This window comes from Saccostrea echinata, unplaced genomic scaffold (assembly GCF_033153115.1).
Source record: "Saccostrea echinata isolate AGI-Se365-2 ecotype Australia unplaced genomic scaffold, CSIRO_AGI_Sech_v1 ptg000022l, whole genome shotgun sequence".
NCBI classification, from domain to species: domain Eukaryota; kingdom Metazoa; phylum Mollusca; class Bivalvia; order Ostreida; family Ostreidae; genus Saccostrea; species Saccostrea echinata.
The window spans coordinates 7108159-7180247 of NW_026889771.1; the positions used below are offsets into that span (position 1 = coordinate 7108159).

Here is a 72089-nt window from a genome sequence, read left to right on the forward strand (position 1 = left end):
AAATGACACCAAGGTCAATGACCTTGTGACCTTGACTGTGACCTATATGCTAAAAATAGCTTTTCCGAACTTTGTTGCCGCCGGGTGCATAGTGTTTCACAAACACATCTTGTTTTCTTACATACTTTTCACATAGATTATGGTTTGATAGTTTCTGTAACATTATTTTTTATGTTTATAAATGAACGGTGAGGTTATCGACCTAGAAAAACACAAACAATACAAATCTGTAAACGGCATAAATCACGGACTTCTTGAAATTCCAAAGGTGGAATTAGGTGAATAGAAGGAGTAAGCATCCACAGTCTCTCCCATCATGAACATTATGAATATACGAAGAAGATCAAGTAGACGGATTATTATACCTTGTTATAATTATTGTATACAACGCCGCATTATTTGATTGGTTAGAGACAGTCACGTGACAGGGTCTTAAAACTTTTTAAGATTTCACTGTTCATCATATTGAAATTCTTCGGAAAAACCGGCATTTTTCCGCAATAATTATTATTCGTTCAACGGAAACTCCCGAAAGCAGCAAACCTCACAAAATTTACAACAGTAAAAATGATTCACCTCTCAAGCAGTCATGAAATTATGGATCTTCTTTTCAATAAGGATTCTATAAAAACAATGAAATCAAAGACAATTGTCTGTGAATGTCGAAAGGACTTCAGTAAAATATTTCATAGACTTTTTTAACTGATAGTGAATTTATAGCTGTGCCGAATTTGAAACTCTGTGTTCATTTTTGAAGGCTTGGATTGCTCTCCGGCATCAAGGAATATGGTTTTTCTTGGCTGTATAAATCTTCATATTTCTATTATGCACATGCAATAAATGTATTTTTTATACCTCATATAAATAATCACTAGCTAAACATAATCTAATTGGTCGCGAATATCACGTGACCGTCATGTTCGCCCTGCACCAAAATGTCGTGTGTCACTATTGTATCGTCACAATGAAGCAACTGAGATGGTATCTTCTGAGTTTGTTTGTTCATATCGTTGATTGATTGTGTCGATTCAAACGTTAAAAAAAAATAGAATGATGTTTTAGGGTGGGGTGGGGATGAATGTTACTGGTTTATAAATCACATAGAATTGTCACGTAGGAACGTAACTATATTTTTTCATAGAGCGTGGCTAGAGGTATGACTTGTATCTATTTCACATTGATCTCAGTAAATATTTGATTTTATTTATATCTCATACATTGTGCTTGATTCGGTATAATAAAAAAAAAAATATCGCATGTACATGTATGTTCGGGAGACATGGAGATTACTTCGCCTGTGAAAAAGCATTTAAATTTCCTCTCGGGCAATCTGATTTTTCAGAGGCGAAGAAAGTTTCATGTCACCCAAACATACACACATATGTAAGTTTAATATTCCAACGTCAAATATAGTATTAAAATAAAGGCAAAAGTTAAACGATTGGTTTGAAATATGTCAGTCAAAATACAATCCAATGATAATGGTAAGCGGGTTATGTATTATTTTTTTTTTTTTTTTTTTTTTTTTTTTTTTTTTTTTTGCAATAGCTGCAACGTTAATTTCCATACTAACAAATCTGTACAAATAATCATCTAAAGTAAGATTCAACAGATTCATCATTGTGACACTGATGTACATTTCATTCTTGGAAAAGTCACTGCTCAAGAAATTGTTACAAGTAATATGCTCAATGTTCTTTACTGACTAATGAACGACAATGGCTTTCTTAAGAAATAAAGAAAAACATATTCAGTGAATGTAAAGATTAACAAGGGCAAAGCGGAGCATGCCTTCGCAAAAGAGCATACCTTGAGATCAAGGCAGCATATGACATTGATCCTGCAAATTACGGCACTTCCGTTACGCACACAAGGAGAAACTTACCCATTCACACCCCACCCCTTCCCTCACCACACACAAGCGCGTTACTATATCCCCTACAACTCCGTTGCGAGGGGTGATAATTAAGCGAATATGATCGCATTATTTTCAATAAATAATGATTCTTCATTCTAAATTAAATATTTGCACATGATACAGAAACATTACGTACTAAGTAGCGGCAAGAACTGTGGGATTCGTGTTGAGACAGTCTTCTTTGGTAGATTAATACCTTTCTTTAGGTTTTTGTGGCAATTTATAATTAATTACATGTAGTTCCGGTACATTACCATTCCCTAAGGAAAAACTGGATTTATTGGCAGTATTTCGCTTTTAAACCCCCACCCCTCCCAAAAAAAAAATTAAAATGTCTTTTTTTTCGAATATTGGAAAATTTATTTTATTCTGTTATGTATTTACACAGATTCGATCATTGATGAAAGAAACCTGAAACTTGAATGATTATTATGCAAAGCCAAATCCCGTGCCAGGACTATATACGTGTTTCTCCATAATTTCTCCGGCTAAAAACTTGGCAGTTTCGTTTAAGTTGTTGAAATGGAGAGAAACTGGTGTTAAACTTTTGGTGTATGTGCTTTGCTCTATTCTATACTTGTAGCTAGTGATATCAGCTACAACGCTGAAATATGGTGTAAGTTGATATATTACACTTTTTTCATCAAATTCCACCTAAAATGAGATATTGAAAAAAATATAGATATAAATGTGTCAAGATCAAAAAGATATCATTTTTCTCATGACCTCATATATTAATAATTAAAGTAAAAAAAATTACCTTTCTTGGTGTTTACGTTAAAGATACATGTATTTATCAATCATTTGGAATTTAAAAGAAACCAATATAAGTTTTAAAGAACTATTTCTTACTTCTTGAATTACTGGGTCGTAATTATTTAAATTCAATGTTGTATTTAATATTAGTCGATACCGGTCAGCCAATTCCATAATGCTGTCGATGTTTAACAAAAGGGTTGATCCACAAACTAGAATAAATAAATATGAGCATTTAATTTTTTAATTATTTAAAAAAAGGAGCGTAAATATTTTTTTACTGGATCTAGGATCAGGAGAAAATGTAAATATAAGTAACAACGGTCTTAGCTTTTTTTATGATTATGATCACACAATATTATTGCTCACGTTATACTTCTATGTATAAAAGTCTTTGCTTCGGACATTGAGTCCCTATGCTATAAAAGCCCTTTCCGTATAAATGATATATTATTTTTTATGTCCTAATGTCCCTCTGTTGAAACCATGAAGCTTCAAAAACTTATCTTGACCTAGTTAGAATTATTAAACATATTACTACTTCTTGGCATATATAGTAAATTTTTTTTTCAAACATACATGTATAGATTGTTTGACTGCACGTTGATTTAACGTTTCATTCGAGAATCTTTCACTCATATCGAGACATAATCAGATACTGGTAAAGGGCTTCAAATTAAGACCTCTTCTCATAACCATTGAGCAGTCACTTTTCTTTATCTTACCCATGCCTGTCGTGACACGGGACCACGATTTTTTAAGGCTCATCCAAAAGACCCGTGACTTTTACTTCTAGTACCGGGAACTTGGCGAAGGAAGAGTCACTAACTCGGTTTTCAAGATCTACCCATGACTTTTACTTCGAATCTTAATTAGGTTTAACGCGGCGCGGTGAACAAGAATCGAATTTTGCTCTCCTGATCACGGAGCGAACGCCCTACCACTAGGCTACCATGACCGGTACATAAAGAATGTAGTTTCTTTGGTTTGATATAGAATCAATTGCTCATTTCATATTTGACATTTTTAAAGTACTTGTTTTTTAGAAGCAAAGATTTTGAATAAAGTGTGTGTTTGATTTTCAGGAAAATGTACACATAAAATTAGAGGGTAAAACATGTATCTTGTTTATCTACATGTACATCAAGTTCGGCTGTCATTGTCTGCTAGATGTTCTAGAGCAAAGCATTTCAAGATTCATTTCTTAGTTTTTTCCCTGGGCCAGAGATATGAGTTAAAAAGTAATGAATTTTGAAATTTTGATTAGAGCGAATTTCCTATCATTATTATGTAAACAGTTTACCTGCTAGGGAATCAGAATAAGAAAAGATTCTTTTTTCATTATGCAAGATTTTTTTCTCCTCAATCCCTTGGGTCCCTGACAAGCGCAAAATCAATGAAAGTCACCTTTTTTTTTTTTGGTTGTTTTTTTTTTTTGGTTGTTTTTTTTTTTTTTTTTTTTTTGGTTGCTTTTTGGTTGCTTTTTGGTTGTTTTTTTTTTTTTGGTTGCTTTTTGTTTTGTTTGTTTGTTTGTTTTTGTTTTGTTTTGTTTTGTTTTTTTTACTCTCAGACACTATTAACCAACTTGAAAATGGTTCAGTCTTTTTAAAGAAGGTCGGTTCTTCACGAGAGCTCTAAACGGACGGGTACAGATATGTCACATAAGTGATTTACATAATCGTATTAATTTTAATGGAAATGGTGTTGAATTAAAAAAGAAAAAAGAAATTCTAAAAATTTGATTTTCACTAAGCTAAATGCAAGTTCTTTTTTCATATCCCTAAATATGAATGAGTTATTACTTCATTGTTTGAAATTTGCACACACAAAAATAAAACAAGTAAATCATTCGCATTTGCATGTATCTGTTGCGTCAATGTACAGATAATTAAGTCTAAACTCAGTCATAGCAAAAAAATGTTACAATAGAACACTTTCTATTCACCTATATCAATGTATTGTTCAATGCCCACACCGTTCAGTCCATCACACTGCGAGCAAGATCTAATTATAGTGGTAGTAGATTGTCTTTTACGTCTTCCTGCAACATCTATCAAACAATATGAAATATGAAGCTAAGGAACAGAAGACAAGCTCAAAAGTCCACTGAAACAATCTTAAGAATTTTAACGCAAAAATAATTGCGTTTGAACGCAGTAAAATATAGTTCGTTCTCTGAACTGGCCTCAACGGGCTTCCGTAGTTTACAGAATAAGTACAGAATATAATTGTCATTTAGTTCATCAAAAAGATGTGTTTACTTTTTTAAAGATAAACAAGACAAAATGATGTATTCAGTAAGGAAAATATTTGAAACTCTCTCTCTCTCTTACCTGCAGTTTGATGAAAGTTATTTGTAACATTTCTTAGTTTCAAATCAATTTCTTGGCTGATGCGTATTGATTCTTCGAGCGGTGTACCCAGTTCTTCAAAATTTCAGATATCATTAATTAAACGAGATAATGGGATTTCAGAATTTAATAAAAACAATTTTAAATCGAAGGAAAGATTAAGTTTTTTAATTCAATATATGAATTTCAGGTTTCAAAAAGTAATACTTTGCATCTTTACCATAATATAAAATATGAACATTGTATAATGATGATATAATAGTCCCTTCCTATTTGTTTTCAGGGACATTAATCAATAAGTAGCTTAATTAATAATAAGAAAGTTAATCGTCCTCGATTTTCACTTTCTGATAAAAAAAATTATTTACCAGGTTTTGTTGCTAATTTCAGATACTCAGCCATTCTTCCAAAGTCTTCTTCCATCATGTATTTGCGTTCTCCTACTAATTCTATAGCATCTGGTGTTAAGGCGTCCAACAAATCATAAAAGAGCTGTAAAATCTTTGGAACTGGTCTGTTTATATTTTGTTTTATATCGGTCAGAGATGGTAACACACTGAAATTTTTAAGTCAATGTGTGAATTAACAACACATTGTGGAAAGGCAAGTTCTTGAACCCTTGACGCAAAGATTAATATCAAACACATGTTTAGTTCATAAACTCTCAGAGACTTTATGCAAATAGAAATATTATTTTCTATTGCATATTTCTAAAACTTTCTAAAACAATAAATCACATGTAGTCGAATAAAAGATGTACTGGAAATTAAGCATGTATTGTCCCCATCTTCAAACAAAAAATAAATAAATAACACTTACGGATTTCCGGTACATTTAGCGCAGACGTAGTTACGAATTCTATTGATTTCGTCAATACATATGGTATTACTGTTTTGGATCCGTCTTGCAAGGCTAGTGATTCCTGAAGTCATTTCAGCTATCATTTCCTTTGTTGCAAACTCGTTAACTTCTAAAATTGACATAAAAATACTTTTTAACTATCGAATGTGAAGCTGTACATTTGTCATGTAATTTTTCGACATAAACATATGCAAATACCTTTAGCCTAGAAGATTTTTCTTACTTTCAATTTCTTGGCCTAATTTCAATCCCTGACTTGCAGACAAGACCAAAGCATGAAATACCAATGCGATCATCATTTTCATACCTGAAAAAAAAATCGAAAAACTAAGCAATCCTATCGTTTTACACACTTTTCCTCAAGCTTCAGGTATTAAAGTACATGTACCTAATATTTGGTTTTTATAAGTCTGTTTTTTTTTAAATCAATAAGCGATTTGAATAAGAATTAAAATATTCAATATCAGCATGAAGTTAAACCCGAGCCTTTTTCGTATACAGTCTATCTATGACATTAAGACAAAGAAAATATTTGATCATTTTATATGGTTTTTAATTGCGGATGTTTTGATAAAGTTGAAGGAGCGACTTAATTAACAATTTAGATTTTTTGGGAAAACCTAAGTCGAGTGTGGTGTTTTGACAGATGCACATAACTGTTTCGTCATGTGTGTCTTGTTGCGAAATATTCAAAATCTAGGTTCTCATCTTTTGTTAACTAATTTTATAATTCACCCTGTGATAGATGAAAAATATCCTTAACCAACTGACTACATGTACATGTACTGGATGTCTTCCATGTAAATTATTCAAATTTTACAATGTTAAACTATAAAAAAAAAAATGAACAAGAACTACTTACAAAACCCGATCCGAACGAAATACAATGTAATGAATATTTCTTTTGAATTCAATATTTATACAATAAAGGTGATATTTTGTGCTGCATTGAGTTCAGTCGTGATTTATATTTCAAACATCGAGTGCCACTGGGGAGCGATTCAACATTTGTATTGATCATCAATCATTGCTGAAAAAGATGGCCTAGTGAAATGTTTGATCAAATATCTCCATCAACTTCATGACCAACCTGTTACTAATCATTGCAGTCCTTGGGTGGTTTTTTTTTTTTTTTTTTTTAAATTTTGTACCTATATAATGTCCTTAATTTTTTTACATGGCATAACGTAGTTGAAGAGAAAATCGTGATATATATAGAAAATGACAAACAAAGCTGTTCTATATCTATGGACAACTTATTTAAATATTGGTATTAATTGGAAAGAGAGAACAATGTCTTTTGTTCAAGGAGGACAATGAGTTTTCTTTTGTTCTGTAAACAGGTTACATATGTTTACATCATGAGGATCTTTCAATGGGTAATTTCTTATATTCATGCATTTCAAACTTATTTGAGATTAATGTATGTTGTGGTTCCTTAAATTTTGTAATTCTAAGGATTATCATGGATGTTCAAGTTAATCCAGATATCCAGATAACTTTTTTTTTAAAGTAATGTTGTTTGTGTGTGGCAGAAATTGAATTCCGACGAGCAGATTTAGCTGACAGTCAAGTGAGGATCTTTTTGTTTGTGTAGTAGTATTACATTGCCTTGAAATCAACTGTTCATGAAATTTTAAAGTCATATAAACAAGATGGGATTCAGCCTTTATTTAACTCCAGCTAGGGTGGTCAAAGAAAGTGTATTGAGGCAGAGGGAGTGGACATTAAAGATGTTATGACGTTGTCAAACGTCATAAAGCACCGGGTAACCATGTCTTTTGTATTTATTGATAAATCGGCAAAAAATCAATGTTTCAAGCTAAAATGTTCAAAACTTTTAAACCTTTTGTTTCGCATTTCTTGTAAATTCTGTAAGCATAGCCTATATATTTTAATTGTTTCGAACCAGTCCACGAAACATTTGAAAAGTCTTGATTTTTTTCCTATCTAGATAAATTATCTAGAGTAAGTGGTAAGTTAAAAAAAATTATATTACAAAAGAGTTCATTTGCAAGACAGATTTGTTGATCTTGATTTGAATGCTCTCAATGAAATAATTATGATGTACTTAGCTATCGGTATTTAGAAGGTGATTTTTATATTATATAATAATATAACAAATTATTTATTGATTGTCATATTAAGTGACAAACTTCATTTAATAGGTCATGATTTTGCCACAAGCCAGGAACTATGCTTTTATTCACAGACATCATATGTTACATGTCATCGAACCTAATAATATTGTTTATTTCATTATTTATTTATTTATTTATTTATTTATTTATTTATTGAATAAAGGCTTTCAAAATCTTAATTAAATTTCAACAAAAACAAACGAAAAAATGAAGGATATTTAAGAGGTGTATCATCGTTATAAAATTATATTTCTATATTGTAGCATATTCCAAGAACAGAAGGTTTTTCCCTGTTTAGAGAAAATGGCGATTTCATTCTTATTTTCCTATAAATACATGACAGCAGTGCAAAATACAGGAGATCTACATGTACGTATATTAATTACAAATGACCCACATCACCTCATAAAAAATAAAACTTTTATAATTCAAATTTTAGGTTTTATTTAGAAACGTAAATGCTTTAGAACATTAAACAAAAAATAGTCAGGCACTCGCACATAAATTTTTATTCACATTTAGGATTTTCACACAAAGTCATTATATATTTTATCTGCCAGCATAGCGTACGATGCTGGTTTATCTGTGAAGATTATCTTCTCGCCGGGCACTCCGGCCAGTGTTTTTGTCGTTGTTTCAATGCTGTATATGATGTGGTCAAGGTCAGCCGAGACAGACAAGGACGGAGACATCGTCATCTGAGGCGTTCCGGTATGTATCTAAAATACACAAAATTGACTATTTATTTTCATGTAATATATAAAAAGTATATGCAGATATATTGGGATATTTTTTCTACGTTTTAAATTGAATTAGAAGAAGGAATCGAACACACACCTCTGTGAGTACAGTGCCATTAATGGCGTCTTCATATAAAAGTTGTAGATTCTCTATACTCTTTGAAAGATTCGCCAAACCGTTGGCTGCATCAGCACCACATACTGTGAAAATGTAAATATGTATGTATTTATACTTTCATGGAACGTTCCTTGAAAACGAAGTGTAGAGGGATACAAGTGATAAATTTTAGCAGTTTTATAAGTAAATTCACTATCTCATATACAGATGTAACGATTAAACAACTTGTAACTGAATATCAACATTTTTAAAAAAAAAAGAAAAAAAAAAAGAAATAAAACTCTTCATACCATTAGCTATTACAACAGTCGAATCGTCTGATTGTAACTGGTCGCAAGCAGAACAGGCTGCTGATCGCTTTTTTCTCCAGAATCTTAGCTTTCCTGAGGGAGTAAACGAAGAATTGAAGCTAATTTATTGAATAAATCTATATTTTAAAAAGTTATGATTTATTTTATTACTCCGCTTGAATGAAATATACAGTGTAACATATATACAATGTAAATCAGTTTTTTATGGATAACGTGATGTGTATCTGTGTAAATATATGCCACAGTTAATTTTACTTACTCAGTTCACTGCCGATATTTCCGACCAAATTATTAAAGGTTGATGGAAGGTTTAAAATGGAATTTCTTAGACTTGCAAAATTTTTCTGAAAGTTATTGAAAAACATCGGGATTTCTCTTATATCTTTATCTGCAAATAAAAAAAAAATATTCCATTGCTCAAATGATTTGTTTGCTTTTACAGAACTGTATGGTAGATGAGATAAATAGCCATTATAATACTAGGTAAAAATATATTACGAGATCAGCCATTGTTGATTAACTTCACAAGTTTTCTGACTTGAATCAAACACTTAAAAACGTGCATTTTTTTTAGTGTCTTTCATATTTTTTTCTTGGTAACCTTTCTTGCCTGTTAACCGAATGTATCTAGATCAAAAATATTAGACATAGTGAACGAACTCGTTCCTTATACATTTACCAATGATATTTTAATGTTAACTAAAATCTAGTTTTACTCTTTAAAAATATACATGTACATGTATGCTTGAAATATATCTCTTTTTTATTACTTGTGGGACTTGTATAAAAAGGACTCAGAAATGACTTAGAAGCTAAATACATACTTTTGATTATGGAAATAAATGTCCCCTTTAGCGTTTTCAGCACAGATCTTAAGTTGCTTCCCAGAAATTGTTGCACACTTTCTTTGGAGAGCGACTCTGCAATCGTCTTTGCCAGTTTTGTGCCCTCAGAAACTGGAACACTCAAAACTGATCCGACATTGAGAACTCCCATATACTGCTTCTTTTTTCTATAAAAGATATATCTATATTCAAGTATGAATTATTTTACCTTTTTCTTATTTAAAGCGACAGGCAATTAAAGTCCACGAAATTTTAACTCTCTCTCTCTCTCGCGATTTGAATGTCTTGTTACAAGGTCGAGAATGACTGGTAATGACTTACCTGTTACAAGAAGCACACTGGTCAATGGTGGTGTTGATTTTAGACATACAATCACCATTAAGTTTTGATATTTGTTGTGTTAGAGTTTCAAAACTTTCCGCGACCTTAACCGCTAATTTCACTCGCACATTTTTATCAAATTCTGAAACCATAAAAATCATTTTCAAAATATGATACATTATGAAATGAAAAAATCTGATAATATGGTGGATGGTTAGAAAATCAAAATAAGTCATTTTTCACCTTCTAAATCTCCCTGGGACATGGGACCGGCAAAACATTTGGCGGCAATGGCAACCAAAACACAGCTTCTTAGGAACATCATAATTTACTGCGGAAATAAAAAAAAAACTGTTTTTCGGAAAAAAAGGGAACAAAATTATAACTTACCAACTTGCACAAATGTACATGTAAAACGTCTTGGCTTATTTCTTAAAAGAATAGGTTACCTTGGTATCTGTTTTAGTCTGAAATTGAAACTCGACAGCCTCTATATATACACCATCGTCCTGTTTACAAATAAAATTGTCCAGCGTAGGGACGTCCATTTGTCTGGTGTTGACACGATGATGACGTTTTATGCTGACCACAATTTTATGATTAATTGAAAACTGGAACACTTTTGTCTATAATTATCACATAAATATATACACGAATGAATCGTTATTTTGCTTCGTAAACAGAAAAAAAAATCGCAAAGCAAAAACGAGACCGTCTGTAAATTAAAATTCTACGAACTAAAGTTTGTAAATGCTTCATAAATACAAATCTTCCTTTACGTGTATGTCTAACCAAATAGTAAAACGATTCTTCATGTCTTAATCACGAACGTTTTACATCGTACGTGTATATGGCCATACTGCTTTTTTTTTTCCTAGCCGTACAGTGATAACCCTAAAACAACTAGAAGTCTAGATCTCTGATGAGACTGAAGCTCTACTGGTTTGTATTTATAACAAAGGAAAAGGAAAGTAGCACTTGGGAAACTTTGCAACAGCAATAAATAGAGTACTGATCCTTGGTTTAGTCTCTTTTCATAGCAAGATTTATTGCAATCAGACTAAAACTGTAGGAGGAGTAACTTTTCAAAAGATTTATACAGAAATTTTGATTTTAGTAACCATGGCAACATCATTCATCAAAATCAAAAAAACCTGATAAAGACAAGTATGTATCTTAGTGTAGTCTGCCAAGTTACATTAAAATTAAATGAAAGGAGTAGTATTTTAAATGTATTTCACAGAAATTTGTATTTTTAGTAACCATGGCAAAACTTCTCCAAAATCAAAAATCGATACACAGAATTATGTATCTGAGTGTAGTCTACTTGTGTGCCAAGTAATTAAACCAAAACTGTAGGGGGAGTAGCATTTTAGAGAAATTTTACAGAAATTTCCAATTTAGTAACCATGGCAACACTGTTCAACAAAATCAAAAAACAGATGCACTAAGTTATTTATCTTAGTGTTGTCTACTTGTGTGCCAAGTTATACTGAAATCAAACCAATACTTTAGGAGGAGTAGCGTTTTAAAGGAATTTCACAGAAATTTCTATTTTTAGTAACCATGGCAAGACCGTTCATCAAAATCAAAAACCGATGCAATAAATTATGTATCTTATGTACTCTACTTGTCTGCAAAGTTATATTGAAATCAGACCAAAACTGTAGGAGGAGTAGCATTTGAAAATTGTTTACAGACAGACGAACGACGGATACCTAACTATCGCATAAGCTCTTCTGGTCTCTGACCAGTAGAGCTAAAAATTGGCATATTCTTATGAATTCAAATACACTGTGGGTACACAGCAATTTGCACGCGTTGTATGATTGCACACGGAATTGTTTATTCAGCGTTCTTTCATTAAAGAAAACAAGCATTACGTCAATGTAATGAAAAGAACAATGATCAATCTGACGAATCCTATAAAAAATACAAGTCGTGAAAAGGGCAGAAACAAGGACTCCCAGAAACAATGCCTAGGTCAATTATTAACCGGACCATCAAATTAACATGATAAATTCATAATTAATGCATAAACAAGGATAAAGAGTTCATGACCACAAAACATCTCATAAATATATTCTGAAGGTCATACATGACTATCAGTGTTTGTTCATGGAAAGGGGGAAAAATGAAATGAAAATTACCAAAGCAAAATGTTCCATCGCCGAAAAATATATGTATTCAGTATGAAAATTGAAGCTTGCTTTAGAAAATTTAGAAAATATTTGAAAAAAATATAATTATTCTTCTATTTAAATAAATAGAGACAAAAAATATATATGAATAAAACATAGAGATACCGATTAAGGAGGATTCTTCTAGTGGATAGTGCTGGTTTGGGGATTTCTTTCGCAGGTTTATGGTTTTCCTTATATTTCTTTTGAAGCCTTTAATGTCGGCGTTTGAGTTCAATAAGTATTTACTGTGTTTTAATCGCGTTTTTTTTTTTAAATTCATGGATATTGAGAGCAGGAATATAGCAAAAAGGAATACAAACGTCGGCGTATAAGTGTCTTTTCAATTTTGCAGAAAAAAAAAATAAGTAAAATCGTATGTACGTTTTACAAATTTATTAAAATCGTTTGTAAGATTTTGAAAAAATCGTATATACGTATATACGAAATTCGTTTGGACAGTTTTTAAAATCGTTTGTTCATCTTAATAATCGTTTGTACAGTTTACAACAGCAAAGGTAATACATTGGTATGCAAATGAATATAATATGCAATTCTCCTACGACAAATTTGAAGCAATTGATATTGATATGGACAGAACACCTTTTTGGCCAATTATAATTAATCAATAAATTAATTAATAAAATAAATCATAACTTTTAAAAAAAAAAATAAATAAAAGTTCTGTCTCCTTCCCTCAACACAACGTTAAATCATTCCTTTTGGCCTTATTGGGGAAGATTAGAAAGCAAATTATGAGATTAGTGTCTCAAAAATGAAATACAATCAAAATCAGAGCAGCTAGAATATAGTCAGTATTACCAAAACTATTGAAATGTTGTAAATGAAAGATTTTGCAACAAGACTGGTTCCTAATGTATTATATTGCGTAAGACTGGTTCCTAATGTATTATATTGCGTTTTTTTTTTTCATTGCCTGTTTGGGGGTTTTTGGTTTTGTTTTGTATATTTGTTTGTATTTATGTTTTTTTTTTTTTAGATTTATATTTTGTATCTTTGTCAACACTTGCATTTTTGTGCCTCAACGAAATTGCGCTCCAACAACCACGCCATCACCACACCAAAATAAAACACGAAAGAAATAAGTACAAGGGTCGTTCAATAAATATAATGCAATAGGTCATCTAAAAGTAAGAAAAGTGCGTTATACATATTCTAAACATTTTCAATCCCTCAAGGCATCCCTGTTATCCTTTACACATGCCTTAAGTCTTTGTACACATGACCAGAAAACCTCAGCATACCTATCTTTAGGGATGCCCCAAGGACACTGAGGAATATCACTTTCCATGGCATATCGAATATTGTACATTCTTCCTTTGGTTGTTTTCATGCATTTTTTTGAATAAAAAAAATCTCACAATGGCTGAGACCTAGCGAATATGGGGGATGGCAAAGCTCTGTATACTTTATTTTCTTCAGAATTTCATTTATTTCATTGTGCTTATTTGCAGCAGCGTTGCCAGGTTCAAGAATATAACCCTGGGGCCGGTATTTGGACTTTGCAGGAAATCTGTTTATCTTTCCTCAGTGCAATTCAAACATAAAAGTTACCATTGATGGTCCTTTCTTTGTGTATATCTACATGTTTTAGTGGACCTCTTGAAAAAAAAATGAAACAAATAAAATATGCCTGGAGCCCTTGTGTCCTCTAAAAAATTTAGATTTTTTCAATTTAAATTTAATTGTCATGTACAAATTTTAAATTGAAAAATTCTAAAATTTTGTAGAGGGCACAATAATAAGAAAGATAACTTTTTTCTTTGATTCCACATTTTATTATTGATCTTCCTTTTTGGCTATAAAATGTGCACCCATGTTTCGTCATCCATTATGCAAATTAAACAATTTTTCTATTTTGTTAAAATATTTGTTTTTAAGTAGACCGTTGGCACATTTAATGCGTATTTTTCTCTTAGGCAATTTTAAGAAAATAAGGCACATATCTGATAGAATTATTTATTTATTATATTCATTTCCTTTGTCAGAATTCTATAAAATATTATGACGATGAAATGCTTAGGCCAAATAAAAAAATATGTGTGGTTCCGGTTACCCGACCTTCCCTATTTTATACCCCCGACCCTAAACTTTTTTGGGGGCATTTTTCATATTTTTTCCGGAATTTCCCCCGATTTCCATCAATGGATCCAGTTTAAGTTTTAGTTTCAGCAATGACGGCCTCCTTGCAAAACATAGTGCAAGTGTTTAATAGTGTTAAATCCAAAGCAAGCTAGCATGTAGGTGTCCCTTACCAATATTGAATAGTATATTATCACACCACATCTAAATGCCATTTGCAAAGCAGTGATAGGTTTATTTAGAAAAAATTAAGAAAATCATTTTGTTAAAAAAAAAAAAAAAAAAAAATCCCTACCTACCCTAATTTTTTTGGAAGTGTAACCGGAACCACACATATTTTTTTTGTTTGGCCTTAGTGTTCTAGCAATGTCCTTGTATGTAGATTCAGATATCATGTTGCACATTGCACTGATAATTTTTGATGTCCCTACAAATTTCAATCGATCAGTTTGACTTTTATATTTTAACTCTCATTCTTTACTTTTGAATTTTTGAATCAATCTGAAAACTGCATGTATACAGCGTTTAAGACTAGTATTCTTTTCACATTTAAAAATCATATCTTTAAGATGAGTTCTTCGGCGATTTATGTAAAAGAAGCACAGTTTTCACATACGCTCTCATTTTCATCTTCTTGGCAGAGATCATTTTAAACAGTTTTCAGCTCAGTGTAGTGAACATGCATACTTTAAAAGTGAATTTCTTTGCGAGGACAATAGGAACAAGATACATGTATGTTTGTGAAACACTGATACCCCCCGTATGGCAACTTATAACAAAGGTTAAACTTTCTCAAATGTAAATCAAATATGTTGGTACCCAAAGTAAGGTCTTGTCTCGAGGAATATATCTGTGAAATGTGAAAGCCCTAGCAGCAACAATTGAATAGATAGGAAAAGGTTAACGTTTTTTCAAAAGTCTGTCAAACATCAAGGTCAAATGGTCAAAATTAATGGTGCCCAAGGAAAGGCCTTCTCCCAAGAAATACACAGGTGAAATATGAAAGCCGAAGCACCAACCTTTCAAAAGTTATGGCCAAGGTTAAAGTTTTCAAAAAGTAGGTCAAACTCCAAGGCCAAGGTCAAAGTTGTTGGTATCCAAAGAAAGGTCTTGCCACAAGGATTACATATGTGAAGTATGAAAGCCCTAGTACCAACCGTTCAAAAGTTATGGCCAAGGTTAAAGTTTTTCAACATTAGGTCAAACTCCTAGGTCAAGGTCAAAGGGTCAAAGTTGTTGGTATCCAACGAAAGGTCTTGTCACAAAGATTACACATGTGAAATATGAAAGCCCTAGCATCAATTGTTCAAAAGTTATGGCCAAAGTTAAAGATTTTCAAAAGTAGGTCAAATTCCAAGGTCAAAGGGTCAAAGTTGTTGGTACCCAAAGAAAGGTCTTGTCACAAGGAATACACATGTGAAATATGAAAGCCATAGCTCCAACCAATCGAAAGTTATGGGCAAGGTTAAAGTTTTTGTGGACAAACAGACAGACGGACGGACAGGACAAAAACTATATACCTCCGAATCTTCGATAGGGATGCATAAAAATCATGGGGTTTTCTGTGATTAGGAGCTCTTTAATTGAACGTTTCAAATGTGAAAAAATAAAATTAAATAGATCTACATTCACTTTGATATACTCTCTGTTGCATTATTTATTGAACGACCCCCGTAAAAGTCATGTAAATAATAAGTTGATAAATTTGTAAAAAAAAAAAAAAATAAAAAATAAAGAATAAGCGTTTCACATATGCATTATTCTCTTGAAAATGTGTTCAAAACAGTGACTTCAGTGTCCAGGCACATTACAGTGGAAAGGGTGGTGCATTCAGAATATAATGAACAAGCTAATTCAGAGAATTTGTGTCCGCCGCTTAGGGAAAAAAGAAGAGCATGCTCAGTTCGGGGGGGGGGGGGGGGGTCACACTACCCCCCTCTATTTGTAGAATTATTAAATGTATACATGTTTATTGAAGCAAATTTAAAAAATGCCCATATGGATAGAAAGATTTGATTGCTTATTCTTTAATATGTGTATAGAAAATTCTTTTTAATATACAGAAAATTTATCACACTGTAATAATGATTTTATGAGTTTGTACACGCCAGACATCATAACTTTTTCATTTCACATGTTGAATAGTATCATTTAATAAATCCAAAAAAATCATTTAAGAAAAAGAGAATCGTCCGGGGATTGAACCCGCGCCTTTCGTTTGCTAAGCGAGCAACATACCACGAGACCACGGAGGCATTTGATTATACTGGAAATTAAAGGCAAACATTAGGTCACACACAAATGTCAGTAATGATAATGTCGTAAGAAATATGCTTCTTTGACTATGTAACAAGAAGTTGATCTACTCATTTCCATAATATGACTCATATTGAGTTAAGTCTGATTAAATGCAAACATTAGGTTACATATAATGTTTATATTCACGTTCGATATTGTCAAAATTTTACACATTACATATTGTCTAATTTAGCCTTTACTAAACAGTTCTAATAGATGTAATTAGAATATAAAGTCGGCCGACAACCTGTATTATACGTCATAACTCTCCGCATGCCCCTGTGCTAAAAATAGTGACAATCGACTTTTAAATATACAATAAATTAAAAAAAATGGTGCGGGACACTTTGAAGGGGGGGGGGGAGATGCCATAGGGAGTTATGGTATAAAATTTCTTTGCAAAAGCTCAAAAGCTTTTTGAGATATCGCCCGGAAACGAAAGTGTTACACACAGACGGAATTTGTGAATTTACGACCTTGAACTTTGGCCTTTTGACCTCAAAATCAATAGAGGTCTTCCTTAGGCCACAGGGAGTTGTTATGTAAAATTCCATTGCAAAAGCTTAAAGAATTCGCAAGATATCGCTCGGAAACGAAAGTATTAAAACAAAAAGAATTTATGTCCTTGACCTTTGACCTCAAAATTAATAGCGTTCTACTTTAGTCCATAGGGAGTTGCTATGCAAAATTTCATAGCGAAAGCTCAAAGGGTTCTCGAGATATCGCGCGGAAACGAAAGCGTTACAGACAGACAGAAATACAGAAAGACGGACGGACAGACAGACCCAAATTAATATCCCTCACTTTCAGTGAAAGCGGGGGACAACAAACAACAAGCAAATTCAAAGAATTGTGGTCCCCCGCTTTCGGTGTCTTAGTGGAAGGGATGCTATTATTTATAGCATATTGTAACTGTCTTGTTCGTGTGTCCTGTGTTGTCTGTGCATTATACAGAAAAGACACAAATTATTGAATTAATAACAGTTATGGCAAAGATTAAAGCTTCTCAAAACAATATCAAACTTCACGATCAAGATTATGAGGTCAAATATCATAATAAAATCCAAAAGGTCTTGTCACAGTAACGCACATGTGAAAAAAATATCAAAATTAGACTAGACAATCGAAAAGGTATTGAAACAGGTAATGCACATGTCAAAAGTAAATGCCATATCTTCTCTCAATCAATAGCAATGTTAAAATTTTTGAAAAGTAGGACCCTATCTACGCTCCTTAAAAGTTAGCAACACTGATGAAATGTTTGAAAAATAGGTCAAACTTGAAGGTCAAAGTCAAGGGGTAAAAAAATCATAGCATATTTGGAAACATATTTAAAACAGATAATGCACGTGTTAAATATGAAAGCCCTATCATATGTCATTTAAAAGTAACCACCAAAGTTAATTTCTTTTTTAATTTAGATCAAACTTGAAGGACAAGGTCAAGGGGTAAAAAAATCATAGCATGCTCAGAAACACCTTCTCACTGTTAATGCACATGTCAAATATGAAAGCTGTATCTATTCTCAATCAAAAGATATAAGCAAAGATAAAAATTTCGAAAAGTAAGTCAAATTTCAAGGTCAAGGTCACGAGGTCAAGGGGGTCAAAAACCATAACAAGTTACAAAAGGTCTTTTCACAGGTAATGCATATGTCAAATATGAAAGCCCTATCTCTTCTCAATCAAAAGTTATAAGCAAAGATAAAATTTTTGAAAAGTAGGTCAATCTTCAAGGTCAAGGTCACGGGGTCAAAAATCATAGTATATTTCGAAAGGTCTTGTCACAGGTAATGTACAAGTGAAATATGAAAGCCCTATCTCTTCTCATTCAAAAGTTATGACCAAGGTTAAAGTTTTTGTGACAGACAGACTGACAGACAGACGAATGAGATTTAGTTTAGTGTCCCCTCGCTTTCGCGAAAGTGGGGGACAAAAAGAAAAAGTCTTCAAAGAAAAAATAAAAGTCAAAAAGAAAAAAAAAGCGCTGACTAACCAAACTCAACAGTCCTATTTCGTGTGTGTGTGTGGGGGGGGGGGATAGGAAACAAGTCTCCTTTCTACAAAAAATGTTTTGATACATTATGGTGGGACGCTTTAATCCTAATGCAAAAAACTGAAAAAAGTGGTGGGGACCGGTCTCTCAATGAAAATTTCTATACTCTATCGGGAGAAAAAAAAATACACCAGGAAAAAAGTTGGGTCTTATACCGGGGGGGGGGGGGGTATTCAATGATACATAATGATAATTCCGCTTTATCTGAATAAAATATTGTTTAGAGAAATGATAATTTATCAGAGGTGAGTAGAGTTTTAAATGCCTCTAGAAGGCACAGCAATTTGGGTTGAAAATAAATAAAAATGAACAAATATAGAAAATAGAAATATTGAATAAACATGTTGGTAAATGTCTGTTGTATCAGTTATTTTTTTACCCTCCACAGTATAGTCTGTGTGGATATTGCTTCCTGTTTTATTCAATAAAGAACATACTGTATATAAATACTTAAGAAGAAAAGAAAAACAAGAAGTGTTAAAAAAAATCGTACAAACGACTTTCAAAATTGTACTTACGATTTTCTAAATCATGCAAACGATTTTCTAAATTGTTCAAACTATTTAAAAAATTGTACAAATGATTAATTTCTAAACTCTTTTAGTTATCCCTTGAAAGTCTCATTTGTTAGGTTAACATGTATGTGAATCAAAATTTGACGTTCCCTTGTTTGTGTGAAAGAAAATGTATGAATGTTCGTTATAACTTGATTATACGTTCGCTGTTAAATGTGTATACACTGTATGTTTTCAACGTAGCTGATCTATTTTAAACCTTTCTCTGAGAGATAATGCTCACAGAAGTTTAAGTTATTAGGCAATCTGATTAAAATCAGATCTTTGTTACGCTCCGAAATTGTGATAGTCGCTGTACAGGGACTATCAGAATTTCGGAGCTTAACAAAGATCTGATTTTTATCAGATTGAGTACTTAGGACGAAATGAAATACAATGAAATAAGTTCTAGAATATCTTCATGTAATAAAAATCCTTATAAAAAATCCATTTGGAAATTACCTCATCAGTATATTATTCATGTAATTTTTTTTATTTTAATAAAACTGCGCTACTTTACTCTTTCTTTGTTATAGACCTAAGTACAAACTAGTCGAGCCACAGATGTATAACAAAGAAAGAGAAAAAGTAACACTTCAACTTAAAACTATGGCAACTCCAATTAAGCAGAATTATGACCCTTTCCTGGTCTCTCTGTGTGGCAAGTTTTGCTGAAATCGTACTAAAATGTAGAATTTTTTTTTTGTTTAAATCACAGAAAATTCTATTTTAAGTAACCATGATAGAAACATCTTTGGTGTAATTTAAAACCGATAAAGAATTATGTTCCTCAGTACAAGTGTTATAGTTATCAACTTTTGTATCAAGTGCTATTGACCTCTGACCAAATACATTGGAGGGGAACCGATTTCATAGAGATTACTATGTTTTTTAACTATGGCAATAATATTTTTTTTAATCAAAATTCAAGAAAAAAGAACTCTGTGTCTTAGTACAAGTCTTTTTGTGCACCAAGCTTTATTGAAATCATACCGAACCTGTAGGAGGGGCGTTTTGAAAGAATTTCACAGAAATTGCCATTTCCGTTGGAATCAAAAATCGATGTAAGAATTTATATATCTCAATGTAATAAATTTGTGTACCAAGGTTTTAACAAACAAAAAACTGTAGAAGAAGGAGCTCATTGAAAGAAGTTCACACTTTTTTTTAGTTACCATGGCAACATCATTCGGCGAAATTAAAAACCGATAAAGAGCATTACGTATTTTAGTATAGTCTACTTACAATAATGTGTGTACCAAGTTTTTATTGAAATCGAACTCAGCTATAAAAGGCGTAGCGTTTTGAAAGAATTTTACAGAGTTTTCTAACAACGGCAGAAACAGAATTCTGTACCTTTGTCTACTTGTATACCAGACCCCCAGAAATATAGGAGGAGAAGCATTTTGAAAAAAAAATGTTACAGACAGACGGGCACCTTGCCATCACATTTCTTTGGTCTTTGACAAGTAAAGCTTGAAGTTTCAGTTTCAATATAACATATATAGATTCATCATACGTACTTCGTATGACCATGTGCACAAACCTGTCACGATTTTTATATCTCATGGTGGAAAAACCGCTCTTTAGATAGAAACAACTCAGACATTTAATAAAAGTTTTTTTAGAAACAAGTGAAACAATGTGCATACCGAATAAATTAATACATGCACCGTGAAATAAATTTTCTGTTTTGTAAAATATCACTCTTTATTTTTTTGTTTTGTTTTTGAATTATCAACGCTGAAAGTCTTCATTGTAATCAATGTGTTCGTTGCAAGAAGTGCATTTTATTTTCGACTTCAGGATAATTAAAATACCGCAGTTACTTGTATATTACTTAAAAAATGCGTTAGACGGAATACCTTCACAAAAAAAAAGAAAAGAAGAAACCATTGATTGTATTTGTTTCTAATATTCACATCACTTTTTTTGTGAATAAACTTTTAAGATTTCTGCAACTAAAAATAATGCAGAACACGCAGGTCCAGACATATACTAGACAAAGTTGCTAAGGCACAACTTGACGACTTTCACATTCCTAAGAGTTATCTCTCCAGAAGTCAGCGTAACGATATTTTTTCTCACTAGATCCTTTGTAATTTACTTATAAATATTACAAAACTTCAAACGCTTTCAGACAATTTTATACCGATTCTGTATTGCCATGGTATGGGCATCAAAGAAAACATAAGTAACATACAGATTTATTTTGAAGACACTGCCCCCCCCCCCCCCTTAAGTTCATAATATTATAAAGGAAAAAAGTGGGTTACGCCGATTGACCCCAGAGTGAATCCGCAAAGGGAAATAACTTTTGTACATGTGAAAGTTGTCTATTTTCTCATCTGTATATAATACATTTGTTTAATCGACACAAGTAAATTTAATATGCGATTTTGCCCGATGATGCCGAATTTGCAGATGTCTTTATCAAAACAAGACCATCTAATAGCCTTATTGTCCGAAAACCAATTTCTCTAAGCTGATTGCGCACCGTTTGTGTATTTAAACCAAATAAGATTTCTATATTTGGGATATTTTGATATACTTGTTAATGAATAAAATTTTTATCAGTGTCCAAACTGAATTTGTAACGATAAAAACTTTTATTAGTCATCACCACCTACGATCCGACAATGATTCCAAGAATCAATTAATCTGAATTGAAAATTAAAAATTGAATTGCAAATATTTGCAAAATGTTTATTATAAATCATGTTGCAGATGTTCAATTGTAAGAACTATTATATATATCATATTAACACCAGAAAAAGAGCCAATAAATTACAGCCTCGTCTAGACACAGAATCAACTGAAGCATTTTTGCTGAAATAACTAAATTCTGTCTTTTACTTATTAACAATTTTAAAAACGCCAACACAAACGTGGTTAAGTGTAATATCCATGCACCATGTTCTGATGTCATTTTCTTAAAGTTGTTCATTTGTCAACCACATATAAAAATAACATCCCAAAGAATTAATTTATTTAATTGGTCTCAAAACCTAAAAACTAAACTCATTGTATAATTCATTCCATTCACCAGAACAGTGCATAGAGTGTTCTTCTGCAATGCACGCCAAAAAGTGTTCAGTTTCAAATTGTTGTTGCTGAGATGCCAACGGCATGAAGTTGGCTGACTGTTGAACACCATGGTCATTTTCGGTTTGTGTTGTTAAGTCGAAGGTCGTGTGAAAATTCATTTCTTCAGAATTATTTAAAGAATTTGGCATAGGTGCTGGAATCGCTTGGTTTGATTGGTCCAAATGTCCCTGAATGTTTTGCGTGTTTGTGGTGGTACTTTCACTCGAAGTCTCCGAGACTTCCATTCCACTTTGAATTCCCAGATTCACGATGTCCATTACATTCTCTGGTGTGATTGTATTTCCATTTAATTGTGAGTATGTTTCACTAAGGGTCTTTAACATTTTGGATTTTTCAGATTCCATTTCTGATACTTTTTGTTTCAGATCTTCATTTCTTTGTTCCTGTTCTTTGAGCATCTGTATATTTAAACATTAGAGAAAAAATACTTGATATAAAAATATTGTTTATTTTCAACAAAAAGTTAAATATGAATACTGTGCATTTTTTCCAAGACAAGCTTTGAACAATGTATTCCCCTATGTTAAGACGCACAGAAGTATATATATCAAGCAAAGAAATCAAAAAAATGTATTTATATGACAGACACGTACGTCAAAAATATGTTGATTTTCCTGTTTTTTCTTTTCCCTACATCTTTTGGCTGAAACTCTGTTACACTTCTTTCTCGCTTCATTTTTCTTCTGTTCTTCCTCTGTCAGCTGAAAGAAGTAAATTGCTCTTGATAGACACACATGACTAAATGCTAAGAAAAGGGACCTGATTTTTCGCTAAATTGTTAGAGGGGTCATTTATCAGCTGCTTGGTGGATTTTATGAATTTTTACTAAACCACAGCCATGGACTCGAACCTTGAACTCCGGAGACATGAATATTAATTTTAAAGATCGATAGTTTATATTGTATAATCGTTTGAACAGCCCAAAGCAAAATAATTTCCGAATCTCTTCTTCCATTAAAGGCATTTCTGCACGAGGCTTGGACTGAATTTTTTACGAAATGAAAAAATTGTACGTTAACTTTCTGAATATATCAGATTCATTAATATTTTGGCCTTTATAAAGTTTGTTGTGCTGTATCTGAGGGCGAAGTGATCAGGGCCTGTACTTGATTTTCAAGCACCTGATCGACCGAAACAAACTTGGATGCCTATGTGTTTTCGATATTGAATTGATTTACAAGATTTGAAAAGCAATACTCTCCAAAAACCTGTTTTGAATTTATACCGCTCACTGAAAAGTCGTGCAATTTTAGTAAGAATATATAGCAAAATTTATTACTGTAGTGACACTTAAATGTCCAGCACTTTAAGGAGTGTTAAAATTTTTATATTCGAAATAAATGTTTTTGTCTCACTTTAGACCTAATTTCTGAATTTAAGAAACACAAATTTTATATTTTTATAATTAATAGAAGTTTCATCTCTTGTTGTACTCATAAGAAAATAATTTAATTCATTACAAAACATAGACATACCATTTTACAACTGGTATACAACACTTGCAGCTTATGCTGAATATATGCATATATATAAATACCCCAGGAATCATCATTCAATCCAAAGGAAGAGTAACAAAACAACTTATTTTGTTAGATTAATCATTCATTATTATCACCATGCAAACCGTTTACTAAGACGACCAAGTTGATATTATTGGTATTCAGCGCAAAGAAACTATATGTAAATTTGCGCTTTATAAATTTATTTAGTAAAATAATAATAATAATAATAATAAATCGACGATTAGTAAGGAATTCAATGCATTAATTTTCGAAGATAGGTTTACATATCTCAGGCATCAGAAAATTAAAGATCCTAAATGTTTTGTTCCCTTTTAAAAACATTATTCATGAAAATGAATTCTTTAAATCAGACTTAAAATTTGGAAAAATAATTGGACAACATGCGACCTGCATACCGATCAAGGTAATAGATACATTTAAACCAGTTACATATATAGATTTAGCATATATTTATGCAAAGATTAAATTTATTTTCTTTACCTTGATATCATGTGCTCATATTGCTACTCTAGAAACGATTGATTTTTTATAGTACTGTAGTAAATATTTCTAAAGATAGCGATAAACATTTCAAGCTAAAGGTACGACAACGCCTATTTACTGCAGCAGATGAAAACCCCTGACAACATACTAAGCACAGTCGTCTATAGAAATGATAAAAATTAATCTGTTATAAAGTTAAGGGTTATAACGTTTAAAAATGACAATAAAATTTCCTTATTTTAGAATTTTCATCGTGAGTGTCAAGTAGCACTTGAATGTTAAAGTTGTACGTACTGGATGTTTTAAGGATGGTCTATTTTCAACTCTAAGTTCCTCCTGCCCTGCGGAGACACGCCTTAACTGAATCTTGCTCTTTAGCACGTCCTTAATGAGAGTCGACGAGACGCCGTGTTCATTGTATTCTTCACAAGCCTTTTTAAACACTGGATCCGCCTCATACATCTCCATGTCGAGATTTAAATCTGTGTTATACATATTACCTGTCAAATACAACCAACAAAATGACAATTTTCTGACTGTTTTTTGGAGATAAAGATGCATGTAAGGCATTTTGTAAGTCATTCTGTATATGTAGGCGGCCCGCGTAAAATACTGCTGTCCGACATTTTGACATACCTGTTGACTTAAGTCAGGAGAAAGCCAACACATATACATGTATTTCATATTATTATTTCATATCAGGTATCAAACACATTTTAATCCTGCATACAATAGGAATGCATAATAATCATCGATAGACTCACCTCCTCCTACCGACTGAAAAGAGACAAATATGTAAAGCGGTGATGTCCGTGGATTTTAGGATTTCTAATGAGACACGTGCGCGGTCTATTTTTAGAAATACGTAATAGTTTGTACACTTTTGTAATTCATAAATATAAGTGATATCGGCTTTCAAAATGAAGTTGAATTGAGTTGCAATAGCATTGAGAAGTTTTTTTGAAAATTTATACAGAGAGTAAACATCTCAATTTTTTTTTATAATTATACAACAGAAAACTTACCTACTATTATCTATTTAAAGATTAGGTGTTTTCCATGTTTATTGAGATCTAAATATAAACTGGAAATTCTTTACTAAAGGCTATTTAAAAAAGCTGTAAAAATTATCATTTTATATGTTAAATAGAAAATTAGCCAGGTCTCTCGTCGTTAATGTTAGTATTTTACGCGTGTTCTTAATTGCTATATCTGCAAAACAAATGTACATGTATAAGCGTCACATTTTTGTGGCAAATACATTCGATTTGTAAAATTGTTTTTATTTTTACGGCCTACTCATCTTGGTTTCTAATTTTTTTTTTTTACAGTAATCTTTATTTATAAACAAAAATATTTATTTAAATAGATAATCAAAAGAGCCAGAGTGCATAAGATTTCTACATTAATTATATAAATTAAAATGTTGATAGCTTGTTTTATTTATTAAAAAAAAGAGAAGAAAACTTAAATAAAATACCTGAAAATATAATAGTTTTTTTAAGATATTTTAAGTAAATTTTAAAGATAATGCACATTTTTAGAATTATAAATTTTAGTAAACTTTGGAATTATTTCTGATATTTTGGAAACTAAAGCATTAAATATTGAATTTCTAACAATCTTATGTATACTCTTAACAATTAATAAAATACTTTGATCATATTATATGAGTAAAAATGTATATTGCATTGCATTTTTTAAGTCAAAATATATATGTACCTGTATATATGTATGTATATTATATATAAAGGAAAATGATTTTCTCTGACCTGAGTTTAGTTTAAACGAAATCATTTATAAATAATCAATATTACCAAACAAGTTATAATTATTTTAAAATCTTCCTACAAATCCCATATAGGCAAAAATCTGTCAGAAAGGAACGTCTATTTTTTTTTTAAAATAATGAGTTTATTCTTTCGATCCTGTAATTATGAAGGGCTTGAATTGAGACAGCTGGTTTAGTTTTAAACTTTACAATAAAGTATTTAATACTGTTTAAAAAAAGAGGGTGTCGGTAGTTGGAAAATCCAAGAAAATACCACCCTGGTCAAAAATCCCCCCAAAAACATTTTTTAAAAATTACACTGCGATTAATTTGAGAAGAAAACTATTTTCGCAGAAAAGAGAGAGAGAGATTAGCCTGAATATAGCACAAATTCAAACCAGCCTTGAGATTATAAATGTATGAATAATAATTCGAACAACCAGCGTAAATCAGTACCATTGCACTTGCTTGCTGTCTAATTATTATTATCGATTTTTCAATTTCCTAATTTTTTAAAATCATTTTTCAACACTTTCTATATATCATCGCTTTATGCACTGTAATTTATTATTTAATCATTTCATAAATTTGTAACATATAATAATAAAATAATGTGCTAATATTAGATTTAAGAATAAAGACGGTGGACATGCTCAAGCTAACAAGTGAAAAAGCTGAAGATAACGAAAAGTGATCGATCTCAAAAAAAAAAAAAAAAAAAAAAAAAAAAAAAAATCTGTGAAGAAGATATAAAACAATAATGGATTATTATCATGTATATATTATGGTCTTTTATATTATTTATTTTTATCATTTATTTTTAAAGAATTTTGTCTTAAAAGCTTGGAAGTGAATCTAAAAAAAAAATCCTTACCATCCCAGTTCCGCGTGGCGCCAAAACTTTGTAGTGAAATTTAAACTTGCATAAAATGTACCGCACCTGAAGTGGCACACTTTTATAATACGGAATGAAATAAGAGGGAATCTCGGGGTATAGTTAAGTTAGTTAATTTGCCAATATTCAGTGATAGAATTTAAAATGAACACCTGAAGTAATATTTGAGGCATCGATGTTTTCGTCATGTAAAGCAACTTTATCTGTATGAAATGCCAGGAATCTCAGTAAAGTTCTCGGTAGATGATTATCTTGTGTCGTGGGGCCAAGAAAATATATCTGCATCTATGAAATATATAGGTGCAGATTTTTTTTCTTACATTTTATATTTTGCAATTGAATATGTTATTGAAAAAAAGAGTTAAAGATGTTAAATTTTGCCTCTGATTATTCCTGGCCTGCAAAAGAGCACAACTCTGCCTGGATTTAAATGAATTCAGGGAAAACTTTTTGACAAATTAATAAAACTTGGATATGGGATTATCTTCTTACGAAAGTTGTATATATTTGCAAAATTGAAACTGGTGGTCAGAAAAGAGTGGATTCAGTATCTCTATCCCCATTCCCCACCCATCCCACGCCCTTTAACTGTAGGAAAAGTTTTGTAAATATGACACAATTATTAAAAAAAAAACAGGGTCACAAATTGCAGTCGATTTCCCCCGTTTTTTTTTTTTTTATATTTATCCATTGTAATGTCAATAAAGTTTTTTTTAGTCGGAAAGATTTGAATAGACATGAACTTCCCTTTAATATATTACAATACTTGATACATAAAATCCACTTCTGATCATATTGATGTATTATTTTTAAACAGGATTTTTCTGACTCATACAAAAGTTTATAAATTGGGAATTTTCAAAATCATACCTACATTGTATAAGATTTTCAAGATTGTAACACGATCAGAAAAGTACATTCAATTTGATTGATTGTATGTTGTTTAAATGTCCCGTTAAGAATTTTTCACTCATATAGAGACATCACTATATACAAGTGAAGGGCTTCAAATTTAGACCTTTACTCAGCACTCAGGGCCATATAGCAGGTAGGGTTCTTTATTGTGACAACGCCTACCGTGACACGGGGCCTCGGTTTTTGAGGTCTCATCCGAATGACCTGCAACTTTCACTTCAAAGTGCCAAGCGCTTGGCGAAGGAACAGTTGCTACCTAATTTTTATCGACTTAGGTCAGTCGTGGCCATGATTCGAACACACGACCTTCCGATCACGGAGCGAGCGCTCTATCGACTGAGCTACCATGACGGTACATTCAATACGTTATATTTCCACTATGGAAGAGTTATACTTCTTAGTGCGCTCTTTTGTGAAAAAGTCGGAAAACGTACAAATCTCGCGGGATTTCAGGGACAAACGTAACGTAAACATGTAAACAATACTGTAAGTATGTTGAATGTCGATGAACAAATCCTAAGAAAATGCAAATGAAATATTTTATTGTTGTGGACTTTACATACATCAAGAGTAGGAATGACAACGATATCAATTTATATCTATTGTTGATCGTATGTATCTATTTATCGCATGGTACATCTAAATACAATACACATGCCTCGGAAATGTTGTATTTTTTATTAATGGATGATAAATTTAGGGTTCTCGATCTCTTACATATGTCTTTTACTTCTTCTATTCTTTAATTGGAATGACAAATACATTTAACATTAAAAATTGGATTGAGATTGGCATGTTTTGTATTATCCGCAACGCCATGCTGTCCCTATCAGACGACCAAACGCGCCTCTAATTTTGAAGAGTTCACTAATGGAAATAAAACGTAATGAATTAGGTTTCTTTTTGCAAACAGTTTTAAAAAAAAAAAAATAATAATAATTACATTTAATTGAAATGTGTGCGCTTTCTTTAAGTCCAGAAACATGACAATAACTCTTTAAAAACTTGAAATGAAAAATATATTAAAGTAAATAGAAAAAAATTTCAATGGTTTTGACAGGGATGGTTCAACGAGAAACCGTACTGAAATATTATTATGACATATATCAATTTTATTGCCCCTACCTACATGTTCAGCTCATATAAAACTATGAAAATACATGTATAATCTTTCGTCAACATCAAAGTATCATATAAGACGAGAAAAGCAATGGCAAAATGGATTTTTTATAATGCAACTATTATGTTAGAAAGGTATAAATCAAAATTTTGTTTTTCATAAATCAAATCCATGCTTTACTTAAAATGTATATATTTATACGTACATATAAAAACTTCTGTGAATGACTTGTTTTTAAAAATAAATGTTAAAAAAGTAAATAAAATCAAAACAAAAGGATTGGATATTTTCAAACGAAGATGTGTTTATGATATGACTCTAAAAATTGAAATGAATGTCCTTTTTAAATAATCAAAATTTAAATTCAGATTTAAAGAACTTCTTTTATTTACATCCTTTGACAGATAATAGTGTTACTTTAGTAAAATAATGTTCACTTCTAGAAAAATTATTTATTTAAGAAATTAAGACAGAAAGTCGAAATAAATCAGAACAATTGCGAAACAATATGAAATTTTATTGCATTTTATTCATTTTATTGCAATTGGATCTTTAAAACAATGAAATTACGGGAGTGTTGTCATTGAAATTATTAAATGAAATATACGTGTACCATCTTCATTGGAAACAGTCGCCCGCGTGGCGCAGTGGTTAGAGCGTATGCTCTAGAGTCGCGAAGTAAGGAGTTGATCCTTACGTCGCGGGTTCGAATCCCACTGTGGGACGTGGAGACCGGTCCTTCGGATGAGACCGTATAAACCGAGGTCCCGTGTCGCAGTAGGTGCTGGCACGAAAAAGATTCCTCACTGCTCAATGGCCGTAAGTGCCGAGTATAGGACAAAATTTGCAGCTCTCCACCGCCGGCAAGTGGTGGCGTCTCCATATGAGTGAAAAATTCTCAAGAGGGACGTTAAACAACATACAATCAATCAATCATTGGAAACACCTTACCGGGAATATGAAAATCATTATTTTTATATATACAGCATGCGTATCAGATTTTATTTTAATCAGAAATGCATGTAATTTATTCTATAGTACATATCGTAATTGAAGCGAAATGTGGCCACTGATAGGAATTAAAAATTGATAAAGAAAATGACTTACATGTATCTTTATGTAATCCTTATATTCGTCAGGTTTTATGTATATGTAGAATTTCAAAATAGGGACTAATTTTAACACAAAAACTTGACAATGCCATTCACTTGCTTACTCCACCATGACATCTGAACCATTTCTGATGTTTTTAGAGGTCCGTATTTGCCCTGCTCACGTTGTATTGTTTCAATGAACTTTTGAGTTTGATAACTCTTCGTTGTCTTCATATTTTATTGAAATTATAGACAGTTAAAGGAATTTTGTTTAATAGTGTTTATATAATCTAAACCTGAATAAAGGAGATGGGTGAACAAGGCGCACATAATGCCTATAGCTTCAGATATATACAAAAATCACAATCAATTTGTGAATTTAGTATTTAGAGTAAAGTTTTCATTATTGAAATTTATGAAATTATGATAAACAAAAATTTTCTAAGGAAAATTTCATCGGCAAAAATAATTGAGTTATTAAAAAATAATGTGGTATTCGTGGGGTTCGAACCCCAGCAATAAAAATCCTGAGTTTCATTTTCCTTTGAGACCAACGCGCTAACCGCTACGCTACACAGCTCTTGATGAATTGTGGCATTTAAATCATGTTTGTGATATGACCCTTTACTAAATGAGCTTCAAGTATTTATCGAAAGATGCGAATTTTGTGTCATAAAAATGTATTTTTAAGGTATAGTGGGTCTATAGTGCTCCATTTTTTTGTTGACCAAAAATGTATAATTTTTGGCAAACTTTGAGGATAAACTTTGAAAAATATGGAGCGAAGACCCATTCATATCGAAAAATTGTGTTTTAGAATGAGAAAATTATCCTTTTGTCCTCACTAGTGTGTGTATGCTATTTCATAGGCAAATAATTTCAATCTTAGCGAGATTTTTGCAAATTGTTGAGATTTTACATAAAGTATACCTTATTTTTAGACGAAATATCAAAGAAAAATTTGTTTTAATTGAAGTTTAATTTTTCACCTTCTTGTTTGTGCACTAAAGGCATTGCGCTCGTCTTGTTCGCCATCTTCTTTTATTCAAACAGAACAATAACAGGAAGAGTTTATCATTATTTTATAAATGAACTTATTAAAACACACTCGACTTTTTCATTACATGTTAGTATATCTTAGACTTTTTTATAATTGCTTTAAGAGTCAATCAAATCAAAAACATTAAATCAAATCTAGTATATTTTGGTTTGAAAGGGATAATATTTTGGGGCAGAATGTTTTGTAGTGGAAATTTGAAATCGTCATGACGTGATTACTTCAACTTTCCACTCGTCAACTTCCCACCGTTCACGGTAGCCCACTCGGTAGAGCGCTCGCTCTGTGATCGGGAGGTCGTGAGTTCGAATCTCGGCCGCGACTGACCTAAGTCGATAAAAAATAGGTAGCAACTGTTCCTTCGCCATGCGCTCGGCACTTTGAAGTGAAAGTTGCGGGTCCTTCGGATGAGACCTTAAAAACCGAGGCCCCATGGCACGATAAAGATTCCTCACTGCTCAATGGCCCTGAGTGCCGAGTAAAGGTCAAAATTTGAAGCCCTTCACCGGTATATGGTGACGTCTCTATATGAGTGAAAAATTCTCGAATGGGACGTAAAACAACATACAATCAATCAATCAATCGTCAACTTTCCTTACTTATGTAGCAATATACCCTTATCACCTGCATATGGGGTTTATGTCTCTCAGTTGATTCGATACGCAAGAGTATGATCTACGTATGAACAATTTCTAAAATGAGGCAAGCTATTGAAAAACAAGTAGATGAAACTAGGATATCAATAGTCTCGTTGAAGTCATCATTTCGCAAGTTTTACGGTCGATACAAGGACCTTGTCAGCACATACATCCGATCATTAAGTCAAATGCTGACTGATGTTTTTCATACTAATTGTTAGGCGATTATTTATACACTGAACTGTCTACAGATTCTTCCGAGGTTTTTTTCAATATTGACAAGGAACACACGGCGGGTGTGACCGGTCGGCAGGGGATGCTCAATCCTCCGTGGCACCTGATCCCACCTCTTAATTTTGAGGTCCGTGTTTGCTCTGCTCCAAATTTGTATCGTTGCATTGGACTTTGGAGATTTGATACTGTCCGTTATCTTCATAATTCATTCCATTTCATTGTTTTGTATTCAGGGGAAGAATTGACAATATCCATTCTGCATGTTTGAAATTGATTACTGAATTAAAATGTTTTATTACTACATCAAATAAGCAATTATCTCTTCTTATAAACCACATAAAACTATATCCTACATGTTTATTTTGACTGTCATCAGCAAGAAGCCTGTATTTAACTACCACATAAAACGTGAAATCATAGGGTTTTGATCATCTATGACAACACCTTCATAGGAAATTGAAAATAAATACGCAAACTCAATTTTATCTTCACGTGTATCAGTTTTGTTTTTAACTAGAAATAGCATTTAGACGTATTCTAAGGAAATATTCGCTTGTAAGGAATTATTCGCGTGACTAATCATGGAAATTTAATGTTTAAAAAATTCAGTATTTTTAATGTTGTTTGCATTTTGTATCGGGTTTATGACAGAGAAACTCGACTTCCAGTGAAACTTTTAAAAAGCGGTTCAAGGACCTATGTGCTAAGGTCCGGTACATTTACTATGTAGCTTGAATTACCTACACAGCTTTATTTCTGTAGCTACACGAAGAAGCTTAATTTATCTTTTAAATCATACTTATTTCTTAAATAAGCATTTTTTAAATTTTGCAGCTTGTAAAAAATCGCACTTCGGTGCAGTGATAGTTTTCAAAGTTGAAATAGTACTGTTCTGAAAACAATGCATAAAAAATCGTTTTCCGAGATGTGTCCCCTGTTATCACTGTTATTTTCATACATTGGGAAATTACAAGCAAATACTGTATTCAGTTACTTTATCTTATTTTAAAATTTGTTAAGAATGCTTTTATATATTTATTTAAAATTGAGTCTTTCACTCTATATTCTTGTTCTTTTTTAAACTTATATGTAAGGGCAGATCACTCTAACTGGATAAAACTATTAGGAATAGGAAATCTATGGTGAGCAATTTTAGAGCTTGCTTAATGTACATGTACCTGAGTTAATCATCTTTGTAAAGAATCTATAGAATAGCAATTTATTATGAGTACAGTAAAACAAAATAAACTGTTAGATGAAGATACGTTGCCCAAAAAACAAGCAAAATAGATAATGTGATACTCGACAACATCTCACTGAGTAGATCCATTTACTTGTATGTATGTGCCAGTGCAAACAATTAACACTCTCTTTGTCACCATCATCAAACTAAACAACAGGAAAGTACTTGAGCATAAGGAACAGTATTGATTTTCACAGTAAACCCCGCACAAACCCTGTGTCATAATTGGCTTCTTTTAGTCTTTGAATAACATTTAATTTACAAGTGTAAGATATTTTGTCTTATCTTTTAATCTTTTATTTATAAGTCCACACTACTAAAAGACCTTTAAAGAAGCAATCTTGCTAGTAATCATAACCGTACACTTAGTATGACTGCCCCCTGCTCATTATAACACCACCTAGTTTGTTAAAAATAGAGTCGAGTCTAAAGAATATCTGCATTTTCGATATATGATCTATAAAGCCCCACTCTAACACCTTAACCCCTGATCCTGGGGTCACGAATTTCACAATCTTGTAGAAGGCTCAATGCTTATTACATGTATTGTCATGCCAACACTGATTACTTGGTTTCCAGGAGTAAAGAAAAATTTTTGAAGATTGCGTTAATTTTGATGGTTCCCACCTCAGTCACAAGTGGTACTGAGACCAGAAAATTTGTTCCTTTGCTCATAAATCCTGTAAACCAAACTTGGTCGGAATTGGTTCAACCGTTTAAAAGAAACATTTTAAGTTTACGACCGACACATGACGACCGTAGCCATTGTTCAACTGATTGTCTTAGGTTAACTTAAGATAGCTTTCCATTCCGGGAAAAGAATAAATTATGAAGACTTTAATTCTTCACTGATGTTGGATTGAATCCTTATTGACACCAGCTTCACAGCTTCCTCCAGTAACTGATACTGGACCTACTGGAAATGAAAGGGGGAAATGCTTCCGATGTCAACAAAGTAAGCACATCCGGGCCAGAAAGTGGTGAAAATGTGGAGACCTGAATTTGATTTTATTAACTTGCATCCTGACAAATAAAATTGATAATATTACAGTTACAAAATCTTTTTTTATAGATAATGTTTGACATTGATTTCTATTTTCAACTTTTTTCTAGTGACTTGTCACATATGAGATTTTGACAATTGGAACTATTTACTTATTTTCAGTTAATCGTTACTAGTATACTGTGATATTACAAAAGGTTTTTCTCTTTTTTCCATGTATTGGTAATCATTGGTCACTAAACCACGGTCTTAATTAAAGTCACAGAGAATAGTTTTAGTGATCCTCTACTACATGTTAAGTACTATATATTTATTATATTTATACCATGTATAAACATGTATAACAAATAAGAATCTTACAGTGTCAAAGTATGTTTATTTAGCATGTTAATTTGCATCTGTTTTGTTTTTAAATGTAGATGTTTCTGAATTGGATATAACTAGTGTTGTCAAATCGGACATTTTTTAGTAATCGGTTACTCGCTTACTTTTCCGATCGAGTACCCGGTTATTCGGATGATTTTTCGTTACAGTTTCCATATCTATTATTTATCTCATCTCTTACTTATCGGTATAGATTCTCGAGAGGGACGTTAAACAACAAACTTATCGGTAGAAATAAAACACAAATGTACCTGTATATGAACTTTATCTACAACTACAAACTAACACATACACAATATCTTCAAAGAGTAAGAACCCCGTCATTGCTGGTTGTTTTTGTGGAGTGTCCAGTAAATCGCTGGTTTCCAAATTATGTTTTAATCTTATGTGATTTAACATATTTGTAGTCCCACCGTATACAATAACTCCAATTCACATATCAATTTAGAATTTACAGATTTCAAACCAACTGTTCTTTTGAAATACTTCCAAGCTTTAGATGTCTGCGGCGGCATCTTGTTAAATTATGTTCCTCTGACTAATAATCATGAGGTAATTATAACTCAGGTCTTCGAAACTGGCAATGAAAGCTATCAATTACATAAATTGTGAAAACTAATCAAAACAAATCGATCCTATTTGTGAACCACTAGATCAAGTTTAACGGTGAATAAAATAAGGGAAATGTGTTAGTATACATTTATAAACAATATTATAACATTTATTTTCTACGTATTGCTATATAAAATGTATTTTTATTCAAGTAACCGAATAGCAGTTTTACTAACCGATACTCGCATCGTTCGACGGTTAACCGGTCAACCGGGTACTCGTTGACAACACTAGATATGACAGGGTATTAAAATAATTTAAAGGTAATGATAATTTGAAAGCTTTTATTTAGCAAATAGAAAGTCATGGTAGCTCAGTCGGTAGAGCCTCGGTCATTCGATAAAACTGTTCCTTTGCCAAGCGATCAGCACATTGAAGTGAAAGTTGCGGGTCATTTGGCGTTGGCACAATAAAGAATCCTCACTGCTCAATGGCTATGAGTAAAATTCGAAATTTGAAGCCCTTCACCGGAATATGGTGACGTCTCTATATGAATGAAAAATTAATGAGTGGGACGTAATACTTCATACAATTAACTTTGTAGAAGACAACGTTTGTTTGCATCATCTTCTGTGTTTCCAGAGATGGTTTCATTGATTGTTTAACATCCCTTTGAGGATTTTTCACTCATATTGAGATATCTAGACCTGTAATCGCCACTTGCGGCCTTTGAGCCGTGAGGGAACTTTTTCGTGCCTGCACCTTCTGCGACATGGGACCTCGGTTTTAAGGGTCTTATCCGAAAGACCGGTCTCCGCGTCATACAGTGCATTAGAACCCGCGACGTAAGGAGCAGGTCCTAACTCCGCGACTTTAGAGCAAACGCACCAACAACTGCGCCAGGCAGGCAACGAGATAGTTTGAAGAGATTGGGATATCTCGTTTAAAGGATATAAAATACATTATTTAGTTGTCTGACAAATATTTCATTCCCATCTTTTTTTAGACTAAAATCAAGAACAATCTGTGTAATCTGTTTTAGCTGTAATAATCTTGACCAAACGAAAAGTTCTAGAAGTATACTGAATAAGTTACCAAAAGGTTTATGAAATATACTACAAGTAAAGGAAATTACTCACCTCTGTTTTATTTTGCCAGTTATGTGCTAGTACTGTTAGTTATTTATTACATTGACAATTTCATTGATATGCTTTTTTGTCTCGTTTTAAAAGTTCTTTATCCAACCAAACGTCAATCTGAATAACCGTTAGTTGTTATCGCTTTTTTTGTTCACAGTCTACATTTATTAGCAGCATAGATACTCCATAGAATGAGGGATTGCTGAAAAACGAATTATGTAAGGTATGAATGCTACAAAGGGAAAATGAATTATGTACAACAAAAAGTACATTGCTGGTTAACTGGAGCACTTGGAAAAGATCTTTCAATGCTGCTCTAGATGAAAGAACATGTGAATAATATTTTCCTAATAAGTAAATTTATCCCAGCAATTCAAGAAGTTTCTACGAGAGAACAGCGAAGAACATTAATTAAGAATTGAGTAGGATGAATCTGGACAATGGGTGAGTATCATCCATGTCCCTGATACAGGAAAGGTGTTCCTTATGGATTCCTTAATGTTCAACCAAGCCCACTATCCGTACTACTCACCAAAATATTAACTGCTGTGAAGGAAAAACTTCAGACGTATTGTACAGCAGCATATTCAAGAAATATGGGATAAATCAAACGTGGATGCTAAAAACAAACGACAAAGAACTTTTGGAAAATCTACAATCACAAATCTTTTTAAAATCAAAAGCATCAAAACATATGACTTTTCTACGTTTTATACAACCATTTCTACGTTTTATACAACCATTTCTCAAGATAAATTTCAAAGCAGGCTTTCTGGACTATGGACAAATGCTTCTTAAATAAAAATGAACTCATAAATTTTGATATCTTGTGAATGGTCATCTACAAAATTCTTAAAATAATCATTTTGATTCTAAACACAAGTACTAGTACTGTGAAGCTGATATTAAAAGATGCTGGAGTTTCACATTGACAATATCAATGTACCGCGGGTGTGTTCGATTGACGGCGGATGCTTACTCCTCCTGGGCACTTGATCCGATCCCTGGTGTTTCCAGGGTTCGTTATCTGCAACCTGAAGAAATCCAAATCAACGGATTAAAAAGAATATCGGTGGTTTGCGCAATGTGTTTCAAATGTTGAATATAAAAACTTACCAGATTTTTTTCAGTCCGAGAATGTTAGTGCATGACTAATATTCAGCAGCAGGAAATGTGATGTTGTTCAAGGTTCAAAAGCAAAGTCTGATGAATGTGGTTCCAGATCTATCAAAATTGAAAGGAAGGCGTTTCTGTTGAAATATCATTCTATTAGCATTGGAAATTTTTGTTAATGACAATTCCTTTGATATACCGGTATATTATAGTTGTATTGGATATTTTTTTTTTTTACTGATGACAAGATTCTAGGACGTGTTTGATCAGCAAAAGTCGGAAAAACCATTCCTAAAAAATTAACTGCAGCAATTAGAATGCACACTGCCGACTTGCCAGAGCATTCAACTTTTGCAAAAACCCACCGCCATTTTGATGCATTAAAAAGCTAGTATGATTCTGTGGTATCAAAAATGACGCAACTTAATGATGCAACTTATTTTTTGTATTTATTAACTCAGTTTTTGTAAATTAAGAAAACTGATCTTTGTAAACTTTTTTTTTAAAATTTAAATCTTAAAACCTACAATTGAATAGTTATCTACTCAACAGAAAACCGTTTACGTTTCAACGGTTTAGTAATTTACAGCCAATTTGAAACTTTCCATCGATATTTACAATGGTGACATGAGTGAATTTTTGAAGTATACATGTATGTAAGAAAACATTGTTACTTTTTTCCGAGTGCATATAATGTAACTCAACACAAAGGTACTAATGGGGTCTATTCTTTTTCCTTTCAGCGAAACAATTTTAGGTCATCTGAGTCACTCAGGTGACCTATTGCTATTGGTTTTTGTCGTCCGTCTGTCGTAAACTTTTGAACATTTTCAGCTTCTTCTCTGGAACCACTGAACCAATTTCAATCAATTTTGGCATATAGCATCTATGGGTGAAGGGGAACAAAAATTGTGACATTCATGGCCCTGCCCCCTTGGGGCCTGAGGGGTGGAGCTAAAACCATCAAAATTAATGCAAACTTTAAAAAATCTCTTCTTTACTCATGAACATCAAGAAGTCAAACTATTGGCATGAATGTGTAATGAGCATTGAGCCCTCTACCAAAATTGTGAAATTCATGACCCCAGGGTCAGGGGTTCTGGTGCTAGGGTGGGGCTACATGTATATAGATTATATAGTGAAAGTGCAGTATTACTTTGAAAATCTTCCTCTCTTCTCCTAGGTATTAAATAAACTAAGTACATAGTTATGTTGAACAAGACTGCCTCTTCCAAATTGTGAATTTCATGGCCCCTGAGTCAGGGGTTCTGGTGTTAGGGCAGGGCTCTATTGATTATGTAGTGAAAATATATTAATTCTTTAAAAATCTTCTTTACTCATGAACATCAAGAAGTCAAACTATTGGCATGAATGTAATAAGCATTAAGCTCTCTACCAAAATTGCGAAATTCATGGCTCCAGGGTCAGGGGTTCTGGTGCTAGGGTGGGGCTATTTATACCATCGTCTTCAACTTCCCTCGATATAATTTATTTTCTCCATCCATGAGTCTACTCTGCTCTGTTTTTTGCAAATATAACAACAAATTATTTGTCGTAAATGGGCATTTATTAGAATGCCAAACAAATTAACCAAATATGTACAAAAATTACACATGCCCATATTTGAATATATCCCTTATAAGGATATTAATATACATAACGAAAAAATACAAATATGACTAGAAGAATTGGCAAAAAAGATGGGAGAACAAACACGCCCAAACACATGGGCATTTCTTAAAATGCCCAACAAATTAACCAAATATGGACAAAAGTTATACATGCCAAACACGCCAATCTTAAAAGCATGTGAAACACACACGACAAAATAAGTACACTGTACGATGTATTATAACATCGTTAATATAGCAAATCTGAGAACAAGTAACATAACATTACTTCAATGTAAATACATATATATTATTGACAGAATCAAATACAATTAATTATATATTGTGTGGTTGCAGGGGAGGAGGTGGGTCAAAAATTTGTTTCCATCAGAATGCATGGTCTAGAGATAAACAAGATCAAGTTACAAATCTATAGAAGCAAGAATTAACTGTGGCACTGAAAATTCCGGAAAAATTCTCTATTAACAGTAGAATAACAGAGATGGTATAAATTACTTTATGTTGCACATAAATACAATTATACCATCGTCTTCAACTTCCCTCGATATAATTTATTTTCTCCATCCATGAGTCTACTCTGCTCTGTTTTTTGCAAATATAACAACAAATTATTTGTCGTAAATGGGCATTTATTAGAATGCCAAACAAATTAACCAAATATGTACAAAAATTACACATGCCCATATTTGAATATATCCCTTATAAGGATATTAATATACATAACGAAAAAATACAAATATGACTAGAAGAATTGGCAAAAAAGATGGGAGAACAAACACGCCACAAACTTGTCGATAACTTACAAGTTATGGACAAGTGCCCCATCCAGAGGAGACGAATAGGAAACATTAAAACCTCACGAGTAGCGACTAACAGAGTAACATATGTACAAACCATCAGGTGCATGATTTAACTATACAATTCTCGTAAATTAACAAAATATCTAATGTAGTTCTTGGGGATCAAGTCTACCAACAATCTTTCAGAATTTCCATGGGTACTAATCGCACCCCGTTATTAGCAGACATATTTTTGTATTCATGTAATCCTATGTTGATCCTATATACCCCATGAACTCGAAATGAAAGACAACACAAGAGTCCAAAACATCTGCTTCACATTTGGATCTCCCACTAGAAAAAGACGTCAATGATAAGTAAACAACAAAACTCTACAGCAAAGTGATGACCTCAACTCTTTCTTCGTCAACCTCCCTTAGCTCTATTTCGCAATATACCATTATCGCCCGCATATGAAGCCCATGTCCCCCAGCCGACTCGATCGATACACATGCATAAGATTCACGTACGAACTATTTCCAAAATGAGGCAAGCCATTGAAAACAAGTTGGTGAAAAAAGACCATCAACAGTCTTGTCCAAGGTCAACATCTCGCAAACTCCATAGCTGGCGCAATGCCCTTGCCAACAAATACAATCTATCAATGAGTAAGAATGTCATATTGCTTCAATGGCCTTTTGAGATTATTACTGTTCCTTATCTTCATATTTCACTGTAACAATGTTGATAAAATTACAGGGGGTTAAGTACAAATATAAATTTTAAACTAGTCTTAAAAACATAACATAATACAAGGTCATCAACTTTGCTGCCTCAGACAGTCATACCGATGTAAATTATTTTACACTTTAAACAGACAGAACAATATAACAATGGGTTATCAACTATTCCACCTTAGACAGTCATCCTCATGCAATTTGAACTACACTGTAAACAGAGTATAGTAAAGTGTCAACAAATATTGATGAAACTATACAGTAAAACAGAATGTTATATAAGGTCATCAACTATGGTGACAGTCATACTTCTGTAAAATGCCGCCTTAGACATACAACTGTAATTGTTTTACTCTGTAAACGCAATATAATTGAAAAACATCAACAATACCACGCCAGACCATTGTAATGATGGAAACTGTTTAACACTTTAAACCGAATATAATACAAGGTCATCAACTATGCCGCCTCAGACAGTCATACTGATGTCCATTGTTTTATACTGTAAACAGAGCATAAAAAATCTATGCTGTTTCAGACAATCATACAAATGTAAATTATTTAACACTGTTAACAGAACATAATAAATATCCATCAACTATGCTGCCTCAGACTCTGTAAACAGCTAGAACATGAAAATTAAATCATTGACAATGCTGCCTCGACAGTCAGTCATACTAATGTAAATCATTTTACACTGTAAACAGAATATAAAGTCATCAATATGCTGTCTCAGTCAGTCATACTAATGTAGATTGTTTTCACTGTAAACATAGTAATACTGTAAACAGAATATAATAAATATCCATCAACTATGCTGCCTCAGACAGTCATTCTGTAAACAGCTAGAACATAAAAATAAAATCATCGATAATGCTGCCTCAGACAGTCATAAGTAATGTAAATCATTTTACACCATAAACAGAATATAAAAAGTCATCAATATGCTGCCTCAGTCAGTCATACTAATGTAGATTGTTTTTCACTGTAAACAGAATCTAATAAAAATCCATCAATTATGCTGCCTCAGATAGTCGAATTAATGTTAACTGTATTTCAGTGTAAACAGAATCTTATTAATAAATTTTATCGACTATGCTGTCTACAGTCACACTGATGTAAATTGTTTTCACTGTAAACAGACCATAAAAAATCATCGACTATGCTGCCTCAGACAGTCATTTTAATACTGTAAACAAAATATACTTAAAAGTCATCGACTATGCTGGCTGAGTTAAATTACTTTACATTAATTATAAACAGAATATATTAAAAGTCTACCAGTTCTACCAGATCAGTCATACTGTTGTATATCTATCTATATAATATATTTAATAACATACACAGAACATATACAGTTTCATTCAAAACCATAAGGTAAGATGATTGTACAATGTGCATGTTGCATTTGACAGTCATTGTAATGTGTTGACACTGAGGTATATACTGCCAGAAATGTTGCCTCAGATAATCACTGTGGTTAGAAATGGAGTATTATACTCTCAGAAATGCTGCCTCAAAAAGACATTGCAGTTAACAGTAGACATACAATTTTTTCAGAAATGCTGCCAAAATCATTCTGGTATAACTTAACAAGAAACCACTAAATGATATAATATTTAGCTGATATAATATTCAGACAGTATGCCCTAAAGGAAAAATATAAACTATTAAACAATGAACTCAAAACTACTGTTGAAATGTCTGTAATTGACCTGTAAGACAGATTTAACTGAAATAACATCTGAGGTACTGTGGGTAACTGAATATTAGGCACACCTGATAGGTGTGGAACACCCTTAAATCTAAATTGTACTGGGTTAGTTAATCCTTGGATTATGATTTAAGAAATTGTCTCTAAATATGAGTTGGTTGTATTATAAGGTCTATCTTCACATATGTCTATGCATGTTAATATGTGAGTAATTTAAGAGGAAAATCTATGGCATTCAGAAAAAGTTAAATGATCATGGTATGAGTGATACAAAATTAGTAAAGTCATTCAACATTTTTTTTTTTTTTTTTTTTTTTAAACATTGATTATAAATACTACTTGTATTACACTGTGCTGGTTTGGTATATATTCTTGTGCAGTGTCTATAACCCTGGAATTTCTTGATGAAATGCATAATTTAAATTATTTTGAAGATTACTAAAAACTACCATTTTATCAAAATAAAATTGTATTGAACTATTGGATAAACTCAGTAGCTATGACAATGAGGAATAATTTTTTTAAAGGTGCTGTAAAATTCCTGCAATATTTAATATGGCAATATGGCATCAAGTAGGGATACAACAAAAAGGATTTGCAATCTTACCAAGTGAAATCCCTAAAGATCCACCAATGTTTCCATGTTCATTTGAAAGTAAATTTGAAGAAAATTCTTGATTGCATTTATAACATGGTGCTAAAACAAGCAGTTATTAGTAAACCCAGTATGTGTACATTAATGCACTAATTGATTTGACTCTATAGAAACATAGGAATACATGAATCTTGGTAAATTAATATCTACAAATTAAAAATATGAGTGTATGCATATAATCATCAGGAATTACTAATAATAATCTGAATACTTGTATTAGAAGTTAATGCATGTCACAGTTAACATGAAAGTAGTTGACTTTGAATTACAATTAACCTAAATAAAATATTATTCATCAAAATTTATTCCGAAGTAATAATTTAGAATATTTAATTCTTAATTCTAAATGTAACATTCCCAGGAATGCTTAAAGTAAAGTTCTACAAGAGATGTGTAACAATGCTGGAATACACTTATCACCCAAATAGGGGCATATAATAATCTTACAGTACCTACATCATAGGAGCGAGAAATGTAAAAACAACTATCTAGGGGCATAGATATTTATGTGAATAAATTATGCAACCAAACCATTATGCATAATGAGTGCCATAATAAACCAGTGATCATAGCCTGGGGAAATACCCCAACCATATACTGGGGCACAATAACAAGGCAATAATTATTGCTAAAGATTACCCCAGCCATAAAGCAGCTAACAATAATGCAGTATTCCTAGATAGAAAATAAACTCCAACTGCATAGTTACAAATTAATAAACCAGTTATTCTAGCTAGAAAAACATTCTGAACTTATATGGGCACAACAATAAAACAGTGATACTAGCTGGAAATTAAACCCCAATCATACAGGGGCACAATAATAAACCAGTAATCAGGCTAAGAGACACACTCCAACCATGCAAGGGCACAATAATTGAAATTTCTTATTACTAGTAATTCAATTTTTAAAACCTGGAAATGGGTGCAAAATCTTGCACAAACATTCCAATAAAGACATATATATTGCGTAATTTATTATTTCTCAGTCTATGAATAATAACAATTAACCATAATCCCAACTATATTGGGGGCAAGATCCTGCTAAAATAAAACTCCAACCATATACAGATGCAGTATCCTGCAAAATTAATCTTCACCATATAGGACGTACGGGATCCTGCTAAAATTGAACCCCTACCATGAAGAGGTATATGATCCTGCTAAAATTAAACCCCAACCATAAAGGTGTGCAGGATCTTGCTAAAATTAAACTCTGACTATACAGACATACAAGATCCTGCTAAAATAAAAAAATTTCCATATACTATTATAGGAGTACAGGATCCTGCTAAAATTTTACTCCAACAATATAGGAGAACAGGATCCTACATGTACTAAAATGAAACCTGGAAAATATATAGGGGTAGAGGATCTTGCTTAAATTAAATCTGAACCATATAGGAGTGCAGGAACTTGTTAAATTTAAACTATGAGCAAATATCAGTACGGGATCCTGCTAAAATTAAACCCTGACCATATAGGGGTACATGATACTGCTATATTATGTAAAAATTAAATTAAAAATTAGGATCCTGCTAAAATTAAACCCCAACCATGTAGGGGTACAGGATCCTGCAAAAATTAAACCCCAACCATGTAGGGGTACAGGATCCTGCAAAAATTAAACTCCAACCATATAGGAGTACAGGAACCCTCTTAAAATTCAACCCCAACCATATAGGGGTACAGGATCCTGCAAAAATTAAACTCCAACCATATAAGAGTACAGGATCCTGCTAAAATTAAACTCCAACCATATTGGAGTACAGGATCCTGCTAAAATTAAACCCCAATCATAAAGGTGTGCAGGATCTTGCTAAAATTAAACTCTGACTATACAGACATACAAGATCCTGCTAAAATAAAAAAAATTTTCCATATACTATTATAGGAGTACAGGATCCTGCTAAAATTTTACTTCAACAATATAGGAGAACAGGATCCTACATGTACTAAAATGAAACCTGGAAAATATATAGGGGTAGAGGATCTTGCTTAAATTAGATCTGAACCATATAGGAGTGCAGGAACTTGTTAAATTTAAACTATGAGCAAATATCAGTACAGGATCCTGCTAAAATAAACCCTGACCATATAGGGGTACAGGATACTGCTATATTATGTAAAAATTAAATTAAAAATTAGGATCCTGCTAAAATTAAACCCCAACCATGTAGGGGTACAGGATCCTGCAAAAATTAAACTCCAACCATATAGGAGTACAGGATCCTGCTAAAATTATACTCCGACCATATAGGAGTACAGGAACCCTCTTAAAATTAAACTCCAACCATATAGGAGTACAGGATCCTGCTAAAATTAAACCCCAACCATATAGGGGTACAGGATCCTGCAAAAATTAAACTCCAACCATATAAGAGTACAGGATCCTGCTAAAATTAAACTCCAACCATATTGGAGTACAGGATCCTGCTAAAATTAAACCCCAACCATATAGGGGTACAGGATCCTGCTAAATTTAAACATAAAGGGGTGCAGGATCCTGTTTAAATTGTTCATTGTGTTGATGTAGCTTTTCCATTGTTATTTTTAAATGTAGATTAATAACAAATTCAATCAGCTCATGATAAATCTCGTCCACTGTTTCTCTTACATAAATCTTTTGATACTGCACGGCTGATAAGAAATCGACATTTGGAAAGTCTGTTACGTAACTTGTGCCTTGCGCGCACTTTTAGCCAGTGCTGCCCACCATACCTGTATCAAAGGTTTAAAACATAAAACGATGTGATGTCACTCGATCGTCTAAACTAACTGAATCAAAAGTTTTTCATCCACGTACAGAAGAATATCACCAAATCATGTTTTTTTTTTTTTTTTTTTTTTTTTTTTTTTTTTTTTTTTTTTTTTTTTTCTAAAGTGCCATTCTATTATCATCGCAGCATGAGCTGAAAAGTCACGTAGCCACAAAACATTGGCATAACGTTAGTTCACGATCACAACATGTTTTTGTACGGATATATACTTACACAATGTTTGTAAACAATATCCAAAAAATATTGAGCAGCGGACAACATTACAAGTCCAAGTAACGGTGGGAGGATGTAAATCAATTCAGATACATAAACAAATCCCAATCAAAAATTTGTTTCCATCAGAATGCATGGTCTAGAGATAAACAAGATCAAGTTACAAATCTATAGAAGCAAGAATTAACTGTGGCACTGAAAATTCCGGAAAAATTCTCTATTAACAGTAGAATAACAGAGATGGTATAAATTACTTTATGTTGCACATAAATACAAATAGATTATATAGTAAAATGATATTAATTCTTCGAAAATCTTCTTCTCTGCTCCTAGATATTAAATAAACTAAGTACATAGTTATGTTGAATAAGGCTGCCTCTTCCAAAATTGTGAATTTCATTGCCCCTGGGTCAGGGGTTCTGGTGTTAGAGCGGGGCTGTATTGACAATATTGTGAAAATGCATTATTTCTTTGAAAATTTTCTCTGCTCCTGAGTATTATTTAAACAAAGGAAGTGCATGGTTATGATAAACAAAAATGCCTCTTCCAAAATTGTGAAATTCATGGCCCCAGGGTCAGGGGTTCTGGTGATGGCTTCATAGATTACATGCATAATAACTTTCAAAATATTTTTTTCTACTCCTGGTTATAAAGCAAAGAAACAAGTGTATAGTTATGATGGCAAGGCAAGGGTACTTTTACAAAATTTTTAAAACTTGTGGCCCCAGGGGTTCTGGTGTTTCTCCGGGGGGGGGGGGGGGGGGGGCTCTATTCATAATATAGTGAAAATGTGTGAATTCTTTGAAAATCATCTAATTGCATAGTTAGGATGATGAGGGTACTTCTTCCAAATCTGTGAATTTCATGACCATGGGTCATGGGTTCTGGTCTTAGGGCTGTGTTAAATCTGTAGTGAAAATGCATTATTTCTTTGAAAATCTTCTCTGCTCCTGGGCATATTGGAGGCAAACAAAGTAAAAGTTTTAATAAGCAAGGGTATTTTTACTGAACATCTAGACCATTTAGTTAAGTATTCTGGTCCTGGTCTGGGCTCTATTAATTTGTATTCTGCTGAGTAAAGTGATTCCCCTTTGCCATTCACCTTTAATTAATCACTGTAAATAATGTATTTGAAAGATTATTATAATAATAGAATAAGAGAATTATGCAAGAACATTTATTGTATAATACAAATAGTACTTTCATAGTTTTATTGATCAGGTAGACTTGGAAATAATATAGATGAATAAAAATGAGACAAAAATAACTTATCTTTTTTAAAGTTCTTCAAAGGCCAAGAGAAGCCAATATGAGAGGTAATAATATGGGGTTAAAAATAAATATTTTGTTAATAGTCTGCATGGTAATAATGATAAATTGGGGAAAGATAAAAACTAGACCAATTATTTTGCTGATCCTAATTATACTGTTTATCTTGCTTTTGGGCAACATAAGCTTCATTTATCAGTTTATGGATCCTCTAAATTGCTGTACTCAGGTGACCGTTAAGGCCCTTGGGCCTCTTGTTCATTTTATCCAATTAAAGTTCTAAATCATAATTTATTTTTGCTTTAAACTTACTTAACGAGTCAAAATAATGTGTTTCCTTTAAGTTAATTGTATCATAAAACAAAAGATTTATGTGAAATATGAATAAAGCGAAGTTTTGACAACTCTAATGCACAGTAGAGCAAGAAAAGAGCTGCAGAATGTAAGTGCCGAAAAAAAGGTTGTATATCTACCGCTAAGTTGTTATCGTCAATGTCAAGGTTACGTGATTTTTATTTTTAACGTGAAACTTGTAAACAACATTGAATTGGAGCAAGCAGAAGTAAGGAATAAGTTCTGAACAGCTTTCTTTAAGATTGTATCAATATTCTCAGTCATCCGATATTTATATATATATGGAATTAACACCATGGTAAATTCTTCAACTTTTCTGCGCATGCGTACAATACAGAGGAAGAAGTGAAGCAATATTTTTGTGTTGGGGCAAACAAAAAATATTTTTATTTTTCTCCACAAAAGTAGATTTGTTAAGTTCTGAAGCCTGTAATTTTTTGAAACCTAATATCTTCAAGAATTGAACAAAATTTGCATGTACCATCCAAAAATTCTACTTTTGTCAGTTTTCCCCTTTTTTCGTCACGGTGTCTCTTTATAAAATCTTATCATTCAGAAAACATTTTATATACCGCCAAAAATATATGCTTTCTCCCAATTATTTTCATATAATTAGTAATAAATATACATTCTCTTTGAGACATGGCTCGAGCCCAAATTACAGCTACATAATTCAAATCTCATAAAAAGACGAAAGATTTTAGTTGAATTTCGCAAATATTTTACAGTGACTTGTACTTCAGAGCCAGGTCGCCCGCGTGGCGCAGTGGTTAGAGCGTCTGCTCTAGAGTCGCGGAGTAAGGAGTTGATCCTTACGTCGCGGGTTCGAATCCCACTGTGGGACGTGGAGACCGGTTCTTCGGATGACACCGTATAAACCGAGGTCCGGTGTCGCAGTAGGTGCTGGCACGAAAAAGATCCCTCAATGCTCAATGGCCGTAAGTGCCGAGTATAGGACAAAATTTGCAGCTCTCCACCAGCAAGTGGTGGCGACTCCATATGAGTGAAAAATTCTCGAGAGGGACGTTAAACAACATACAAACAAAAAACAAAACACACTTCAGAGCCAGTTATAGTTTTCTTTTTTTTTCATACGAGTTATTGGTCTTTCCCTAATGTTAACAACGTTCTGTAAATAATAGTTTACCTGCTAGACAAAACACAAACAATTTAACTTAAACTTTAATTTTTTGTCATATTTGCTGTTGAGAGTTTCATAAAACAATATTCCAATGCTTTTAAAAAAACAATAAAAACAAAAATCGACCCAATACACTTGGTCATCATGAGTATGAGTAGCAAAATTTTATACTAATCACACGCCATATACATGTAAGCTGTAAATAAAGGGTGGGCAGGTGGACTCTGCTTTTGTTTTCGGTAAGATGCGTGATGCAGATTTATGGAGAAGGTAAGATCTTTTGTCACTTTCCTCCCTCTAGAAACCACTCCATACAGAACATATTCTGTAACATGTTGCTTTGATGTATTTGTACAAAAATCGGTAAAACAATGAATAATTTAATTATAACCAGATATTAAGACAACATACAATCAATCAATCACAGCGTGAATGGTTTATCAACTGTCCAGATGTTTATATATTTTAGAAACATGAATACTAGTATGTGTCTTTCTATGGTGAGTGTAGCAACTAGATTTTCTTTTTTATTATTATAGCCATTGCATTACATGCAAAAATCAGATAACCGTAATTTCAAAGCAAAATTACAAAGGATTTCTTAGCAGTTACACATCCATTTTTTACACCATATAAAAAGGACCAAAATCCTGTTCACATCGTCTTATGCCCTGTTCACACGGAGAGTTTAATTCGCAGTAAATTAATGCGAAGTAAAATGATGCGAATTAAACTAATGCAAATTAAATTGCGTTCACACGACAGCTAATGCGAAGTAAACTAATGCGAATTATAATTTTATTTTTACAAGGCTTTTCAGTGAGGCTATTATGACGTCATTTACAAATCACGTCATATTGTGCAGAGCAGGTATACATTTGATATAATGTCATAGTGTCTGTACACATTTTAGTGATTAACATAATTTTCCTTTGTTTACCACTCAAAAATAGCACAAGTACCTATATTTGACCATCGGCATGTGGCCTGTGACTTAATTCTGCCCTTACGCATGCGTCAGAATTTAATTCGAATTAGCTTCGCTTAGCGTTCACACGGAGCTAATGCGAAGTAATTTAATGCGCAGTAAACTAATTCGAATTAAACTAATTCGCATTAAATATTCCGTGTGAACACGGATCAAATTTAATTCGCAGTAACTTACGTTTAATTCGAATTAAACTCTCCGTGTGAACAGGGCATTACATTGGTTCAAACATATTTTCCCGCAAAATCCATTGTTCTATAAAGTAAAAGTTTTGAGTTGTTAATAGACACACATGTCTCAATTTAGTTTTACATTTGTCAATAGCTTTACGTCGGTCATGGTAGTCTAGGGGTAGGGCGTTCGCTTCATGATCGGGAGGCCACGTTTTCGATTTTTGTTCCCCGCGCCGCGTCAAACGTAAGGCTTAAAGGTAATGGCTGTTCCTTCGCCGAAAGTCCGGCACTTAGTCACGGGCTTTCGGATGATACCTTAAAAATCGAGGTCCCGGTAGGCGTTGGCACGATAAAAAACCTTCACTGTTCAATGGCCTTGAGTGCCGAGTATACATGTAGGTCTAAATTTGAAGCCCTTTACCGATTTACGGTGACGTCTCCATAAACTCTCAAATGGGACGTAAGACAACACACAATCAATCAAAAAGCTTAATGTATTTTTGACTGTAATAAACATGAAAAGATATATTTTTTGTATAAATATCATAAAGATTTCAATACTATTGTCTTTAGTCAGTGGTAATTCACCTATAATAATATATTTCTAACATAAAATCCAACTCTGTATATATGGTTCTGTATAAATATGTAGACTCAAGTTCCTCCACAGAGATACAGTATGGTCACAAATGACACAAGTTCGATCCAGTTTTCTGAGTACAAAACTTACAGAAATAAGTAGTTTCTATATTGATTTTCTACAGGGATCCTGTGGAGAATTTGCAATTGTAGAAATAGATTTAAATGACCTCTGCGAGCATTTTCTATGCCCATGACCTTGATTCGACTACATTTCTTATTGTTTTCTCTGTGATAACTTTTCGAAAGTTTGGTGAGTTGATTTCTTGATAATAACACCTGAATGTAAATTACGCCAAGTGAAACGTTAGGAGCCTAATATGCATGTCAATCTCGTTCGGCTGTCTTTGTGTATGACGTCAGTTGCTGGGGACTTTGAAATTATCGCAAATTTTGCTTGAAAGTATACACTACGACCGAAACAGTGATGCGTTGAATGAGGACTCTCTTGAATCCGACTGAAATACAATTGAATCTGACTGACATACCATTGCGAAATCCAACAAAGAATCTGATTGATGCATTTTTTATTATAGGTCCGCCCAAATGTATTGCCAAAACAGGTGGAATGTTTCCAAGTAAGAAAACGGACAAAAGAGCTATTAATAGTATTTTCTTTTGGTGAATGTGGGACGATGCAATACCTTACTAAATGATTGTGGGTGTTGGTAAACTGTAAAATGGTCTTGCAAATAAAATCTGGGCCAGGACTGGCAGGAGTTGACTTCATACATCTGTATATGTACCCCGGGGCATATTTCTGCGATTGAAAAACACGTACTTAGATTCGGTGAATTAATTTTTTTTTAATTATTTATTTTTTAACATGCAAGTATTTATGATATTTATTATGAATAGATAAATAATTTTCGCCGTTACAGTAAAAATTGCACTGAAAAAAAAAAACAAAAACAAAAAACACAAGGATTTCGAATTTTCTGGTCGCTTGTTTATTGCCATGACGGCCGTTAAAATGGGTATGCAGTAGCACACACACACATTTGAAACATGGTATTTTTGACAGTTGTGGCAATAAAACAGTAAACTTTTCAACTTCCAAATACATGTAAGCAAAGGATACCACACGAGAGTGGGCGGGTCCTAATCAACCAATTAAAACGCATGTTTTATAAAATGTAACCTGACTGAATTTATTTGATCTCTTCACAATTTTACAATTGTATAGCGAGATATAAATGTAAACTACAATGATGAAAAATAAAAACACATATATGGCATGCGTGAGTATGAGGATAGACAAATAGTACAATTATAGGTTTAGGTCTTTACTAGTTTGGGGAGCACGTTTTAGTAATTTTTTTAAATAAATATACACAGTTTTCTTAAAAATGACTGTTTATCTGAATTCATTATTTCTCTAAATGTAATTGTATTTTTGAATCGTAATTGTTTTTGTGTTAAACATTTATTTCTTTCACGTGTCATTGCCGTACAATTTAATATGTAATGGAATTCATCTCCTATTTCATTTAATTGACATTTCTTACATAGTCTAATCTCTCTTGGTTCATTTAACCAACGTCCAGTTTCAATTGGCAAATAATGATTACAAGTACGGAATTTGCAGAAATTTATGGCTTCTTTTCGTGATAGAATTTCTAAATATTTTTCAAATTTTAGTTCGTCTTTGTATATTCTATAATTTAGGGTCTTTGATAAATTTTGAACATCCGAATTCCATTTTTGTTTAAATTGATCTATTAAAGTTAGTTTTACTTTCGCTCTTAACCAATTTAGATTGAAGGCTTGACTGTTCCAAATATTTGAAAGTCCACAATCGTTTAAGATATTTAAGACATTATTTATCCAAGCAATCTTCTTCGTGATTTAGATTGTTCAATTGTCAAATCCAAGAGTGACATCACTCAATGCAACGCTATTTCGGTCGAAGTGTACACTTTCAAGCGAGGTTTGCGATAACTTGGGAGGCCTCCTGAACAGTAATTCAAATCTATTAGACAGCATTTTCTATTTATATTTACAATTTTATTTCAAAAATAAATATAAGGAATCACTGTCTAGATTTTTGGGCATACCAGGGAATCAACGACAGTTGGAAACGTGGGATAATTTATGCATAACGGGCTTCGCTCATTATGCAAATTATCCCACGTTTCCAACTATCGTTGATGCCCTGACATACCTAATAATCTAGACAGTGATTCTTTAAATCTGACTAGTAAATGAGAGATATCACTTCCCATTTGTATTTTGCAAGAAATTGTTTTTCTTATTAAGCATAAAGACTATATAGATAAGAATTGGAATTCTAACCTTTTCGTCTCCCACGTGGCGCAAGAGATCCCTTACTGCTAAATGGCCCTGGGTGCCGAGTATAGGTCAAAATTTGCAGCTCTCCACCGGCAAGTGGTGACGTCTCCATATGAGTGAAAAATTCTTGAGAGGGACGTTAAACAATAAACAAACGAACAAAATCTAACCTTTTCTATAAAAGAACTCTATTTTCTTCGTTTGAGTAGACATAGACAGGGAACATTTTTGAACAGTCGAGATTTTATGGACAAGAGAACAAGTTCAGATACCTTAACGAATACGTGAATAGAAAATCGGTACACGGTGAAAGAAAGAAAGATAGATAGATATATAGATATTGAAGTAAGACAAAGCTGTAGATTTTTTAAATTTTTTTTTATTTAACAAAACCATGATTACGACTCGCAGCTTGTTCGGAAATTATTGAGACATTTACTCCATAAAGGAAAGAGATAAATTCATGAAAAATCAACATTTTATCAATAACAAATAAAACGAATGTGCAGAATTTCTTTTTGAATGAGATAATTAGATAAATCCCAGTAACTTATGTCTCTTGACCTGGAACAGCATCGCTACGTCATTTTAACGTTACACCAGCTGTAGATCAAACATCGTTAACTCTTCTTTCTCTGTCATCACATGTAAAATTATATGAAGTGTCATATACAGGTTGACTTAGCATCATACAGTACTGTGGGTTTTTTTTCAGTTATTCGGTCCGTAATAATTGATGGTCGTCCGGAGTCTTTGTTCTTACTCTGGTTGACTTATTTGTAAAAAAAATATATATATATATCAATGAAAAAAAAATCGCACTTTCTCACATTGTAATTGTTTTAGAAGGTCGTTTAGTCCGGATAGGACTTCTTCACAGCACTACACAAAATTTTACATATGGTCGCTGCCCCGCCTTGACGTCACATTCCATTTTGCTGTCGTAATCAAATTTGTATACCGTGCTTAAATTTTTTTTATGATCTCCGTATTTCTAATCGAAATTCTATCAAACGTGCATAAAATGAAGTCAAAATAAAATTGAAAAATTATATACATAATTAAAATCATTTCCTCTTTTATTAAGGGCCCACCAGGAGTTTGAAAGTAGGTGTTACATGTTTTCAATATCTGATTTCGTGACTGCGCCGGGTACCCCTACCACTGACACATTAATATACCATTGAAAAGAAGAATTAAAGTATTTGTAAAATATTTCTTGCTTTTATTAATTCTTAGTGTTTGTCAAACATATGTGCCAATTTTCTTCAAAAAGGCCTTCATTAGAAAGAAAAATAAACAAAATGTCTCATTAATTTACGAACATCCCTCGCGTAGCAATAAAATTCCTTCAATTTAAATCAGTGGAATCGTGGACTTCATAACATGGGTTAGAATAACTTGATACTATGATAATTTACTGCTTTACAATAACATAAATGGGGAATTAAATGTCAAGTTAACATATAGCATTGGCTTTTTCTATGACGATAAACAAGTGAAAAAAGACCTTTTATACATACAAGCAACAATTTATTGTCTAACCTTACAAGGTGACAATGCATTTCACAAATTACGGTAAATTATCTTACATATAAAAATATATATGTGCAGAACAAAGTAACATTTCTCGGTTATTGTATAAATCAAATTGATATACTTTGTGCGTATCACACAAGCAATACAATTAAAACAACTTTGGTAGTAAAATGCCCTTCAAACATTTGAATTGAGAAATAAAGTATTAGGGCCTAGTAAACTTTTATCGGGATGTAAGTAAGGGCTGGTCATGTGATCAAATCCCTTAAAGCCCGAAGATGGCTTTATGGTAGATTTGATCACGTATCAACCCGTATTTACATCTCGATAAATGTTTAAAATAATACCTTATTACTTATATTTACATTTGTGACTGATTTATAACAAATATTTGGGCAAAATAAGTTGAAACAATTCATTTTTTTTCAAACCTCAGCGGTATAAATTGAACACGTCGACCACTTAAAACGTCACTATGACGTTAAACTTGATCGTTTATGGCTAAACAGTGAATTTATGGTCAGATGATGAACCTGTTAATACAAAAATTTATATACGCCTTTTTTCAAAAAAACGTTATATAAGGGAAAGCATTTGCAAATGTAAATATAAACTGTTAAAGACAAAGTACAATGTAAACGTATGAAATCTGCAAAGGTGAATCCTCAAAACATTATCCAACATGACTTATTACAGATGGTCTTTAGTATACTAGGTAACATAAATGTATATCAATCTGATTTCGCATCTTTGGAGAAAAAATAATCCATATATTTGTTTGAATGTTATAATGGTTTCAAATTCATGAGCAGTTAATGAAAATCTTATTAATCTTTTTTTTCTTTTATTAAGTACCAAAAACACATGATATAGCAAAGGCATTTGCCATAATTCTGAAGTGACAGAAATGGCAATCTACTTGCCATAATTCTGAAGTGACAGATATGGCAATCCCCTCTTGCTTTTATACAATGGTACCGAGTAAACGTGGTGTTAAGTCTTTCTGTAACAAACAATGATATAAAACAATTATGTTAGTCTGTCAATACCAAACAATGATGACGTCAAACAATTAACAAAGTCTTTAAATTATGACAATTCCACTTACAAATGTACTAACAGAACTTAATATCAAATATTACTGTACAGATATTGACTTCTTGTTTTGGCAGGTATGGAAATTTCTTGTCGGCGACAGATGTTTGATATTAACCTTGACTTCGCTTGACATTATGTCATGGAACTGCAATAGAAGCAGGCGACACTTGGTCGCACTCTTGGCGAGACCTCAGCGAATGCCACTGCGCAACCGCAGAACGTTGAGAATTCAACATCCGGCTCCAGTGGGTATATTCATGAGGTCCAGTTCCATATTTTCCCAACACGATACGACCAACAAAATCGTCTTTACTTTTTGAATTGTAGTCCCAGACTGTGACCACAATACTCGTGTTTTCCAGTTGTTGTGGTGTTATATTAAAGTTGATGGATTCATTAAACACCGGATCAATGGTATTTTTCTTTCCGGAAGTTTTTTTGGTTTTGATGGGTTTTTCAAAGTGCACCATCGTTATTTTTACAAAGGGATCTGTCAATGGACATGAACAAGACATCATATAAAAATTTTAACAGGTTTATAATTCGACAAAAGATTTGACATTTTATTTAGAAAACTTAAAACAGTAGTTAATTTTTATCAAGAAAAAAAAACTCATCAAGAAAAAATTTAAAATAGAAATGTCTCCGATGTTTTCATTAAAGCAAAAAGGTCATCACAACAAATTGCATGAAATGGAATCAGGTTTATTGATCTTTAAACCAAATATTAAAAACTAAATAAACATCTGACTCATTAATAGGAAAACTGACCGGATCCTCCAATCATATCTGTTTGTAGAAGTTGTTTTGCCTTGATGACGTCAATATTTAATCTCCCGGCAGTTGGTAGGTAGTTCAAAGACAGCAGTATTTCTCCCAAGTCATGTCTCTCCTACAATATAAATGTTTTTTTTAATTACAGTACCTTACTTTTGCAATTTAGGGATTGTATGTAAAAATTATATACTTAAACTATATTTTTGATGGGTTATTAAATTCGGACATTATACGTTACTTTTATAATTAAGCAGGCATCGACCTTACTATATCCACCTATTTCATACTTTTTGAATATGGTATCGATTGGTGATAATGGATCAGTCAGTCTACAGTTGAAAAGTCTTGTAAGTCTCTTTACATTAGGAATCGTATCCTGGTAATCAAATTCAGTGTTCCAAAATCGTTTCATGTCTACAAGCTTGATACATTACCCTTGTACACGTACATGTACTGATACCAATGAAAGTGCTAAATGAATCACATTTTGATCAAATAAATGTGGTACCTAAGAGCTTTTAGCGAGTTGTTTTAGCGAGCTAATTCCATATATATGATAATCTCTGACTTCGTGGATGCTGAAGTGTTAACTACATATGAATACCTCTCGTCGAGTGCTCATGTTGACTATAATGCATTGCATAAATGTTGAAATATACACTTTCTGAATACACGATCCCGTAAAATAATATTTTTGCTCTTCATTACACCAACAGAGCCTTTTGATGAGGTCAAATCCTAGATATATAAATCTCAGAGAAATCATATCGACCGAGCACGAAGGGCGAATTTGAATAATAATTGCTATTCTCTGAGGTTTTTATTTCTAGGGAATGTAACGAATCAAAAGCCTATATTTGTTTTATTATTACTTCATTGTATCAGTTGATGAAACTATCTTGAAAATCCATGTTTCCATTTTAGAGTAGTTTTCATATATATACGACATTATGACATCACAATTAACAATAGGAGTAATGTTGTTTCACAAATGTATGTTTCCAATTTTAGAAACATTAGGCCATTCCAAGTTTTTTTCTCTGTTTAGCATCCACCCATCTTTCAATAACCTACCTACCAATTCACAAAAAAAAAAAAACACAAACCAAAAAATGAAACAAAGACTTTATAGTCATAAAAATGACATCATTCAAAAGATTTGATTTGACAAATCTATTTTCCTCGTTGAAAGATCTATTCTTAAAACAAAACCGAGGTATTAAATGCTTAAAATATTCCTAATATGACATACTGTAGAAAAATATTTATAAAAATTTACAGAATTCAAAGATTTTGGCGAGAATAAACGATTTCAGGACTCCTAATTCTGTTTGTTTTTTCTGATATGGGGTGTCAAAAACCAAGGCGGACGCTAAACGTAGAAAAAACTTGGAATGGCCTTAAGTAGGTAAGCTTTTTGGAAGCTTAAAATAGATACAAATAGTCTGTTTTATATTAGAGCATAAATCTATTTTGAGTCAACCAGATAGCTGGAAACAATAGACTTGAAAAATTTTAAAACTCAAATTTTTTATACTAACTGGTGCCTATTGTGTATATATATTGACAGTGCACGTTTAAGAAATTAATAATTGTGGGTATTTACCTTTGTACTTGGACTAAGAGGTTTCCACATATGAACACCTTTAAGGAGTTGTAAGTTTGTAAGAGGTAAGTACACCTGACCAATAATACAGTGGCGGGAATATTTATCAAAGTCTTTCACCAGAATTTCTAATGTTCGCATTTGCACTTCACTATAAGGAATTTCAAACATGAAGTATTCATTCCACGTCGGTTCCTGTGTCTTGCGCTGAACTGACGTTTGTTGTGAATTTTTTTGGTCTGGAAGCAGACAAACTTTACAATACGGGTTTGAATGAGCCATGTCTTGTTTATTTTCATCAAGGGAATAAGGTCTGGGTAGGTCTTTTGCCTCAATTATCTTGACCACCAACACTTTGGTAGACACCTCGTAGTTTAAACCTATATGGATCTGACCCAGTTGGTATTTGGCTAATTTTTCTTCATCTGTCAAACACGGTTCTGATTTATCTTCTTCATATAAATCTGGTTGAAAGTTTTCAACGCTGATTTCGGTTTCACTCGGAAGGCGTCGGCGATGTTGTTTAGGCTGAACACTTTCGCGGTTGGCAGCCCAGAACTCTATAGGTTTCATATCAATAACGGGTGTTGTTGTGCCCCTTCGGTATTCCCCACTTAGTTGTGAAGTCGAAGAAACCGAATCTGTTCTTGACGACATATTATCCGATTCCATTCTTTCTCTGAAGCTACGCATGCTATCTGTTGCAGAACTTGTTGAATCTAGTCTAGTAGACGATTCCCTGAAGGAATGCTGGATATCGGACTTGGTCAGTTTTTTCTCACTACCGAAACAGCAATCGCAACACTTGTTGTCACAACAGAGAATTTCATAAATTTTCTTTACGCATCGAGAAGACTGAAAAATTAAACAAAATCCAAAATAATAATATCGTCTTTCCATGGTATTTCTGTTGATAGTTATACATTTTAAGATTATTTATGCACTTTTAAAATTAAACCAAAAAAAAAAAAATATTTCATACGTTTCACACGTTAAAGAAAAAAAAAATTGAAATTTTGCACTAATAAAAGAATATTGATATTTTTCAATCATCCTTTGTTATCCAAATGCATTATAAGTGAAAAGTAAATTTCAGTCCGTAATTTTCCATTACCTTTAATGATGTTGTTCTGATGATTTAACATGAGAGCAAAGTGATAAAATAATCAATAGATGAAATTCATGGTCGCTAACGATCGAGTTTCAAGGTTATTTGTTGCTCTCATACCATTACTTTTTCGATTTTCCCTCTTTTTAGATAAATTAATATTTAAATAGGTTTTCCATACTGAAGTACAACTTAATACATGTTACATGTACTACTATTCTGTTTTAGTATCATTTCATATTTATTCAAAAACATAGTTCACCGAATATTTTACTTTAATTGATAATGTTCTTTTAATGCAAAATTAAAAACCAATAATCTTAAATATTTTACAGACAAATATACTGCTCGGAAATTATAGTCTTAATAAAATGATCAGAAATTTAATATGAACTTACTGCGCTCAACATGGACGACATGTTTGCTGACGATGTCACTTGTAGTCCGATCGATATACAGCTTGTAGGTATTGTCAATCTCCTTTGACGATCGATAGCAAAGCCATCTGAAAGAGTCCAGGTTTCATATATATCAAATCAACTCTTCTGTCAGTTCTGTCTTTTCATTTCATTATACAAAATCAACAGTGTTACTTCTGTCCCAATGCATGTGTAATTATGCTATTCATATTGTTGTTGTCACATATGTCGGCTGCGTTTAATCATTTAAACGTTCTGGAAATTCACTGTACATTTAAAAAAAAAAACAATATATCAAATGTAAGAATACAAATGAAATATGATTTCTGTAGCTTAATAGTTTCCTTGTGGCTAAACTATCACGAGATCAATAAATCCTTTTTTTGTATTTTCTCGGCTCTCGACTTGTAGTAAGATAGAGAATTTTAGCTGTTTATTCTTTTGTGGAAAAGGACGGATTTTTCAAGAACCAACTGGCTCTTTCATCGATTTTCTGAAAAAATCTGGGGGAAAAAATCGACATTAGAATGTCCTTTCTGATATGTGAAATAGCAACATTAAAGAACCTCGTGCACGACTGCCAACTTTATAGATTTGATTTTAGTTTCCTTCTCATTAAAACCTTGATATAATCGGTGGAAAATTTGCGTCAACTGTTATTTCCATCAACTCTCTTTGCACTTCACAAAATTTATATATATATAATATATATATATTCAATACGTATGCTTTTTTCGAAATTATATCATTTCTACGTGTTTTTATCATTAAAATCGTGACTAGAAATTGTAAAATCTAATTATATCAAGTGAAAGCACATTTATATGTACATTCTCTTCAGAGCTACATATTTCAACTTTTATATGATTACTATCGATAATGTTCATATTCAGTAACCGAAATTGTACAACGATGTCACAAATCCTGTGAACAACAGTGAACAGGGCAAAACATAAGACCCCTGAAAAACAGAGGTTGTATCCAGTTCATAGGCCTCTCCTGTTGACTGGTCATACCCTCCGTGAGCCCTCTGTATCGATAAGCCAATCAGAATAATCCGTAGTCAAAATAAGTATAAAAACTTTGGCCTAATAATTGATATTAAAAAAGTTAACGGTAGGTTATATATTGCAAACAAGGTCATTAAAACGACCATAAAATTTGCAAAATGCCAACTTTAAACGAGTTTGTTGAAATCTCTTTAATATCAACTTATTTGTAAGTAGCCTACCTCCGTTTAAAAATGATCGTTCTCAGAACATGATATTGTGTATACTGAATCAGTTGAGACATGAGCACAATATACAGGTGAAAGTGTTAATATTACTACATACAAAGGAGAAGCCGACGAAGTGAAAGTTATTCGGTTTGTCATATAATTAAGTCGTTTTGTGGCCAGTGTATAGTCAGTTAATCATTCAAATATGAAGTAGTTTTTAACCGACTCCGTGATATCTTTTATTTCGTATACATGTATCGGGTCAACATGCTTCAGTGTAGTTTGACCGGTCACGGTACCCTAGTTGTGGAGCGTTTGCTTCGTGATCGGGAGGCCAGGGTTCGATTCTCGTTCACGGCGCCGCGTCAAACCTAAGACGTAAACATAGGCAGTGAATGTTCTTCCGCCAAACGCCCGGCACTAGAATAGAAAGTCACGGGTCTTTCGGATGAGACCTTACTAACCTAGGTCCCGTGTCACGGTAGGTGTTGGCACGATAAGGAATCCTCACTGTTCAATGGCCGTGAGTGCCGAATAAAGGTTTAATTCGAAGCCCTTCAGCGGTATATGGTGACGTCTCTATTAGAGTGAAAAATTCTCGAACGGGGCGTAAAACAACGATTAATCAGTGTAGTTTGAAAAAAAAGATGTGTTTGTGTGCCCCCGTATGACAGCTCATGATCGAGGTTAATTTTTTTCAAATGGTAATGAACTCCAAGGACAAGGCCAATTTGTCCTAATTGACAGTACAAAAAAGAAAGGCCCTGTCAAAAAGAATACACGTTAAATACGAAAGCACTAGTATGAACCATTCAGTACAAGTGAAACGATGACGTACATAAGCCCTTCTTCTGCTTCAAAAATTTGCTTTTTTTAAGTCGATCAACCAATTCCAATTACCCTTTCTGACTGTAACAATTTACCAAATAAAAAATAAAAATTTTTACTGTCATTTAAATAAAACGGTACTATGAATGGTAGTTTTCAGCAGCATTTCTAATACATGTATGTATAGACTTTAAAAGCGAATTTAGTAAACAAAATGTAGCATTTTTATATTTATTTATTTAAAACTCAACACCACTGGCTTTATTTATTTATTTTTTTTTTTTTACCCTTTTAGAGAGTCCCCTTGCAAGTCTATTTTGCCTTACTGTTATAGGTCCAATAGGATCTTTGCAAGATCTCGGCCATCTTTTTGAAGAGAAAGCCTATTACAAAAAAATGAACTTAAAGAAAACTTAGGGGAGGACATTACAAGGGCCATAAAAATAATGATAATAAAAAAGATGTCCCCAGACAGACATAAGCAGCACAAAGGGGAAGTTATCAAAATAAATAAAACTCAATGAAAACATACAGTCAAGGTAACTTTTAAAGGAACTTATCAAGCCTTAAATGTAACTGTTAACCCGAAAAGCCTAAAGTTATTCAATTTTGAATTTTCTATACAATTAAATAAGGGTTTGTTCCTCTGGCAGGTTTTCAGATACATCTTTCATTACTACATTTGAAACACTGGACACGAGACCTAATGGCAGAGCAAGATGTTTGAGAGGAAATAAACAGCTAGACGTCCTTCTGAAGCACTAGTGGTCACCAAAGGAGTACAAATGGAAACAAGCATTCTGAGAGTATTGCATTAGCAATACTAGTCCCCTACCGGCAAGTGTAATCTGGTTCCCGTTAAGAATTGAAAATGCCATAATTCCGTCAAAAATCAATGAAGCGGGACGAAATGCAAACTTGATCTATAACTAATCAAGGTAAAGTCACATACCAAAAATCAGCTCAATATCTGAAAGCGTTAAGAAGAAAAATGCGGAAAACCCCTAAAAATTGAAAAGGCCGTAATTCCGTCAAAAATCAATGAAGCGGATCGAAATGCAAACTTGATCTGTAACTCATCAAGATACACTCACATACCAAAAATCAGCTCAATATCTGCTAGCGTTTAGGAAAAAAGTGCGGAAAACCAAGTGGGACAGACTGACAGACAGACGGACGGACGGACAGACTCAGAGGAAACCTACGAGGGGTTATCAAAAAGTTCGTGGACTGACGCGATAAAATTAATAATATGTAGTCTTTGCTTACAAAATTTATGCGGAACATAAAACAACAAAAGTTTAAGAAATGTTGAAAATTTTAGCTTGATAAGTTGATAATTTGCCAAATTATTCTAAAATTAAAAAGACTTTATGTGATCACCCGGCGCTGTCGCCGTTTAGTGTCATGACGTCCGCTTAACGTCATTGTTTCTTAATGTCCGCTCTCTCTACCTCATACACTTATCTTGATGAGATTACCTGGAGTTAAGTTAGGACTTAAACCCGTCTTATTTATATGAATTTACAATGTCATGAGCAGCTGTTTTCAATGCATATAATATTGTAAATGGATCTTTATATGGGGAAAGATCCTCACTTGATTATGCCAGAATACTTAGCTTGTTGGAGTTCAATTTCTACCACACATGATCAACGTCACTTTTCGACGTGACTGACTTTTGACACCCTGACTACAAATCGACACTAGCTATGCATATTTCATCTCTCTGAATCTTTTTAGGCATTAAAAAACAAGTACTCTGGATGCATTTTATTTTTCTGTAGCCAGTTTAAACATTCCTTAGGTCAATACCAGTTTTTCCAGGACCGAAACTCTATAGAGTGTTTGAAAAAGAAACCCCTCCCCCCTTTTGACGTTATTTTCAAGCCCATAATTGTTTGGACACTCCATATAAAATTTACGATAAAATTTCATAGAAATTACAGAATGGGGTAAAAATTCCAAATTTTACTGAACAAATGTGTCATACCACATGCCTGAATTAACGAGATTTTCTGATGACAAATACTCATATCTAAAGAGTTTTTCTGAGTTACACTCAGGTAGGAAAAAACGTCATATTAGAGGTTGCGCCGCCTGGACATACCTTTGCTTACAAAAACACTAACATTTTATTAAAAAAATAAAAATTATGATTTATGGTTTATTCTATAGATAGAAAGGATGATGCTAACTAAATGTGTAAAAATTCATTGATGTACCTAAAGCGGTTTTAATTTTATCACGCTAGTCCACGAACTTTTTGATAACCCCTCGTATAGTCCCCTCCGGTTTCACCGGTAGGGGACTAAAAAAAGAACAGAATGATGCCGAGTGAAGAGGAACAGGAGTGTGCAATTTGTTTGTTTAACGTCCCTTCGAGAATTTTTCACTCATATTGAGACGCCGTCACTTGACGGTGGAAGGTCGCAAATTTAGACCTGTACACGGCACATAAGGCCTTTGGGCAGTGAGGGATCATTTTCGTGCTAGCACCTACTACGACACGGGACATTGTTTCATAGTCTCATTCGAAGGACCGGTCTCTACGTCCTGCAATGGGATTCGAACCCGCGATGTAAGGATCCACTCCTTACTCCCCTAACAAATATACTACAGTTAATTATAACTATAGTAAAATTTTCTTAGGGATCTAAAGCAAACGCTCTTACCACTGCGCCACGCGGATGACGGAACTTGCAAAGAAAGTAGTTCTAGCAATGTCACCCTTGAAATATGATGTTTCTCTTACTGACAACTAGAAATATATTCCAAATTGTATCTTGCCACACATTAAAAAAATCATAATCATTGGACTTGAGAAATGACAAGTGATTTTTTTAAGTTTCATGTTTATTATTTTGTTGAATTCAGATATAAAAATGGCCTAACATTTTCTTGGAAGTTAAGCCAAAATGACATCTTTTTTAACATTTAGGCCCTCTGTCCTACATATATAAAGCTGCATTCAAATTTCAATTACTGTTTATAACTGCATAAAATACCATCGAATATAAGAACTCTTTAGAGGGCAGTGTTTAGAGCTAAAAGCGAACACAATTCATACAAAGTGAACTGGGGTTCGCTTTTGGGTCTGTATTATATATGATTAAACAAAATTATTTCAATCGGATGAGTGTTTCTAACAACGTTCGCGGACAAAAAAGTACTTGAGAAAAAAGAAATTTCTTTCCGTTTGATATTTTTATGTGACCATTAGTACATTAAAACATTGGGAATTATGTAACTATACCTTTTCTGGTCCTACATTACTGAGGTAAATGAAATTAAACAGCAAAACACATCAATTAGACAAAACGAATAATCTAGAACAACATTAATGACTCTGCTTTCGGCAAAGTTTTGATAAAATATTTAGCCTTGTAATTTTCCAGCCATGCACAAAGATCGCACTGCATTGACACGAGGATATGCTTTTAAGTGTAGTGCATACTTGTATTGTCTTCGATGCGTTTGACTGTAGTTATAAATGCTTAGAGAAATCCATTTCTGTTCATTCAAAGTAAATTGTTTCATTTCAACATTTATCATAAAATTTCCGTCGTTCTTAATGATTGCATTAGATAAAAAAAAACTTTCGACGAAGGAAGTACATGTATACACTTCCAGCAATATTTTCAATATATATTATACATATTTATGTATGAAATGTAAGGATGACGAAAAGTGATTACATTCAAAAGTCAAATTAATAATTAAAATTGTGACAGAGTAAACAATTTGAAAGAGGATCGGTCAGATGCCATGAAGGAGTGAGCATCCCCTGTCGACCAGTCATACCCGCTGAGTGCTCCTTGAAAAGTGTATCCAACAACCCTCTTCCTTTCCATCAACTTAGAAAAAGGGTGTCTGAATGAAGATATATGAAGTTATTGAAATAAATATTTTCGTATCTACTGAATTTATTTCTTTATTTCCGACATATACATGTTTGTAGGTACAGCTCTTTGGAAAGAATACCAGAGAGCTAAAAATCCACCCCTTGTGCAAAGCTAGCTTCGATTTTGGCATCATTTCTTTGTTGCAGCTTTCGGGTATTATTTTCTAGCAATGAATGAATCCCCCTGCCTTGTTGAGAAAAATTAAATAATTGGGAAAGGGGGGTATATAAAAATCCTCTTTACGGTCTATTAAGTACATATATATCAGTATACAAAGTAAATATTATATATAGAAATCAGATTAATAAAACACCAGGCATATACATGTAGATTGTCCAGGCATAAATCATGTATTTTCTTCAGCAGGCGTATTTTAGCATGTACCCATTATGATTGCGAAATTTTTGAAATTAAATTTTTAAGTAGCCGTTGCAGAAAAAATATCAAAAGTAAAGCAATGTGTATGTTGAGTTAACGGGTATTATGCTTTAAGCAGCGAAATCATGAAAGGCGAGAAGTAATACTCAAAGCATGCGACGAAAAAGTATTGCCGAAAACCAAATGTTTTGCACTGTGAGTATCTGTACATGTAGCACTCAGCTGGTATTCTTTCCCAGAGAGCTTACAGTTCTGCAGCCACCATACTCTATATGATGGCGTAATCCGAAAGAAAATAACATCAAGTTGTCGTTGCCATCAAATGCTCAATGAAAATTAATAACAATTTTTAGTTAGTTCTTCCAAAGGTATTGATACAAAGACGGTACAATATACAAACGGCGATTTTCCCTCGAGGGAATTTAACTGACTGATGAAAAAAATAAAACATAATTATAAAAGATTTGTCGTTTTTAACTATCCATAAGCAGCTTAAACACACTGGAAAGACGACGTGCTTCTAAAGTGTAATCGATAGCGAGCCCGAAGCTTTATAAATCTATTGGTAAAATCTCCCTTTTCTCAATGTCCTTTTCTTCTTTTGTGTTTAATTATTTTTTTTAAGTCTACAAATAAAATATAATCGAAGAAAAATATTTCCAAATATTGCAGAAAATAAGAACTTTTTCAAAGCACATTTAAGACAAATGGAAAAACAAATACAATGTCTTGCTGTACTTGGCATACATGAATTTTGTACAGAAATAAATGATTATTGAATTGCAGCTTAGGAAGACCCTAACCCCCCCCCCCCTCCCCTTTCCTTGACTCGAACAAAAGTCATGCAATTAAACAAAAAGGTAACTGAAATCCATTCAGTTAATTAAAGTGAAGACTTGCAAATACAAAAAATAAAAAAGCAAATAAAATCAATTATAATAACGGAAAGGAGGGCAAAAATCCGTGTTTTGCAGCACTCGAATCTGCGTAGGCGAAATGGTGTGAGAATGTATTATCCAATGTTCATCATCACATCTTGCAAGTCAACTCTCATCTCTGTGCAGATTTACCCTGAATAATTTACATCATGTGTGTACGATAATGTCTCTCTGAAACAAATTACATGTATAAAGACACCGTTTTTTGTTTTTGTTTTTTTTTTTTTTTGTTGTTTTTTTTTTTTAGGATAAGAACTTTGCTTTAAAACAACTTAAATGTCATTTTGTTTCAGCAAGGCAATTCTTTGATTGATTGATTGATTGATTGTATGTTGTTTGTTTAACGAGATTCGAGAATTTATCAACCGTAGAGACGTGACCTTATGCCTGTGATGGACACGGGACTCTGGTGTTTAGATCTCATCAGAAAAACCCGTTAAATTTCGTTTCTAATGCCGGGCGCTTGGCGAAGGAACAGTCACTAACGGTTACCTATGTTAATTTAAGTCTTAAGGTTTTAACGCGACGCGGCGGTCGAGAATGGCAACTGCATGGCCATCCCGATCAAGAAGCGAACACCCTTCCACTAGGCAATTCTTAGAAAATGTTTGGAATCTGAATCTTCGCTGTGTAACGTCACCAGAATCAAGAGCGTATTTTGTTTCATTACAATGCACATGTACCAACTGGAAATCAACAAATACATTGTACTTTCTCATGTTATTTTGCTTAAAAGCAATGTTACACGTAGTACAGAAAAAAATTAAATGCAAAAGTTTTCGTTACAAAAAAACCGCCTTTTTTGACCTGATCAATGCACTCAAAGATAGAAATTCATGCATTTGAAAATGAATTTAAAAGTTTGAGGTTGTCGTTGTGGCCTTTTGTGACAATATTGCGCATCAGAACTTTGATGCAACACATTAACCCTGACAGGGGGTAGGGTTACCTTGATCAGTATAACTTGTAATGACTTGAAGCGCAACAGTTTAATGATCCTGTAATAATCGATCTCTTTAATCCCTGTTATGGAACAAAGCAAGCTGGTAGCCTTTGCTTCAAAATATAAAGGACAGTGGTCGATTATCGTCTACTTGATTGATGAGGTCGCTGGATCACTTTTAAGTAGTATCTAAGCTCGAGCGTGAAGCGGGTAATGAATCTGCAACCAGTACTGTTTGAACAACCGGCGATATTATAATGCTGGATATGTCGCCGAAAGATAATGATCACCCAGCACCAATGCGATGGCAACTTAATACACTACAGATTGTTTTAAAGTAAATTTAAGATTGAAGCTGAACATTATTCGTTAAAGTAATTTGTCTGCCATAATTCCCTTTACTTTCGTTATTTGTGGATCTCCTATACAAGCCGGTTACTTGGTCACGATTCAATGTAACATGCTTTTAAGTCTAAACCTGTAAAGACGGTTCTGCATGGCTATTGTAAAATATTCGGTAGCGACAAAAGTAACTGTGTGCTTCTTCCACTTCAGTTGAAAAAGTTATCTAAGAAATGTGACGGTCAGTGCAGTAAAAACCAACAAAACACATGTAAACTGCAATACAGTGTAAACAAAGGTAATGCAAGATAACTAACTCGGCCACGTGCCGTTGTCCATTCCATGTAGGTATCTGTGACAAGAAAGTTAAAAGTTGTAACAAATGCGAAGAAAATAACCCAGTGCTGATATCGGAGATAGGAAAACTAATATGGCGTACGAGTATTTACGAATCGTGTTCAGCTTTAGTGTTAAACGGTAAATGATGTTCGGCGTCTGAGCGAAGCTTGGTATATGAACCAATAAAAAATAACTTTGATCAGAAATCAACGGTTTAAAAACTAGGATCCGTCGGCGTATTATTTATTATTATTTTTGTTTGTTTGATTTGTTTTGGTTGATTTATGTACGACTATGAGCATTGTTTGATGCTTTCTCTCTTTGTTTTTCTCTGTAAGAATGAAAATTGAATATTACGAACAGTAATAAAGGTAAAATAAATCCAGTGATACATATAATGAAAATTAAGAGCAGGGAAAACACTGACTCCTGCAGGCTTGGGACGAATTACTTGTAAAGTAATGCATTACATTTACAAGTAAAAGGGGTTGGACAGTGAGTACTATATATTTTGCTATACTAAAAGTAGCATGTGTGTCTTCTATTTCTTTTGGTGCAGTGGATTTCTCATGGTCAGCTCCAGCTGACCATCTCAATTAATGGTTCATAAACACAGCCAGAAGAAAGGGACTGGTTTTGAACACTTCTTAAAACAATACGTTGGTTGGATTGTTACATAATCCTAAAGGTTGCCACTCAATTCACCAGTGACAATTATCAGTTTAATTGGTGTTCACTATACTAAACTTCATTATTAAAGGAGTTTTTAGATTCCATTGAATATTTTACATAAAATAAGTATGACAATTGTCAGTAGCTTGCCTCTGTTAAGAAATTGATAGAAATGATGCCCTTGTGATATGTATATTGAATTGTTACATTATATAATTCTGTTTAGTGGTTTTTATCTTATTATACAGTAAATCAGTGTAGTCTTCTTGTGTTCCAAGTTACATTGAAATCATACAAAAACTGTCGTTGGAGTAGCATTTTGAATGCATCGAAATCAAAAACCGATATACATATTTATGTACCTTAGTATAGTCTACTTGTGTGCCAAGTTACATTGAAATCTGAGGAAAACTGTAGAATGAGTAGCGTTTTGAAAAATTGTTTACAGACCAACATTCGGACGACGGACACCTTACTTCTGGTCTCTTGCCAGTAGAGCTAAAAATGAAAGTTCATTTAGAATCACAGAATGATGCATAGTTACAGTCTTTATCAACGTCACTCAATCAAGATTATGGGTTAAAGCTCACTGTAAACCAATTTAAAGATGTCAGAGGACGTCGTTCAAGTTCGTTTTCGTAAAAACAGGTTTTCAATAAATTAGTTTAAATGCATGACTCTTGCACCTGTGATTTTCTCTAGAAAAAGCTGAAACAATAATAATTTAACAATTGTGTCAGAAAATATCGGTCTACTCTGTTTTGGATTCAGCTGTTGCTCCTAATGTGCGTGGTATCATATCAAGGACATTATTGCAAATACAATATTATTTGGGTGACCTCCAACCTTAATATTATTCTTACGTACTATGGATTCCTATTGTTGTCTCACCGTTATGTCGGTCGTCCGCATGGTTCAGTGGTAAGAGCGTTCTAAAGCTGCGGAATTTGTTGATCCTTACATCCCACTGTCACTGTGAGGCCGGATGAATCTGTATAAACTGAAGTCCCTTGTCGCAATAGATGGTGGCACGAAAACTAAATATCTCAAGGCTCAGTGGCCAATGAAACCGAGCACAGGTCTAAATTTGTAGTCTTTCACTAGCAATTGGTTGCGTTCGAACATGAGTAAAATATTCTTAAAAGAGATGTAAAGCAAACAATGACCATGATTCTGAAGATCATGATATAGACTTGAATAAACATCGCATGAGAATGTTTGCATATTAAAATAACATTAAGATTATTAGGTGATAAAATTTACCCTACCGAGGGCTCCGTAACGGTTTGAAAAGTTTAAATTTGATTTATACATGTACTTGCGAGACTACAATTGTACTTTCATATTTACTTGAAAAAGTCTTGCATATTGTTCCCATTACTTAGTCTCCCTGTGTAAGTCTTTAGACGTTAAATATACAACGTTTCTTCAAGACTTAGTAACCAATGAGAAAAAGATTCTAACGATTTTAAAATTTGAGCCTATTTAAATTTTAGCCAATTCTTCGTGCGATTTCAAATATGAAAGTTATTTTCTAAGACCTTCATTAAAATCGCAAAAAAGTAACTTCAAACAAGCTATCCCAATTTGATATTACTCCGGAAAAGGTCAATATCATGGAAAAAAATGTCTGCTTCTTGGTGCGTAATTTTAAAGATTTAATCAACGATAGTTATTTTGTTTTCATCATCTTATTAAATGAAAGTTTAAACCTTGTAATCTTGCAAAGTTCCAAGAATAATGAGTGTAGTAATATTAAAGTATGCTTTTTCTAGCCGTGCATACTGATTTGGCTTCCGTGTCAGATAAACAAATCTGAGGAGAAAAGACCGTTTGAAGCAAGAAGGTCTCAATTTTCTCTGCATAAAATACTGTAGTTTGTAAAATCATGACGCTTTGGCTTTAAAAAGTCGTAGGTTTGTCGTAAACATTTGTGAACATTGGAGTTCATTTAAAATAGTTCTGTTTTGTATGACGTAGAGATTAATGGAACTCTTCCTAAACTCGAGGATTTTTTTTTATTATGCCATCAACGTAAATAGGGGGAAATAAGGAAATCCCTTGCGCATCTAATAAACCACAGAAAACGTGCGCATTTCAATAAAATCCTTCTGATATACCTACAAATCCTGAAGGTAAAACCAACCAAATGTTAGATTCTTAAAAATTTGATACTACTTTTTTTCGACCTGTGTTATTAAAATCTCAACAAAATGTTTATATTCTTCATTTGAAGTGCTATTTTAAAAAAAAATATTTTTCAATTTAGCTTTTTCGTGATGAAATTTCAAAGGATCAGAAATTTGTTGTCACGTACTGGGGAGTAAATTGAATTTATAGTTCTTCATAAAGTGCAACGACCTACGGCGCTCAACTGTACTCTTATTACAAGTGATGTTTTCATTCTCAATAAAATGGAGGTTTCCATTAACCAAGGAATTCAAGCCCGGATAACCTGAATCTAGATAAAACTGAGCTATGTGGAAAATGTGACAAATACGTACGATCAAATTGCAAAGAAATAACTATCTAGAGCTGCGTCATAAGGAACTAAATGGCATAACTAATACTGTAGTCTCTCATGAGACTTTTCTTCTCCTCTTTTGAAGATATAACAATCTACGAGTTGCCCGCTTGACGCAGTAGTTACTAGTAAACAGCGTTTGCTCTAGAGTCGCGGAGTAAGGAATTGATCCTTGCGTTGTGGGTTCGAATCCACTGTGTGATGCGGAGACAGTCCTTTGCATTAGATCGTATAAATCGAGGTCCCATGTCGCAGTCGGTGCTCGC

General features: G+C 33.0%; 4 protein-coding genes across 4 annotated transcripts in view; all 4 read right to left on the reverse strand.

The window, feature by feature from the left end:
• Positions 1-2304: 2304 nt before the first annotated feature.
• Positions 2305-6197, reverse strand: LOC133190833 (uncharacterized). Its single transcript, XM_061326518.1, has 7 exons — positions 6110-6197; positions 5845-5995; positions 5394-5581; positions 5008-5100; positions 4620-4724; positions 2771-2886; positions 2305-2572 (listed from the first exon to the last, which is right to left on the reverse strand). Exons 1-7 carry the CDS (start codon positions 6189-6191, stop codon positions 2348-2350), a joined length of 960 nt encoding a protein of 319 aa, XP_061182502.1. The 5' UTR covers positions 6192-6197; the 3' UTR covers positions 2305-2347.
• A 2357-nt stretch (positions 6198-8554) lies between these two features.
• LOC133190679 (uncharacterized) lies at positions 8555-10687 on the reverse strand. The gene is made up of 7 exons (XM_061326371.1): positions 10606-10687; positions 10363-10504; positions 10021-10208; positions 9456-9584; positions 9176-9268; positions 8865-8968; positions 8555-8746 (listed from the first exon to the last, which is right to left on the reverse strand). Exons 1-7 carry the CDS (start codon positions 10685-10687, stop codon positions 8555-8557), a joined length of 930 nt encoding a protein of 309 aa, XP_061182355.1.
• An 11663-nt stretch (positions 10688-22350) lies between these two features.
• Positions 22351-25162, reverse strand: LOC133190834 (uncharacterized). The gene is made up of 3 exons (XM_061326519.1): positions 24961-25162; positions 23254-23361; positions 22351-23058 (listed from the first exon to the last, which is right to left on the reverse strand). The coding sequence occupies exons 1-3, from the start codon at positions 25159-25161 to the stop codon at positions 22561-22563; spliced, it is 807 nt and encodes a 268-aa protein (XP_061182503.1). The 5' UTR covers position 25162; the 3' UTR covers positions 22351-22560.
• Positions 25163-54699: 29537 nt separating this feature from the next.
• LOC133190835 (synaptotagmin-17-like) overlaps positions 54700-72089 on the reverse strand; it is a 24188-nt gene continuing 6798 nt past the window's right edge. The window contains exons 2-5 of the mRNA XM_061326520.1: positions 59715-59821; positions 58209-59063; positions 56597-56717; positions 54700-56315 (exon numbers count right to left, since the gene is read on the reverse strand). Coding sequence (XP_061182504.1) covers positions 55963-56315; positions 56597-56717; positions 58209-59063; positions 59715-59735 — 1350 coding nt within the window. The 5' untranslated portion in view covers positions 59736-59821 and the 3' untranslated portion in view covers positions 54700-55962. The remainder of the gene's footprint in view (positions 56316-56596; positions 56718-58208; positions 59064-59714; positions 59822-72089) is intronic.

Bases quoted from the DNA above. Each gene is read 5' to 3' on its own strand.
- LOC133190833 (XM_061326518.1), bottom strand. From the start codon at position 6,191: ATGAAAATGATGATCGCATTGGTATTTCATGCTTTGGTCTTGTCTGCA. The intron at 5,582-5,844 runs GTAAGTGTTATT...TAAAAATTTCAG, and splicing joins GCTAAATGTACCGGAAATCC to TGTGTTACCATCTCTGACCG. The intron at 4,725-5,007 runs GTAAGAGAGAGA...ATTGTTTGATAG, and splicing joins TAACTTTCATCAAACTGCAG to ATGTTGCAGGAAGACGTAAA.
- LOC133190679 (XM_061326371.1), bottom strand. From the start codon at position 10,687: ATGATGTTCCTAAGAAGCTGTGTTTTGGTTGCCATTGCCGCCAAATGT. The intron at 8,969-9,175 runs GTATGAAGAGTT...ACATTTTCACAG, and splicing joins GACTGTTGTAATAGCTAATG to TATGTGGTGCTGATGCAGCC. The intron at 8,747-8,864 runs GTGTGTGTTCGA...TGTGTATTTTAG, and splicing joins ATGGCACTGTACTCACAGAG to ATACATACCGGAACGCCTCA.
- LOC133190834 (XM_061326519.1), bottom strand. From the start codon at position 25,161: ATGTATAACACAGATTTAAATCTCGACATGGAGATGTATGAGGCGGAT. The intron at 23,362-24,960 runs GTACGTACAACT...TACTTCTTTCAG, and splicing joins GACCATCCTTAAAACATCCA to CTGACAGAGGAAGAACAGAA. The intron at 23,059-23,253 runs GTACGTGTCTGT...TTAAATATACAG, and splicing joins AAAATCAACATATTTTTGAC to ATGCTCAAAGAACAGGAACA.